This window comes from Osmerus eperlanus, chromosome 5 (genome assembly GCF_963692335.1).
Source record: "Osmerus eperlanus chromosome 5, fOsmEpe2.1, whole genome shotgun sequence".
NCBI classification, from domain to species: Eukaryota; Metazoa; Chordata; class Actinopteri; order Osmeriformes; family Osmeridae; genus Osmerus; species Osmerus eperlanus.
Window position 1 is genome coordinate 9,228,154 of NC_085022.1, and position 72,089 is coordinate 9,300,242.

Sequence of the window (72,089 nt, forward strand, 5' to 3'; positions counted from 1 at the left end):
AATGATAAAAGGATTACATTAAGTTTGGATTAAACATCAATGTGTAGGCTATGGCTCTGTGTATGTTGTCAAATGTTTCCGAATGAGTTTCCGTTTTAGTTTTAACGTTACAATAATAGCTAGTCTTGTAGTAGGCTAGTTACTGTATCATATTCGATATCCGCCTGTCAGACAGTTGTCAGCTGACTTCTAGCTAAATAAAAAAGTTGCTATCGGTAATTAAGTAGCTAGACGTTGCCAACCTACGGGAACCGACTACTGGGCAAATAGCTATAGCTTAGTCTAGCTAGTATAGCCAACCGTCGTACTGTACAGTCGTAGCTATATAGCCAGATAGATTGCGAGATGTTCCTGTCAAGTGACAGTTGGAGTTGGCTAGATTACCTCAGTGGTTCTCAAACTATGGTACGTCACTGGTGGTACGCATGCCCTCATACCACTGGGATATTATATCCCAGTGGTATGATCACCACGGCTGTGTTTAACAACTGCACAGGCCCTTGACTGTTGCCAAGCAACATATAAACATTTGCTGCACACTGCTTTGCTACTTTGTGTAGGTCGACACCAGAGCCATAGAAAAAGAGAGTTGCGACACGCTTTGATCTCACCGACACGTGATCACGTGGTTCATGTAGCTCGCTGTAGTTCCAAAAAGCCCCACTGCTGTCAACCGGTTTGAATGGTTTTCAATGAAGCTGGCCAACGGAAGTCGCTTTCTCAGGCAAATGATGAATGAAACAGGCTCGGTAAAAGAAATACGATAGTCTGACTATCTTCAGCAGACTCGTATCTACAAAAGGCAGTCCTCCCTGACGTGTTTGGTGTAGAATGGAGTGAAATACAACATTGTGAACACTCACTGCCAGTGAAACACAGGGAAAAAGCTACAGCTTTTTTGTCACGTGGTTCCGGTAGCTCGCTGTAGTAAAAAAAATAACACTGCTGTCAACCTGTTTGAATGTTTTTCGGCGGGACAGACAGCAGCACCATCTCGATTCACGGATATTTTCGGTATATTAACACAATGTCAATTGGTTACTGGTGTGTTGTATCATGTATGTCTGATACTTTATTAACATTTATGTATTACATTAACTTATAATACATAATGCAATATTGTGAAGCAGAGCTAGAAATGGCTATGCTAGCTACCATACTGTACCAACTGTACCATACTATACATACCAAACAGTAGCCTAATGAGGACTATTTTTCCACTTAACGTTTAACCTTCGACTGTTGAAGTAAATGGGACTTGTTAAACGTTTTTTTATTCATCAGCCCACTTACAACTTACCACATTAACAACACTTAAATTTGTAGTACTTGATGCAAGTTGAATCTAACCATTATCACCAGCAACTGTTCAATAGAAAAAAATAGAACAGAATAAACAAGGCAACCAATTGCATTCAATAAAACATGTTATTGTATAATATGTCCAGTGTTCTTCCACTCCTTTTGTTTGTAGTGATCCGGTGATCTAAATGTCTGCTGTTCACAAACCTCAGACTAGGCACACACAAACACACACACACACAATCATTATAGTGGTTGAAATGCAGTATAACATGTCAAATTAATGAGCTCCTGCACTTCATATGATTCTAGAAGACAATGAGATTATGGTTGGCTGTGCAGCATTTGGATGCTCCAATTGGTCTGAGAAAGGGATCCGGATGTATGGTTTTCCAAAAGATACAAACAGGAGAAAAAAATGGATGGCGCAAGTTGGCAGAAGGCACCTGACCATCGCAACAAAATTCAACTAGAGAGGGTACAATTTCTGGGGAAATTGTAGGGTGTGCTTGCTTGCGTCGGTTGCACAGGGGTCCGTTTTTGGATGACATTTTTACAACTGATATTTCTGTATATTTTATATAAAAATGCATACTTATTATTCATAAAGATTACATAGATTTAAAATATTTTTTTTGCTGCTCATTTACAACTGAAAATACAGCTGAAAGTGTAGAATGAAATAGATGTCTTCTCATTTCCCCTGCAAGAGGCAGCCTCATCGTTGAATCAAAACAAATACATTTGGCAGACCGGTGTAAAAATTGACCTAATCTCTATGACTTAAACGTCCTTTTAAGTTTTTCCCTTCTTGTGATATTTTAAGGCATTTAGCCTACTCATATTGCATTCATTAATGAATAAAGAACCCCCTTTGAAGATTATTCTACGACGTTACCAGCAGTAGAAGATGGAATCGCGATTCAAACAGTACCATCTGCTAACTGAAAATATGCCCCCAAAAACGTAAATAAGCTTGACATTTATTTAGTGGAAAATCGCTTTCATAAAAAGCTCACTGGTAGCGATCATTGTCAGTAACAACGCCAAGTGCGATATAGCCCTGTGTGGAGAAGCTGCCCCGGTAAATTGTACAGTACAGTACAGTACACTACTGCTGTGTTCGTCTTGGTAGCGATTGCGTTGGTTGAATTTGATTTAACGTTCCGTTGTACGGTTTAGGATGAAATTAATTATTTTCATGAACAGATTGACAAAGTGTAGGCTGTGGCAATGAAGTTAAGGTTAGTAGTTACATAGACTTTTGATTTAACCCTCGTGCTGCCTTCGGGTCACATGACCCAAAGGTTCATAACGAACCATCGTTGTGTTTACCCAATTTTACCCAATACAAAAACAAATAAAAATAATTTTCTTTTAACCTTCGCAATGTGGGGGGTCTGAGACAGCCCAACGGTTAAAAGAAAATGCTTCACTTTGTTTTTGTATGCGGTAAGTTGTCGCAATACGACGGTGGGTCACAATGACTGATGGGTCAGAATGACCCGAAGATAACACAAGGGTTAAGTAAGGGGAGTGCCGAACATGTTCTGTCGCCGTTTGACTTCCTACAGCTGCATGTGTAGATGTTTTTGTAGTGTCTCGCGTAGGCTACAGCGTTGCAGTGAGCAACACTGGTTTGAAACCACAGGTAATGATAATTTCACCCACAAATCGTTTACTTGTAATGTAATGTCATAATAAATCCTACAACGAAAATGTATTTGTTAGGAATGTTTATTTTAACGATTGAAAACAGATGCATCATAGACCACTGTAGTATGTGTTGCCCGGCCAACAGAGGCTAATGTCATGATGCTAATACTTCAGTGACATAGTAGACTACTGTTTCCGAAAGTAGATGTATTTCCTTAATAAAATCAGGTTATATTGTACATTACACGTCACAATTGTGTATCATATCACAAAGTAAAATTAGTAAATAGTTATCACCCTGGCCTCTTTGCTTGTGGCGTTTCTGCAGATCCCTTGCAGTAAAGCAGTTAGCTTAGCTATCTCCCAGAAGTTAACGAGCTGCTAAACTAATGTTCTGCTAGAGGTAGTCACGCGAGTTTTCGTGACGTTAGTGACGTAAGTAGCGTCATTGACTGTGGCTAGCAAGTTAGCCACCATTAGCTTCACTTTTCGCCACAAAAACGTAATTTCCACTTAAACCATGCAACGGAACGTAAATCCCAATAGAAGCAACTCAATCGCTACCAAGACGAAACTTTTGACACCTAGGTTGTCTATGTAGGCCAAATATTGACTGAGTTTTAGGGGGGCAAAAAGAAATAATAATAATAATATATATGTGAGAGAACAAAGGTTGTGCTCTTGCCGAAGGCTTGAGCACACCCAATAATAGAAAACTGTGTGGTGTGAGTTTAAGTTGTCTTTATACATTTCACTTGTGGATCAAGGACCAATATGTTTACTGTAATATGTACATGACTATAATGAAATTGGGATTGACAATTATGGGGTGAGTCTGGAATGCATGTGGAAAAACTAAACTCAAGCCATTGTGCCAATATCATCCCAGGCACATTTTGAGGGAGACCAATTCACAAAAACATAAAAAGGCCAACTGAAATTGAAGGCTGATGCTGTTCCCAGCATATTTCTGCATCGTCCTGAGCCCAAGAAGAGGAAGGGTCCTAGTGAGAGAACCACCAAAAAGCCTTTAGTACATGTTAATTCAGTGGCCAGTGACCACACCTACTGTCACATGATGAACTTTGGTATGAACAATGTGAACTTACAATGAATCTAACATTTATAATTGCACACCCTCCCCACCTTATAGCACTAACAATGCCATGTCATCATTTCAGATACTGAGGGAAGTCAGAGAAGGGAAAGTGAGGGAAGAGAGGCTATTGAAGGTTTAGACTGTGAGGAAATTGAGAGGGGCATACCAGCAGCCAATGAGCCAGTCCATTGTCCAAGTGAGCCAGTAGCCAGTGTCCAAGTGAGCCAGGTTCCAGTGCCCCAGTGAGCCAGGATCCTGTGCCCAGTGTCCAAGTGAGCCAGGGTACAGTGATAAAGACCTGAGGGAGTAGTTAACAAAACAAATAGATCAGACAAGAAGGTTACAGGCAGCCCTAAATTGTCAAAAAAGAATGAATGTGGTCCTACGGAAAAAAATAATAATAATGGAAAATAAATTTGGAACAATGTTATCAAAAGATCAGATAAAATCGAGTGGTCTGAAGAGTAAGAGAAGCATACGATGGGGAAATGACATCCTTAAAAAGGCTATTCAAATCCGTTTTGCTACTGGCTCAACAGGCTACAAACTTCTACAGGACATGTTGATTCCTCTCCCCGACATCAGAACCCTGCAAAGACGAATACAGCACATTAAGATGGAACCAGGAGTACTAGGGGAGGTGTTTGACATGCTGAAGCTGAAGGTAGATGGCCTGACAGAGATGGAGAGGGAGTGCGTACTTACTCTGGATGAGATGTCAATCACACCAAGCGTGGAGCTGCACCTGGGAACAGGGAAGCTGTATGGGGATGTGACGTTACCTGGCCACACAGGAGAGGCAACACATGCGTGTGTTTTTATGTTGGCAGGGAGCACGACAAGGTGGAAACAAGTAGTGGCCTACCACTACAGTGGCAATTCCACTAATGGGGCCATTTACAAACCTATTGTCTTGGACATTATTTACAGAGCAGATTCCATCGGGCTACATGTGATTAACGTCACCACTGACATGGGCAGCCCTAATCGGGCAATGTGGAAGGCCTTTGGAGTGGACCACAACAAAACGTCTGTCCCGCATCCAACAAGACCAGACAGGAGGCTATACTTCATGCCAGATGTCCCACACCTGGTGAAGAACTTGAAGAGTGCCCTGGTCCGTGGACAGACGTTCACAATCCCACCAGATATGGTAGAGAGGGAGAACCTCCCCTCCAATGAAGCTTCAGTCGGTCCACTGAAAGATTTGGTTAATTTTCAAGAGGGGATGGCTTTGAAAATTGCTCCAAATATCTCAATGAAAACCCTTCAGCCCAGTTATTTTGACAAGATGAAGGTAGGCCCTGCACTAAATGTTTTCAGCAAGGCAACAAGTGCTGGCCTGAAATATATGGTTGAGAAGGAACAACGACCCACCTCTTACCGGACAACAGCATGGCTCCTGGAGCAGCTAGACCACTGGTTTGATCTCATGTCCTCTCGCCACCCAGTAATGGCACTGAGCAGGCACAAGATGGAGGAGTACCAAAAGGCCATCAAGTTCCTCCAGGACACGATCCAACTGTTCCGTGGGCTGAAGATTGGACAACCAAGTAGCTGGAAGCCTGTACAAACAGGGATTGTGATGGCAACATCTACAATACTGTCCATCCAAGAAGACATGCTGTCACAGGGACACTTGTTTGTGTTGACCAGCAGGTTTACCCAAGACTGTCTGGAAAACCTATTTGGCTGCATCCGACAGAGGAATCCAGTCCCAACTGCCGTGGAGTTTCACCAAGCACTGAAGTCAATTTCTGTTGGGCAGTTTTTAAGAACAACAAAATCAGGAAGCTATCAGGAAGATGAGAACAGCCTTTTGGCTGACTTTCTGGATGCAAAGGAGACCTTACCCAGTCCTGCCCTGCGCGTGGAGGAGCTGATTGAGCGCAGTCCTGCACCTGACCTCACTAAAACAGAGACCTGCGCTCTCTACCATCTGACAGGATACATAGTAAATCAAGTTAACAAATACTACAACATTTGTAATGAATGCAAAAAAGCAATTAACAACAATGCTGACAAACCTGAAGGAGAGCACAGTACTTTACTGAAGCTGAAGGAATTCAAGCCTGGTGCGCTTTGTCGGCCGTCGCAAGAGGCCTTCGACCTAGTCCGGCAAATTGAGGAGCTGTTCCGAACCAGGACCAGTGACTCCCTTATGCATCTCCAAAATGCCATGGATGTGCTGCAGAAGGAAGCTATGGTGATCGACTGCAGGCTTCCCTCATGTCATGATGTACAAAAAAAAATCACCAACAGATACATCAGGCTGAGGTTGAGAATCGCAGCAAAGCACATACGAGCTGAAAGAAAAAAAGGTCTCTTAAAAGATGGGCATCTTGGAAGTAAAAGCCAGTCAAAAAGAGCAAAGAAGAACCAGCAAAGCCAAGCAACATCTAGGCTTACAACAACCACGCCACCATCAAACACTTTTATCGTTGCCATGGAGGTGCTCGGTCTGACTTTTGCACCAACAAATGTCCCACAACCTACCTTGACTTCAGCTTCCATAGGTATGTGGATCCCCAGGACCAGGGTCAACATATCTGCTTCATCTACTTCAGAAAATGCAAAGTTATGTTTGTTTGTGGTAACTGGCAATTTACATACTAATATCAGACATCATTCTATCCTAATCTTACAGCCTCACCGTCAATATCCCCACTAACCAGCTCCGTCATCACTCCGCCGCTTACAGGAATGGCAAGCTCCACCAGCCTCTCCATCACTCCTACACAAACAGTAAATTGATATCATGTATTTAATGTAAAATCTGCACTAACAGGTGCTACATAGCTGAAACTATTTATGAAAAAAATCTGTAATTTGGGAGAATTAACATTCCATATATTTGTTTATTACAGCCTCTCCAACTCTCCACTTACCAGCCGTGTCAATGCAACAACCTGGTCATCTCTCCACCAGCCTGACAATACCTTGTTGCTGTTTGGATAATAATCATTAAAGTTATCGTCTCCATGCAGTTATACTTTCTTTTTACTGTCATCATCCACACTTGTGATGATCTTATCACAAGGTCATTTATCCTTTTGATTGAAGCAGTAGTAGATGCATCTAGTTGAGCTAACTAGCAAGTGAGTGGACCTGAAATTCCTGCCGAGCGTTGAGAGCTAGCTGGACGATAGGGGACCCCTTAATCTGCAATTCATTGTTGCTAGCTCTAATCAGATGTACTATAGGCTAATAAGAGTAACTTTGTATGCCAACGAACACCAATAACTAGAACTAATTTGACAGACTACAAACCAACGAACTTCTGGTTATGATACACGTGCTCTCTAGCTAGCTACAGTAAAAGTGTTGCTTAGCTCTACATTAGATACTAGCTCTAACTGCATTTAGAATTTAACAAGCTATAATCTTACGATAAATGTTATCTAAAGCTGGATATATGAAATACTACTAATAACAATTGATATGTGGTGGTTGAAATATGAAAAAATGCAGGATTTTCATCAATTTACCAGCTAACTTGCTTCGGAGACACTGAAAATGAATGGGGTTCAATGGGGGAAAATACAATGTTTGGAACTATAGGTCGCGTGAGACACGCTTTACTTCCGCATTCCTCGATAACAATGGGAGTCTATGGAAGTGTCGCAACTCTCTTTTTCTATGGCTCTGGTCGACACTACTCCAGACGGCTACTTTGTGTCATGTACATCTGCAAGTTTCCATTTTTAGTGCAACCTGTGAAACGAGCTGTACATGTTAATCTTTGCAGTGTGAAGTTTGTTACATAAATTGTTATCTATTTTAGATTGTATCTAAAGGATGTTAAAACACTTGAAAGATAAGTGATCTAATAGTTCCACTGCAGTTATACTATATTATACTATATTATATATTACACTATATTATCACTCAGTCTCTTATCAAATCAAATTAGACTACTTGGTCTGAACTGTTTAATAAACAGCATTGCACTAATTGTATAATTTGTCTTACTTTGCAGATATTCAGTCAACTTGGGCCTGCTTATTCATCTCCAGGTAAAATGTCGAGTTACTGGACTAAACGCAGAAAAGGAGTCATGCAGGATTTGCTCAAACTAGGGTCCACATCTGTAGAGAGTGAGGAGAGAGATGGTATCATGGATTTTGAGATCACAGAGCTTCCACTGCAGGAGTCAAATAGGGATGAGTTAGGCCTAGCTGATAGCAATAGTGAATCGATGGATGGAGAGACTTTAACAGTGAGTTCAGAGGAGAACACAGATGACAGTACAGATGAAGAAGACATGAAGACGTTACTGGCTGATTGGGCTGAAACAAATTCCACATTCGGCATTAAATGAACTTCTAAAGATTCTGACCAAGAAAATACCTGAATTTGGGTTACCTATAGATCCACGGACTTTGTTGAAAACAAAACCTGTTGTAACAACTAAAGTCATCAATGGGGGAACCTATTTCCATGCTGGCATTGCTCATGGTGTGCTATCTCACCTCACCATGCACCCAATGCTCCCTGTGTCCCTCCAAATAAATATAGATGGCCTGCCATTATACAAAAGCTCAAATGCTCAGTTTTGGCCTATATTAGGGCTAGTAGAAGTCTTTGATGGTTTGGTCCAGACTAACAAGTCCCCATTTGTCATTGGGATATTCTTTGGTCAAAGGAAACCTACTAGTCTTGAGTTTTTGCATGACTTTGTTGAGGAAGCAGAAGGGCTAGAAGCCAATGGTATTTCTTTTGGAGAAAGAAATGTGCATGTGAAAATCTCTGCAATTTTTTGTGATGCTCCAGCAAGGGCATTTGTCAGAAACGCTAAGGGTTACTACGGCTGTGACAAGTGCCGTCAAAAGGGAGTCTACTACCTGAATCGAATGACCTTCCCAAACATGAATGCTCCTCAGAGGACTGACCACGACACTTTTGATGAGTTCACAGATGACTGTCACTATAGTGGGACAACACCTTTAGGTAGATTGTCAATTGGTCTGGTGACACGGTTTCCACTTGATTATATGCATCTGGTGTGTTTGGGAGTAACACGAAAGCTGGTAACCCTATGGCAGAAAGGGCCCTTGACAACTCGTTTAAGTCCTTCGGTTGTTTCAAATACATCCACAAAGCTGATTGAACTAAGACCACATATTCCATCAGAATTCAACAGAAAACCCAGATCTCTGAAATAATCCGACCGATGGAAAGCAACAGAATTTCGGACGTTTCTCTTGTACACTGGTCCTGTCTGCCTTAAAGAGCATCTTCCAAGAGCTATGTACGAGAACTTCATGCTGCTTGCCGTCGCCATGACCATTCTCCTAAGTGTCTCCTTGTGTGCAGATTATGCTGACTATGCTAAAGACCTCCTAGTGTTGTTTGTGGACCACTGCAGCTGCTTGTATGGAAAAGAAAATGTCACATATAACATGCACGGCCTAATCCATCTCAGTCATGAAGCACATACATTTGGTGTCCTTGACAATATCTGCGTCCCCTTTGAGAATTATCTTGGTCAGATGAAGAAAATGAGTCGGAAACCCAACAAGCCTTTAGAACAGGTCATACGGAGACTGTCAGAAAGAGAGGCCATGGGAGCAACTCAGTCAGAGGCTAAACAAGAAATGCAAAAGGAGCATACTGATGGTCCAGTTCCAACTGGTTTAACTGTGAAAAGGCAGTTTGACAAAATGCAGTTCAACAGTTTTTTGGTACAGAGGTCTACTGGCAACAACTGCATACAGCTGAGGAACAAGGAGATTGTGCTGGTGGAAAACATTGTACTAGAAGAACATGGGGATATTTTCATAGTGTACAAAAGATTTAGAAGCCAAACAGATCTTTTCTCTTACCCCCTGCTGTCATCCAAGCTGGACATTTTCCTTATGTCTACATTGAAGAATGAGCTTCTTTTTACAAAATCCACAAATGTATTAAGAAAATGTGTTCTACTCCCATGCAAAGAGGGCTTTGCTGGGATGCCTTTACTCCACATGTAATATCCTGGACGTTTTATTAAGGTAGCTTGACATGTTTAAAATGATCAATATTGTAAATATGGCAAGGAATTATAAGAAATCTAACATTTCTGTGCTTATTGTTTTACAGTACTATGTTTGCAGTGGTTAAATTTCCAAATGAAGAAAACAGTTTAGCTGTTGTCTCAAAGAGTTGGTGCACAAAGAACAGATGTTATTGGCCTCCATATAAAACCCAGGAGAGATTGCGGAAGGCAGTGATCTTACATGAAGTTCCAGACATTAATACATGGGAGGTGTTCTCCATGGAGATATTGAAGATCAAGGGTGCGTCCATTATATTAACCAAATATTGTTAAATGTCGATTTGTACACAGAACGTGTGTACAAACTGATAAGGTGCTATTTTGTTTATTTTCAGATTCGTATGACAAAGCACATGAGTGCCTGGTTCGGGCTGAGAAAGATTCAAGTCTTGAAACGGAACCAGAAACCACACAAAGGAAACGAAAGTAAGATTTAAAGTTTTAAATAAATTGAAGCTTTATTAGACAACTGTTGTTGCAATTCATGCTTGCTGTCTTTCCCAGGCGAAATCCAAAGTATGACCAGACTGACTCTGAGGAGTCTGACGCTGCTGAACAGCCCTTCCCCCCCAGCGCCGAAGCCCCCCAGCTTTACCACTAAGAAAAGTATGTGGAAGATGTTTTCTCTGGGCCATGATTCTTTCATGGAATTATTATTATTTCAGGAACATGAATTATTGTTATTTCCCATTTTTGAATAGAGTCATCAGGACCCCGTTTCCGGCCCTCTTTGACACCCTGTGCTGACGGTTGGTGGTACATTCTACTGAACAACTTCATGTTTTTGTGAATTGAAGTATTAACTTGTATATCACATTACATATTTGAATAATAAAGTACCAGATTATTCTTATGCCGAACAGGTTCCATTCTGTCCTCATCACTGGGTTCAGCTGCTCACCAGTCTGAAGGTAACTGTATCTCTACATGATAAAGCTCTTGGATTTATTTTAGGTTTTGAATAAGTCTCTTCACAAATCTCTTTCTCCAATGTTGGTGATGTGGATAACTTTAATCTTCCTTGAAAGATTTTAAGCAATTTGGTCTGATTGTTTTTCTGTTTACAACAGTGTCTGGAGAGAGATCAGTGGCCAACTTGCCAGTGTTTCAAAGTAAGTGGGGTTAAACATGTATGTGTATAATGTAAATATTATTACAATGCTGTATTTTATGCTCACAACCTAAAATACTGTACAAATAAGAGAACTGTTTCTATATATTTGTGTTTATCACAATATGTCAAAACATGTGAAGGGTGGAGACCACCTGCCAACACAATTGTTTTTCAACAGTTATTCAATGTATCCTAATTTAGTGGCTTTTTTGTACACTTTAAAACAGGTTCCAGTCAGTCCTTTTCATCACTGGGCCCTACTGCTCGCCAGTTTGAGGGTAAATATAATTTGTTGTGCATGTCACTTACGGACCTTTGTTCAAAATTAAGCCAGATCCCACTACATGTTACCACAGGCCAGCTACATTGTTTTACTTTTATTTATTGTGTAGTATCAGTCTCTTTGGTGGCATGTTTGATTCCAATTAGTTAACAGCTTGAGATACATAACAATCCAATTATTTGGTTGGAACTAACTGTTGTAGACTTAAATATACGTATAACGAATGGGTTTCTATTGCGTGTTTACTTTTTTTGACAACTTTGACACAACCTTATATTTTTAGATTTCCAACGGCTGATTCTTCAGCATCAGAGGGAAATCGCAGAGGAAGTGAGGGAGTTGCGCTATCAGACAACACTGAACCGTAACCTCTTACTACAGCTGACCAATGGGACACATTTGGACATGGCTCTGCCAGAGGACGTTCTACTTCCTCTGAAAGATCGGCTAATGCTGGAAGAACTTGAACAAAGGCTTGCTCAAGATGTTGAACTTCAAGAGAAACTGGTAAGCACCAAAATATATGGTATTGTGCTAACTACGTACAGTAAACTAAAGCATTTGTCCATGATTGGGCATGGTGAACTACTTTTGCATTTACCAAAAGCCTAAGGTCAGTCAATCTGTGATAACATTTTTGCAACCCCCTCATGTATAATTGCTTTTCTCTGCACTCTGTATGATATTACTGTATGATTAAAGTGCAGACTATATGAGTATTGTACAATATTTTATACATTATGTACAACAAAAGTAATTGTAAATGACTATTTGTGAAAATGGTTTAATTCTCTATAATAAACTATATTCTTATGTGAATATAATTTTACAGGTCAGGTTTTTGGCTGCTAAAGGGGGAAAATACACCAAAGACTCAGTGAAGAGGATGTTCTCCTGCATGTTCAGCAATGATTTAACAAAGCTCTGCAACTGGACCGGCTTGGGCCAGAAGATTGCATTCAAGGGTCTCATTTTAAAGAACATTGTCCATAGTAAGTTTGAAAACAGCCATTTATTATATTTATTATCTTATTTTCAACAGCTTAGCAAAAGACAGTATTGTAGAATACAAAACAAAGTATGTTGCCATTGTAGAAAATAGCCTTGGCCCCAGAAGGAATCGGATGGGCGACTATTTGAATTCCACAAGGGAGCATTTTGTCTCTGTTTGAGTAACACAAATATATTTCTATACCAACTACTTTATCTTTTGAAAGATGTGTATATATGTTCACTATTTGTTTGCACTATGTTCACTATTTGTATTTTTTGCACTATTAGTTTTTTTTAAATACGATTTGTATTTTTATATGTATATTATGGCCATTTTATATTTCATATTCTTTATTTTTATTCTAAATTGTACATTAGTAGCATTAGTGAGACTTTGTACCTTTAGTATAGGTAGGCCACATATTTAAGTTAATATTATAGGCTATATGTTGAAAAGTAATTTTGTATTCTGTGCCGTATTAGAATAGCTATATTTAGAATATCATTTATTGGTTTGTATATCCATATTGAAGTTCCTATTTGTAAAAAGTCATCTGTTTCAAAATAAATTTGTAAAGCGTTTATTCTTGATTATGGTGTAGTAGCCTACGTTATTTGTAGAGAATGTAGAGATCTGAATATGAGCGATAGCCCGATGGTGGGCCTTCAGCAAGCCGCAGCCAGCGGGCCAGTAGCGGACGTCTGTCGGTAAAGAGTAGGCTGCCACTGGTGGGCCGCTGGTAAAACGAGCAAAACACCAGCCGCTGGTGGCGCCTGCAGATGGTCCGCTGATTATGCCACCAGTGGACCGCTGTTGGCCCGTCGGTCACATGCTAGCTGGGCCCTGAAATTCGCAAAATTCAGAATTCGAAAGGGCCCTTTCGAATTCAGAATTTAAATTACTAGACAAAAATATATATCCTGAGAAAAGTGGATTTGAGGGGTAGGCTGTAGCAGTGGTTCTCAATCCTGGTCCTCGGGACCCCTGCCCTGCATGTTTTAGATGTTTCCCTGCTCCAACACACCTGATTCAAATGAATGGGGGTCCAGAGGACCAGGATTGAGAACCACTGGGCTATAGCTCCATAGACCTCCATTCATTCTGCACTTGCTCGTTAGTGTCCTCATATGGAACTAGAGTGGAACTGCAACCAGTTCAGAACTGCACCAGCTGGGCGTAAAAAAGTTGGTCTAAACTCCTACGTCGGTCTTAGCTACGTCCGACTTTGTGATTTGAATTTACACCAAGTGCACCAAGCTTGACAGACCACGGTCGTAGCTACGCCTGGTTTTAATATGCGCGTCCTTGTGAAAATTCAAAAGCGTCGATCGTTGCCAAGCAACACATTTAAGAGCCTATCCAAAGCGCACTCTACAGCTAACCTATCTCCCTTCAAAACAAGCCATGATTTAAAAAAGAAAAATACATTTTACTGATAGAGAAATTAGAAAACCTCTAGAGTTGTTTACTCAGAATAGAAGCGTGCTCACGGGGAAATTTAATAATATCAACACAAACAAACAAACAGAAACAATCAGCTTGGAAATAGATCACCAATAAAATTAACAGTGGATTTGTGCGGTCACGGACGACTTTTTCTCGCCTTAATGCCCTTTCCATATGTTGCCTATAAACAAGACGCGCTGCATGTGCGATCAAACTGTTGTACATTATAATTACCATGGATATTAGTCGATTTTCCAACTTACGCCTGCTCCCCACTAGACGTAAAATGTACACCCAGGTGCAGCACATAAAGGGCTTAAGTCTAACTGGTGCACTAGTCGTAACTTTAAGTTAGTCGTAACTTTCAGTTCTACATCGGACGTAGCGTTACACCCAGGCGTACGCCCAACTGGTGCACTCTGAAGTTTCCCGAGTGGCAGTTCTCCCCATATTCGACATTCTCTAGTATCCGTAGACGGGCTCTGCTAGTATTTTTTTTCTTTTTTTACCTCCGTAAAAGCTAGCTTTAGCTTTAACTAGCTAGGCTAGCTGGCTTGTACAAAAATTGGTTGTTGCAGAGCAATAGCTAAATTGCTTTGCTTATGTTTTGTTGTGAAGAAGTATTGCAGTTAACCATATAGGTTTAGATTACATTATCACTAGCTCGCAAAAGACGAGACGCGAGTAAAGAAACGAAAACACTTTACAAACTAGCTACCTAGTTAGCTATTTGTCCAATTTAATGGAGTGCCCCCATTTGAACTCCAATCTGTGCATTGCCATCGATTCTTCAAGGTTTCCGAATGGTTTGCCGTCCTCCTGGTGCTGCAACGGTAAATGTCTTAATTGCGCATCTAGCCGCATTCATTAAATTCCACCTAACCTAAAACATCTAGAAAAAATCTCGTTCACTTAAACCAGCAGTTAAGCTAACTCATGCTAAAGCTACTACTATGTGACTACGATTTATACACAAGCTAGCTAGAGACAGTTGCTTAGTCCGTAGCTGTTTATCCAGTTAGATATTGCTAGCTTTATTATCTGCCATCACTGATGATTGCATCAGTTAGTGACTTCAGGTGAAGGAATTTGACGTTTGAATGTGTTGATACTCGTTTACCCTGTTGCAGCGGATTTTGTCACGTTGCCGGTGTTGCACCGAAAACTGTGACCCATCAGAAACTGTGACCGCATGATTATTCGCGGTAGTAACATTATGTTTATCAGAAAGTAAATAAAATATATTACGGTACATTTTCTCTGAAATGTTTTTAAACATGTATTTTTTTGTGACTGCATGAACGAGTTATATTTGTAATAAGCTACCTAAAACTTACACTAGACCATTTACAACTTTAAATAATCATATTCTACTGTAAAGAAAAGAAAAAACTAAGTATGTAATGGACCAGCACATTGGGTAAGTTGTCAGAATATGTAACCCTACTGTAACTGCTTAATAAAGGAGTTAAACTTCAAACTATTGTACACGCACGGCCAGACGATGTGCAGCTGCGGTCAGTTTCTGATGGGTCACAGCTTTCGGTGCAACACCTGCTTCATCTCATGTTTATTCTTGTCCAGTCTGCAGGTCAAACAAAAGCCCATGGGTTTGTCTTACCTGTATGAATGTGCATTGTGGAAGGCAAGTGTTGTGTAACAAATTACTTGGTTCTCAGATCTGAGTGCACAATTTATATACAATGTTATAGCATATAATATTGCTGACATATAGGAAGCATATCCACCTTGGTTGTTTTATTTTCTCCATATAAATCTCTAACCACAAAATATAAAAATGTATCTTACCAGTGTACCTTAAATATGTATAGGGCTATTTATTATTGTGTGTATCGAATGATGATATGTTTCTGCATAGATATGTGAATGGACATGCAAAAAAACACTTTGAAGAAAGTGTGGTCCATGGAAATAATCAGAAGAAATGTGAGAAGGAAAAGGCATCACACTCTGTCTGTATGGACTGTTGTAGTTACAGCACATTTTGGTTTGTGCCCATCTTTAATAATCAAAACGTCTCAGTTTTCACCCCAGTGCAGCAGTATTTTCTAGGACACTGTTTACTTCTTAGTATGCAGCCATTTATTTGTTGTTTTCTGTCCACAGTTACAGATGCGATGACTTTGTTGTAAATGACACAGTGTTAGGACAGGTTCAGAAGGTGAGGGAGCATCTTCAGAGTTTGGAAAAGTGAGTGTTTTGCAAGACGCTAATTGATTTATTATTGTTTACCTGTAAGAATTTTTTATTTATGGGACTCTGGCCATTCTTGTCACTCTTTCAGTCATATCAAAATTGTTCCCATTATAGCCCAAATCTGTTTTGAGTGACGCTGCTGTTGTTTTGTGTGAATGATTATAGTCCTAGGTATTGGAATGCCAACTTTTTGACTAGGCTACACAGCATGTTTAACATAGGCTTGTCCATTTCATACTGCTTATGTTGAATCTCATTCTCTCTTACAGTTCACCATTGACTGTTGATAAGCAAAGAAAAAGGAAACTATTAGAAACCTCATCACCAAACAGCAAACTGTTAAAGGACAACGTAAGGATAGTATGACATACTTTTAATTTTTTTTACTAGGAGCAAAGTTTTGTCTCTCTACAACTGTGTCCTATTGCAGTGTCAACACCTGTCTAACACATCCGTACGTGTCTTAAAATGAAATATAACACTACATGATTGTCAGTGAGTCACAACTGATGAACAGAACACTTACGTGTTTTGATTCATGATGTAATGTAAGTAATTTGTTGAACTAGCTTTCATGAAGCTTTTGAGCCAAGCCTTTCACGTCTTTGCCAGGTTGGGACCTTGGCTCTCTCTGCCACCGGCCTGCGAAACCTGGGAAACACGTGTTTCATGAACGCCATCCTGCAGTCCCTGAGGTAATGCTTCAATCCCAACCTGGCCTCTGGGTGGGTGGCCTGTTGTGTGCACTGCCAATCTGCATGTCCAAGTCCTAGAATCAGACTGGGCCTCAGGGGCAGTCATCCTTCAGTAATGCAATCTGGTGTGCAGCCAGGGGATTAGGCTGACTGGCCTGCTTACTGTAGACAGCAGACAAACCCAATCTCCTTTCTCTCTTCTACCTCATATATTAGCTTTTGATGCCACATACAACTCTACTGGTGTTACAGTATCAGTTATGTGCATGTTACACATATCATTGTTAAAACTACGTTTATTTTTCCAGCAACATTAAGCAGTTCAGCTGCTATTTCAAGGAGTTGCCAGCAGTGGCGCTGCACAGTGGTAAAACGTCAGGAAGGAGAATGTACCACACCCGCAGCCAAGGGGACACCAGTGTGTAAGGTCCTTTTCAAGTGGGAGGGTACTCTGGGAGGGGGGAGATCCACAAATACTCAGTACAATAAAATTATGACTTGTAGAATGTGTAGATTATAGGCGTTTAAGAAAGTTTGTTCTATATAATGATGACACTGGTCTAGCAACACTTAAAAACAGCAGCAGACTTGATCCAAGAATCAGTTACTCAGTGATGAGGTTGATCTGAATAATAAGCTGTGCTGGTGAAAGTGTTGTCTGTAGTGCTCAGGTTTCTTTGTATGGTGCAGGTCCCTTGTGGAGGAGTTTAGAAAAATCCTGTGCTCCCTATGGCAGGGGAGCCAGAGCGCCTTCAGTCCAGACTCCTTTTTCTATGTGGTGTGGAAAATAATGCCAAGTTTCAGGTATTTCCCATACTGTTAATGATAATGTAATGGTTTCTTCCTTTTTATAAAGTCCTTAGATGCCTGTGTTTTATCTGTGTCTAGGGGCTACCAGCAGCAGGATGCTCATGAGTTCATGCGTTACTTGCTGGACCATCTCCACCGTGAGCTCCAGAGCAGCTGCAACGGGCCTGTCCACCTAGCGTCACCTCAGGAGGGCCTCAAACTCCCAACTACAGGAGCCAAATGCTGCATGTATAATATCTTCACTTCAATTCCTCTGTGTATGTGTCCAGTGTGCATAGAACACTTAAATCACATTTTACTACGCTGTAGTAAAGCTCCTTTCACTGATCAATCTTTGCTGTGGAGATTCTGTTTCAACTGCTGCTGATTAAGCTTATTGTGATTTCACTACAGTAAGAGACTTGACTTAGACTGATTGCAACAGTTCATTTAGGGCTCCTATGTTGGGGTGTTCTGTGAGTTGTGTGGGGTGACATGGCAGTGTGATCATGTTGGAAATGCTACCATAAAATGTAATATTTGGCCACAAGCTGTAAGTTTGACCTCATTAACATTAGATGGATTTGAATGAAATATTACAATGTAATCTATAAAAATGAACACGGCCTGATAATCAAGTGCTATTGTTAAGTTTATTCATGCTGATTCTCTGTCTTTCCTATCCAGAAATGGGACCTCCACAGTTGTCACATCCATATTTGGTGGAGTGCTTCAGAATGAAGTTTACTGCCTGATCTGTGGGACAGAGTCTAGGAAGTTTGACCCATTCCTTGGTAAGAATCATTCTCTTCTCTTCTTTCCATGAATACTACTGTAACACTGGTACACAGGTGCTTTAACCTCCCCTCTGGTCCACTAGATTTGTCTTTAGACATTCCCAGCCAGTTCAGACAGAAGAGGACTAAGGACCAAGAGCCTGGTCCTACCTGCACCTTACGTGGTAAGCTCCAGTGCTCCATAGTGGACATATCTTCCTACTATATCTCATTCTGATTGCTTTTGTTTTGTTTCTTTTCAAATGTAGACTGCCTACACAGTTTCACAGACCTGGAAGAACTTGACGAGACAGAACTGTACATGTGCCATAAATGTAAAAAAAGACAAAAATCAACAAAAAAGTTCTGGGTTCAGAAGCTGCCAAAGGTATGAATCATGTGTATATGGACAGAACAGTGATTGAAGTCTTAAGAAAGTTAAACTCTGTGTCCTTTCATAAAATTTTCTTTGGCAGGTTTTGTGTTTGCACCTTAAAAGATTCCATTGGACGGCGTATCTAAGAAATAAAGTGGACACCTATGTGGAATTCCCGCTGCGAGACCTGGACATGAAGGGCTATTTGCTTGAGGTGAGCAAAATAGTATTGGTTTTGAAGGGATCTCAGGGCTTGAAATTAACTTTTTTACTTGGTGGCACTGGTGCTCCCAACTTAAAAAAGTTAAGAGCACAAGCAAAATGTTTTGGAGCACCCAGTGTAACTCTCTTAAGAGTTTAATCACTGTTCTGTCCATATAAACATGATTTATACCTTTGGCAGCTTTTGGACCCAGACCTTTAGTTGATTTTTGTCTTTTTTTACACTTATGGCACATGTACAGTTCTGTCTCGTCAAGTTATTCCAGGTCTGTGAAACTGTGTTGGCAGTCTACATTTGAACAGAAATAAACAAACGGAACAAAGCCACCTGTATCAAATGTTGTCTTGTCACTGATGTATGTACTGTTATAATCGCTTTTTTTTGTGTACAGCCGGAGAATTATCTACTAGAGAGCTGCCTATATGACCTTGCTGCTGTGGTGGTGCATCATGGGTCAGGGTGAGTGAACTTTCCATGCGTTTCCATCATACTTCTTTTGGCAACATGGCTGATGATCTCCCCAAATAACCACTAGGTGGCAGTGGTGCATCACTCACATAAATTGTAGATGATTAAAGATGAATATGACAAAAAATGTCTACTGTAATTACAGGGTGGGATCAGGGCATTATACTGCGTATGGCAGCCACGAGGGCCACTGGTACCACTTTAATGATAGCACTGTGACTCTCACTGAAGAGGAAACTGTGGTGAAGGCAAAAGCCTACATCCTCTTCTATGTGGAGCGGCCAGACAAGGCTGCCTCTCATGCAACTGCATCGGAAACTGCTGTCTGCGTGAAGACTGCCTCGGATTTGGCTGCCGTGGACTCTGCCGCCATGGGCACTGCTGTCTTAGAAACAGACTCTTAGGCTGTGTCAAACATGGCTGACTTGAAGGTTGACACCAAGCTTTAAAACCTGTTGCATGTTGGAGCGTTTAGGCTTCACGGCCCCAGATCAGTTGTCACCCCTCACTCTTGCCTCACCTCAATGGCTTGCCTCCTATCTGCATAATCATTACCTGCTCCTATCACTGTTGTTAAAAGTGCATGAGTTTTTTATGTATATAAGCATTTCATTAGACCTCCCTTGCTGCTCTTATTTTAAAAAGATTTACTTGCCTTATTTGCTTTATGTTACATTCCTCTATTGAAACAGACTGCTCCTGTTAGATTCTAAAGATGATGGTAAAATCTTTGGCTCTGGTCATTCTCAGTGTCAAAAAGACAGCTCTAAAATCCACTTTGAGAATGTCATGATTTTACAGTCAAGTCTATCTTATATGGGCCAATCCTACACAATATTGTAGTTCTGCTAGTCCAACAAGTAAAGCTGAGAATAGGCATTAGAAAGTAGCAATATGCTATGATTAAAACAGCATGATTTTAATGAATAACTGAATCAATGTTAGTTAAGTGTAATTTGTTGTGGTATCAGTTTGGTTACCTTTTAATTATTTTGTTATCAATAGGTAGGCCCACAGTACACAATAGTCTTTATTTGTTGGAGGAATACTTTTTTAGTAGTATCCCCCCAAAAAATAATAACTAAATTACAATTTAAATCATGGATCCGTCTTTCAAACACATGTAATGTTCAACATGTTCAACTGTGCTATTTTTGTAATGTTTTAGAAGGTACAAGATGTCCACTGTTAAGAGTGCTGAAGTAATAATCACTAAGGGCCAGTGCCTAAAACCAGGCCACTGCAAGTGCAAGTCTTAGGTAGTTAAGAAACAATTCCTCCTCAAAATAAAGAGATGCAGATGGAATAGAGTGGAGTGTGTGACTTTCTTTAAACTAAGAGTTGAGATGCAATTAGTCCTCAGTTCCCTCAGTGGGATTCACATTCAGAAGATTTATTTATTTTTTATTTTTTACAAGTGAAGTAGGAAACATCCAAGAACTAAGATTGTTAGAACTAGTGCACAGTGCCCATGATGCAGTCGTGATAAAGATGTCAGTGAAACACACAAATACAGATTCCTGCAATTATAGATAGGGCACAGGGCCTGCGATGATTTTGGCGACCCACACAGATTTCTGGAATTATAGACAGTTCAGTGCCCGTGATGCAGCTGGTGATGACAGTTCTTCTCAGCGGTTTTGGTACCTATATTTCTCAGATCACAATTGAAATTCTCTGTCATCTCTTAAGTACTTGTTCAACCTCCACATCTATTCTAGTCATATTGCCAATGCTGTGGGAGCCTACATTCATGCAATGTTTATGTAGCTTTCATTGTTTTGCTGTTTCCTATGTTATAAGTTGCTTATGTTATGTTGATCTAAATGTACTATATTGGTTCTGTTAAATTGTCTTACCACTACAAACATCTAAACATTTAGTTCATAAGAGAAGTCAACACATGCACAATGGTAAAGCCAGTTGTCATAATTGTAGGCCAAATTCACCATATAGCGCTTGTACATTTGCAATGTGCAGGCAGTTTTGACATTAGTAAACACATTAATTTATGTAACAAAATTAACTGATCTATACTGAAAGTATCACTTTATATTGTCGTTCTATTAGCTAGCCAGTCGCTTTGAAAGCAGCTGAATATCGGTTGTAAAGCAAATTCGCTTCTAAATAACGAAACATAATTTCCCTATTTTCTTTACTAATGCTGGGTACACACAAAAATATATTTTTTAATCTTTTAAGATTTTCAAAATGTGAGAGAACACAAACATGAGGACCAAAAAATCCTAGACTGAACCGTTTTCCCAGCTAACACATGATGTTGCGGCAACGTTGCCAGTAAGTGCTCAGTTGGTAACCCGCGACGTTACCTTCTGGCAACGTCGTAGCAACGTTATAAAGGGAATGTTGCCAGTTGGTCCCATGGACAACGTTGCCACGACGTCGTACCTTGGTCGGCTGGTTACGTTATTTTTAGACCCGTGGGCAACGTTGCCGCGACGTCGTACCTTGGTCGGCTGGTTACGTTATTTTTTGGTCCCATGGACAACGTTGCCGCAACGTTGTACCTTGGTCGGCTGGTTACCTTATTTTTAGACCCGTGGACAACGTTGCCGCGACGTCGTACCTTGGTCGGTTGGTTACATTATTTTCTCCTAGCAACGTCGGAAAATGACGTTGCTAGGAGGTCGCGGTTACAGACTGGCAACGTCGGAAAATAACGTTGCCACGACGTCGCGGTTACGGACTGGCAACGTCACAAGATTACGTTGCGGTTACGTTCTGGCGTCCCACAGATGCACGGCCCTGCAACGTCGCCAAAGACGTTGCGGCAACGTATGTTTGGTCATCGAGTGACGTTGCGGCAACGTAAGGGCAACGTAACTGTGTTAGCTGGTTTGCTCCCCCCACACATCATGATTTCTGATATTAAATATTCAACATAGCTCCGACGTTCTTCCGAGCAGGTTCGGTCACTCTTAACACACCTCACACCAAGGGAACATCTGATAAAATAATCTGTAGAACCATCAAGATAATCGGGACATTACCTAGGATTGTCGGAAGAGGGGAAATCGGCCCGGAAATCGGCCCGATTATCCTGTGGTGTGTCCCCGGCATAAGCTGTTTCATTTAACCCTCGTGCTGCCTTCGGGTCACATGACCCAAAGGTTCATAACGAACCATCGTTGTGTTTACCCAATTTTACCCAATACAAAAACAAATGAAAATAATTTTCTTTTAACCTTTGCAATGTGGGGGGTCTGAGACAGCCTAGCTGTTAAAAGAAAATGCTTCACTTTGTTTTTGTATGCGGTAAATCTGTCGCAATACGACGGTGGGTCACAATGACTGATGGGTCAGAATGACCCGAAGATAACACAAGGGTTAATTGCGAATGCCTTTGTCGCAGTAGGCTATTTAGGCAGTTTTGACATCAGTAAACACATTCATTTATGTAACAAAATGCATTGATCTCAAAGTGTATCCACTTTAAATTGTCGTTCTGTCAACTATAGTCATCCCTTTTGAAAGCAGCTGAATATCGTTTCCCTATTTTCCGTACTAGGCTTAGGACCAATCAGAGTGAAGGGGCTTGGACACAAAGAGATTGCTGCCAAACTGGCAGCAATTTTATATACATTTGATGTCGAAATGTTTATCCAAACAACCTCAATCGTACTCCGTTGGATTATAAAGAGGACACCTGCAAGATATGAACTTTGCAGAGTGCCCGGTTCTTTCTCTGATCGTGGAAAACTAAACACATTCTAATTTGCACACACAAACACATATTTCTGTCATTATTAGAGAGACGTTATGACACAGTCAAAAACATGTTGGCATTGTGTTTCAACTGAAAACCTGTTCTTGTTCTTCACACTGAGTTTCTTTTCTGTCTGGGTACATGATATAAAACAAGTAGACAAGGTTTCAGAATTCCCAACATTGCACCTGTGGTGTGCATGTGTATGAGTGTGTCCTTTTTAACATAGAAACAGTCACAAGTAAATACAATGTAAATATTAATAGAGGCTTTGATGTGTAAATCTAAAAGCACTTAGAGAAAAGGGTTTTAGCAGGGCTTTTTTCCTTTTCTTTTAGCTTTATGAAGCACACACACACTCAACCTTTCAGGGCCATAGCAAACAGGGGCTACCCTCAGGACACAGGCCAGCCAGTCAGCCTCCTCGCTCAGGCAGTAACAAGCCCTCCAGTATGCTAAGGAGGAACAGCTGCTCTCCGTAGCCCACTGACAGGTGGCAGCTGTCTGTGGGCTCGCTTCTCTGTCCTCATTAGGACACAAGTGCTCTTTTTTTTGGGTCGTTTGGGTCACAGCTGCTGATAATCTCACGTTGCCATGTGCTTCTGCATTCTATCATATAATGTGTCATGACTCACAGTGAGTCACAGGGTACAGACAGTGATCTCACTCCCTGTAGTGACTTTGCCAACGGCTTATTATTTAAATGCATTGGTGTATTCAGCATTATGAAGGGAGGAGGTATACTTTTGGGTGTAATTCTCCCATTGTGATGAAATGGACACCTAGTGTCCTAGGCTGTAGGTGTCCCGTGTGTCCTGCTGTAGGGGACGGTTTTGTACATTTTGAAAAAGACAAAGCTGGCTTGAAAATAAATATAATGTGAGATAAATATTTCCTCAGCTAAAAACTTTCAGTAAGTTCTCATGTGTTGTATAAATGAGTGTTAAGCCCATGTATAAGTGTGTTTAAGAACTGACACAAAAGTGTAAACATCTGTCCCAGTCCAGCAAGGAACCTCCTGTTGGAGTGGGGACAGATGGAGAGTGTGTGGCTCACACATTAGACAGTGCTGTCCGTTATCTTCCGAAAATAACGTTTATTCTATGGCCTTATATGTGCAGGGACTCCAGACTGCTTCTAGGGGAGGCATCATGTATCACACAATGCAGACTGCTGTCTCATTGTTGCTGTGTCTCAGCAGGCTGGTTCACTGTCCTGGGGAGGAGGAGGGCTCTTTCACTCCATCAGCTCACCATGCACCTCATTCAGATTAACCATGAGTGCCTACTCTACCTCTTCACCTTCTTGGACAAGGACAGTCGCAAGAGTGTATCCCTCACATGCCGCCGGCTCCGAGAGGTGTTCCTAGATCCTCACCTGTGGTCGCTGCTCCACTTTAACTCCCCATGCCAGCTTAAGAGGGACAACTTTGTGCTGGGGCCCTCGCTGCACTACCTGTCTGTGTGTTGGCACTCCAGCAGGGTCAAAGTGTGCAACATTGAGGACTGGATGAAGAGCACATTTCAGAAGGACATCTGTAGCAAACATGAAAGTCTGGTTAGCGCATTGTTGGAGCAAGTCTGCCTGACGTGAGTGTTTAAGTACTTTTGGAGTGTTTACATTTTACATTTAGTCATTTGGCAGACGCTCTTATCCAGAGCGACTTACAGTAAGTACAGGGACATTCCCCCGAGGCAAAGTAGGGTGAAGTGCCTTGCCCAAGGACACAATGTCATTTGACACGGCCGGGAATCGAACTGGCAACCTTTAGATTACTAGCCCAATTACCTAACCGCTCAGCCACCTGACTCCCTGTTTAACTGTTAACTATGATTATTTTAACTTCACATGATATCCTATGTTACCTTTGTTTATGATAATATTCTCTGACTGGTGATATAGGTGTAGCGGGGTTTGCTCGTTTAAGATTAGCAATACTTAATTTATAATAAAGTATGTAGTTCTTGGGGGCACCACCTCTTATTTGTTAAAGGGACAGAGGAAACCTTATTGAATAATAGCCTTCGTAATAATCAGTCTAATCTTAAGTAGTGAATTCTATGAAAGTAGAGCAGATCAGATAACGTGAGGGATAACGCAAGTATTATAAACAATGATTTATTTAAGGAAATGTAATTATAATGAACAAATACCAGAGAAGTTATAGGTTAGTTGAGAGGGAGACGAGTTGAATTGTATACAGTAGGTCCTAAACTATGATGAGGGTTGGTACAAGATGGTAGGTTGAGAGCGCGTGGGGAGGGGGAAGGGAGAGAGAGAGAGATAGGCTTCAGGAGAACAATGGGAGAGTATGTTAACTAATCCTAACGAAAGTTAGGTTAGATCATTTGCAAACTAAAATCAAACGTGACAAATTAAATCACAATATGCCAATGTTCACAAGTAAGAAATGTAGCAATATCGCAGTTACTGTTGTCAGTTTGAAGAAGAAGAGTCAAAGTTCCATTTGTCGTTGTCAAACGGTTAGAGCAAAGGAATCTTTCGTTAAAGTTCCTGGTGGTCCAGTGAGTGTGCAGGTTGAGAGGAATAGGTTAGAGAGTGACACGTTCACCTCAGTTTAATCCTATGAACAAACGGGGGTGATTGTACGTTTGGGGGTTTTATACTCCAAAGAACAGGGGGGGTCCCCGTGAAGGTGACCTATTTCATTGGTCAGTTACTTCCCACCTGGGCGTCGTCCTGAGATCTGCCTAGGTGGGAAGTGGCTGTGGCTTTTGAGTTCCGTTATTTCAACTGTCCATGGAATGCTTAAACTTCAGAATATAACAATACAACATTCATAAATGTTTTTTTTAGTATGGTACAATCATTTTGATATCAAGATTGGCTGACTTAACTATACCTGAAGGGAAGTTATAATCAAACCTCAATTAAACAACGTTCTTAGTAAATGAGAAAAACACACATTATAACACATCAACTACTGTCATTGAAATAGTGTCCATGAGCCATGTAGTCCTTAAGAATATGTTCGTAAATCCAGAAAAGTTAGTTCTTCCTTAAAATCCTTTGTCTCCATACTGTAAGACCATTTTGGTCTACCTTCTGACCCCATGCTGGGCCAGAAGCTTTGAAGCTCCTGCTCTGGGAGATAAGGGCAAGGGGGGAAATCCCCTTGCTCCTTGTCAGGGGGTAGGGGAAAGGTGTGATGGCACGTGGTTTGTCGGTGAATATGCTACATAGAGTATTGAGCATTGTGCAAGATGTGAACACATTCTTGAATATTTTTGTTGGATACACTACTGCAAAGTAATTGAACAGTGTAGTATTTGTAGTAAGACAAGGTCATTTCAGTGTGCTGGATGCAGCTTTCGACTTCAGCTCAGCTCGTGACTCACAGGGGTTGTCTGTCACTCAAACTACAGCACACAGAAACTGCCTGCTCCCTCTTAATAGACCTCTCTCACAACTTCTGTATTTTTGACCGGAAATACGCAATCGTCGTGGTAATCTTCTTCCTCTCCGTAGACTATAATGCTTTAGTAAGGTATTCTATATCCTCTATACTATACATACATTATGTCTAAGTGGATGACGCTAATGATTTGTCATTCTAGTTAACAGTTCAGAAACAGTTAGCTTGATCGCTCTCACTTACCTTGATACTTACGGACAAATTCCTTGTGGAAAAATGTGTACCCTTTATTTATTGTTTTCTTATTGGTGAGGGAGTTTTCCTCCACGAGTCTTGTAACGTCGGCAAATGTAATATTTGGCAAATCCGTTAGCGAAGTTGTGTAGACTCTCTGATACATTTTTTCCTGTGTTGACGCTTGACAGGAAGTCTGCTTCCACAACAATTACGTATCTCCGGTTATTGTGTGAAAGGTTTATACCACTCTGCTTTAGAAAGTCAAATATGTTTACCTTTGAGTCAAAAGAGATTATTCGATCGGAGATTATTCGATCGGTGTAAACCAAGCCCTGGGTGTTCTTCTCCGCCTTTCAGAAAATGAAAGCTCAATTGCTCTGTTTGAAAATCTCCTCTTTGTGACGTCACAAGGAGGAAGGTTACCTCCCCTCTCTCTGCTTTGCCCGCCCAGAGAAAATTCTGGATCAGTACTAACTCTCCTTCGTCCAGCTACTAACCTCGGACAAGTAAGTTAACTAACGCTATATCATTTTGTAGCTTTACTGTATATGGTTACCTAGCTTGCTACCCTTAGAATGTGGCTGTAACATTAGCTCTGCAGCTAACAGCTGAGTTACTGTCGCTAATGGAAAGGTAGATAGCATCAAGTATGTGTGTGAATACTCGTGGTGGGCATAGATTAATTTTTTAAATCTAGATTAATCTCACTGTAATCTTGGCGTTAATCTAGATTAAAATGGCTCATTTGAATTCCGCCGAAGGCATTCAGAATATGTGTGCTACCCAAATAATGACAAAAAGTAATTGAGAACGGGTTTCTCAAGCCAGGTGGCGCATTAGACCAGCGGCTCATCTCCTGTTTCCAAAATCCATCACAAACTGCTTGAGAAAGCTGTTCTACTATGATAATTGGTGATGAAAATAAATTATGTTCAATAAGATGTACTTGTGTTTATTAACTGTTTATTAGATTAGTTAGCTTGGCTGATAGAGCTGTGCTGACGGGCTTGCCTCGGTTGCACTCAAACATCGGTTTTGACGACGACTCTTCCCCTGCGCTACATCAGTGCTTGGCCCGGCATCTTCCGCATTAGCTAAGGGATGCTTTGCGTTTAGGTGGTATTTGAGACTGGAAGAACTCCTACAGTAAACTAATTCCGCATAGCACAAGGTGCAAACAACCCTAGTCTTGTCAAGGTTTCCATTGGGAAGCTTCTTAAAAATACATTTTCCCTGAAGCAAGCCAGGCGGCTTCATAGCTGCATCCATGTTAGCACGTCACGTGTGATGTGATAATTTCATACACAAGGCATTCACACAGGTTCGAAGACTCGTTCTCCCCCCTACAGTGCAATTCGGCTAGGTATACATCCGCGCTAAAATATCAAGGTGAAAGTCATCATAGCTTGCGTAGTATAGACCCAGCTCCCAACCCAACTTTGAGAATAGATTAACATCGATATTTTTTTTATCGCCCGATAAGAATCTTGCGTTAACGCAGCGCGTTAACGCCGATAACGGCCCACCACTAGTGAATACACATGCTGTAACGTGAGTGTTGTACACTTCTTTGTTATTTGGATAACCGTTCTGCTGTTGGTGTTGGCGCGTGCAATATCCGCCTTTCCCCTCATTGAAATGACTGAGTGTGTACCTCTGCAAACCAGGGTTATCAGATGGCAATGGGAAAATTCGAGGCATCTTACAGCAACGGGGCTACAGCCATTGCGATACATCCATTGTAAACCTAACGCTGCGTTCACACTGCAGCGTTTTTTAACGCTCTGCATCGCTTGCCTTCCCACAGTACACCACGCGCGGGGGCGTGTTAGACAAGTTAATACAGAGTTGTAGTTCTCTAAGGTCACTGTTGTAGTCATGGCCAAGCGTGCAGATTTGGGTTCATGTACTCACAATATCGATCAAAATACCACTTTTACACAACATTTATGTAAGTGCAAGATTTTACTAGTGCAAGATTACAGTAGAATACATGTTACGCCACCGGTCACTCAACCAGTCGTTTGTAGGCTGGGCTAGCGAGCTAGCAGTGGCACAGAACAGTCACGTAATGTGACGAGACTAAATTTAAAAGTAGGCTATAAAAACACACTAGGAACAATGACGACATCGGCAACCATGCACCATGCATTATTAGTTTAATGTATTCTTTAAATTCAGGCTCGTCACATTAGTAACTTTGTTCTGAACAGAACTGGGTGTGCAGACACATACAAAAAGTTTCTCCTCCATCTTGAAATTGTCAAACCTAGAAATGTTTACCATGACGAACAGTTGCTACGTTACAAGAAACAAGAAACCAATCCGATTGGCCAACGCTAGCGTTTTCACGCTCCTCATTTACATAAAGTTGAGAAAATACAACTTGCAACGCTCCGCTCCGCTCGCCTTCCCACAATGCCCTACGCGAGCGTCAACGCCTGGTTTCATTTCAAATGAATTGGAAGCCGACGCGCCGCCCGCTCCGCTGCAGTGTGAACGCAGCGTTAGCGCATGGTGCCGCCCCTCCGCTCCTCATTAGCATTTAAAGCTACAGACACCAAAACAGCGCGTTCTGAGGAAAGCTCCTTGTGGGACTGCTAGTAGTGGCTGTAATTCTGAACCAAGGTTGAATTTCGGGAGACTTCTGATACAGTATTAGGGGACCACTAAGGCCTATATAAAAGCATCCAAAAACAGCATGTCATGTCTCCTTTAAGTAGCATCACAAATGTGAGAACATTAAAAAAAAATCCACAGACAGAACCCCCCTCTTGAACCCCTTCAGGTCTGAAAGCATATAACTAGTCGATCACGAGTGGCTCAACAGGTAGATCTATATAAACTCATCTTGCAGGCATTTGACCGACCGGCTTGACACTTCAGCGTGAGAAATCGGGGGGGTGGCGTGTGAGCGTGTGAAACCAATCAAATGCGTGTGTCTCACGGCCAATGCGTGAGCCCTGGAAGAGCTTTTTAAAGGAGTCATTGATTGCAAAACCGATTTTACCTTGTCATAGTTGAATAACGACAGTTCGGTGGGTAAAATGGACATACAGTGAACCTCAAAATAAAATTGACACCTCTTTCCTATCCAAATCTCACAACTTGAAACTGCAGCTGTAAAACGATCGGTTTTGAAAAAGCTGAATATGTGACGTCACAAAAGTAGCATCACCTTTGTCACGCCCCAACATTTACATACAAACCAGCCCTCTGGTGTTCTGGCCCAGGATCTCAGACACTAGTTTAGCTGCGCGCTGCTCTCTGTACTTCCATGGGAATTACAAAGGAGAAAGTTTGGAAGTTTTTAAAGGATATTGAAAATGGACCATCGTCAATGCAGTGTTCCAGGCTGTACAGGGAATGCTGACACTTTTCAGAGTCTTCCTAAGGAACCAAACACTCGACGTGCTGTGATGTTTGTCTATGAGAAGATCCCTGTGCAGTTTGACCCTCAATTACACATTTGCTCGAACCATTTCACAGAGGACAGTTTTGAAAACCTGGAACAATGTAAGGCAGGTATTGCTATGAAGCTGTTGCTGAAAAAAGGTGCTGCTCCGACCTTATGTTCATCACAACCGCAAGCTGTAGTATGATTTTGTCGGTAACAGTTATTAGCAATGCTAACGTATCCTGTATCTAGCACCTGCCTTTCTCCAGTTCTTTCAAATAGATAATCTAGACAGGCGTTAGCAATACGCTAGACTGCTATTCGTTTTTTGCCAATTTTTTCGGAAGCTTCCCTTCTAATGCCGACTACAGCTAGTCTAGCTAGAGTCATTTGCCAAGTAAGGTATGTTGATGTGTTTAGAAACGTATTTAGCATTCTACCTATGCTAGATACAGGAGACATTAGCATTGCTAATAGGCGACTGTTAGCGACAAAATCATACTTAAGGCCGATTTATACTTCTCGTTTTTATGGAGACAGACACAGGGAACGCCCTCTCCGACGAAGAACTCCCTCTCCGAGCCCCTCGGAGAGCTCTACGTGCACCTCCTGATTTTCCTGACTATTAGTGATGTGTCGTTCGTGAACGATTTGTTCATTTTGAACGAATCCTTACAAGGACTCGGGAGTAACGAGTCCTCTCAAAGAGTGATTCGTTCATTTTCTCGTGGCTGCGCATTGGGACTGTTGCATAGGCTCGTCCAAGTAAACAGAAATGATTCGTTCATTTCCCGACTCGGTCTTCGGGTACGAGTCTTTGGATCATTTTTCACATGACCTGCATAGGCTCTGTAGTGGCAGCTAGAGGAAACGAACGATTCGTTCATTTCCCGACTCGGTCTTTCTACGAGTCTTTGGATCATTTTTCACGTGACCTGCATAGGCTCTGTAGTGGCAGCTAGAGGAAACGAACGATTCGTTCATTTCCCGACTCGGTCTTTCTACGAGTCTTTGGATCATTTTTCACGTGACCTGCATAGGCTCTGTAGTGGCAGCTAGAGGAAACTAACGATTTGTTCATTTCCCGACTAGGTCTTTCTACGAGTCTTTGGATCATTTTTCACGTGACCTGCATTGGCTCTGTAGTGGCAGCTAGAGGAAACTAACGATTCGTTCATTTCCCGACTCGGTCTTTCTACGAGTCTTTGGATCATTTTTCACGTGACCTGCATAGGCTCTGTACTGGTAGCTGGAGGAAACGAACGATTCGTTCATTTCCCGACTCGGTCTTTCTACGAGTCTTTGGATAATTTTTCACGTGACCCGCATTGTATTTTTTAGTAGAGGAAACAGTTTCCTCATTCCCTTTCGCGTGGCCGCTGTTTTAGTAAGACGTGAATGATATTCGCTCAAGTCATCATACTGACTGGTTTTGTTATTTTAACTTTACATTTACACTTACAGTTTAGTGCAGTGTAATTGTTTGCCGTGATAATTAAATGCTAGTGTGATAATAAATGACCAAATCATACAAACTGTCATGATACATTATTTTAATGTAATGCAGGAATTTCTTTTAAAATAGTATCTGCTGGTGCACGTCATGCACTAACCTACATGAGCGACTGAACGAGATTCAAAGAACCGAATCAGTAAAATGATCCGAACTTCCCATCACTACTGACTATGCGTCCGTCCGTCATATTACGGATACCCCTTGGCTGTGATTGGTCTGTATTAAGAACCGCTTGCGTCAGGGGCAGGGTTGCCGTGACCAACAAGACGGAACAGAATCCTTTGACCGCCATTGCTGGAAGTTTACAATTCCTATTTCAGCTAAACAGTACATGTAAATCAGCATCTGAATTAAAATGTGCAGTGGGCAGTGTAGTTGCTGAAAATGTGCTTATTTTATTGATGAAACGGCGTACTCCGCCGTAACGGAGTCGGAGAAGTATAATTCGGCCTAGGAAAACTCTGAAAAGTGTCAGCATTCCCTGTACAGCCTGGAACACTGCATTTACCACCGTAGTCCATTTTCAATATGCTAGAGTACACAGAGCAGCGCGCAGAAAATTTTGGGGCGTGACAAAGGTACAGACCAGAACCAAAAAAGGTGGGTTTTTTCAAAACCGACTGTTTTACAGCTAAATTTTTTAATTGTGAGATTTACATAGGAAAGAGCTGTCAATGGACTTTGAGGTTCACTGTATGTCCATTTTACCCATTTTACCCTTTCGGACCTCTCCACTGTTTGTCTTTTTATTCAATACATTTCACATTAAATAGAGTACTTGCGGTGTGTCCGGTATGCTTTTGGGTTCTCCCTTGAAACCTTGACACAGATTCTGTCATCAGTTAACAAAGAAGTAACCGTTTGGCCAAATAACACTGTGTTGTAGAGTGACAATTGGTCATACAAAGTTTTGTGTTGTACATCAAAATTCACTATTTTTCAACTTTCAACTTTATTATCCAAAAAGCAACACAGCAGGCTACCACCATGAATGATTTTATATTTGAAACATGTTCTTCTATCTATAATTGCATTTGGTCTCGCACACGCAGACAGGACAACAGCTTCTTTTCAAGGGCCATCAGGCTTTTGAATGGACATTGATATGGACATTGACTCACTTCATACTGGTCACTTTATACACTGTCACTTTCAGCTACTGGTCACTTTACACTGTCACTTTCAGCTACTGGTTGCACAATCAGTATTGTTGCACTATTGTCTACTTCACTGTACTTCACTTAGGTTAGAATAGGTTTATAGGTTAGTATAGGCAGGGGCGGTCTTTCCAACAGGCGGTGTAGGCGGTCGCCTAGGGCTTTTTTTTGCGCCCCCTTCTATATCTCCAACCAGGGCCGGGGTGGATAATCGGGAGAGTTCCCGGTGGGCCGCTTCACTTTTGGGCCGGTGGGCCGCTTCACTTTTGGGCCGATCGAGGATTTATTTTTTGTTGACATTTGTCACGTTGCTTACATTAGATAGACCTACAGTATCGCTCTAACTGCATTTAGGATCTAACAAGCTATAATTTTATGATAAACTTTATCTAAAACTAGCTATATGAAATACTACTGATAACAATTGATATGTGGTGGTAGAAATATGAAAGAAATCAGTATTTTCATCAATTTTCCAGCTAACTTGCTTCGGACCCCTTAATCGGCAATTCATTGTTGCTAGCTCTACTAACTAGGCTAATAAGAGAAGACTTACTTTGTATGCCAACGAACACGAATAACTAGAACTAATTTGACAGACTATAAACCAACTGACTTCTGGTTATGATACACGTGCTCTCTAGCTAGCTTCATTAAAAGTGTTGCTTACGTTAGATAGACACTATACTACAGTCTAGCTCTAACTGCATTTAGAATCTAACAAGCTATAATCTTAGGATAAACTTTATCTAAAGCTAGCTATATGAAATACTACCAATAACAATTGATGTGTGGTGGTAGAAATGCAGGATTTTCATCAATTTACCTGCTAACTTGTTTCGGAGACACTGAAAATGAATGGGGTTGAACGGTGGAAAATACAATGTTTGGAACTATAGCTCGCATGTGACAGGCTTTACTTCCGCATTCCTCGATAACAATGGGAGTCTATGGAAGTGTCGCAACTCTCTTTTTCTATGGCTCTGGGTTAAACAAACACAGAGGAGAACAGAGGAGGGGTGAGAGAAAACTGTGGAGGAGAAAAAGGGACTGATGTGGCAAAAGGCTCTCCCAGTCTGCTTCAAACTGAAGATTTACATAGGCAGGTGGAGCTTAAAAATGGCTCTTTGTTGTCTGGAAAATATTTGCATCTGAGTCTTCCTGCCTGAACCAATCTAAGATCCATTTTAAGAAGGAACATCTATTAAACACAGAATATTTTGGGTTTTATGGTTTATTTTCATGTACTTTTTGTAATAATATATTAACACCAATCAAATCATGATGATAAGGAACATTTGGAAGCACATTTGATGATGTAACAAGTTTTGTTAACTGGTCTTACATTAGTATCGGTATTTCATGTTGCACTGCCAAGATATGGAGCCATGCATGATGGATTTTCATGCATCCTATGGAGTGGGCTCAAAACCAAGAAAAGTGAATTAAATTATTTAAACACTGGATACCTTCATTAATCAGTTTGTTTGTGTGTATTTGAGAACAAGAGAGAGTAAGACAGACATAGAGTGAGCAAAAGAGACCAAGCATACGGGACTGTTGTGTAAAATTAAATCTGTTCAAAGGATGAGGAGGTGCTTCAGTAGAAGGTTACATTATGATGTACCAAATCTTAATCCCCTGCCATATTTCTAACAACTTCTCATTTACATTGACATGACAAACCCTTTCCTCCTCTGTGTCAAACATCAACAGACCTGTTGTTCAGAGCTTCCAATTGTTGTAAAGCTCCTACATCCCCTTATTATCAATGTCCATCTGGAACCCCCATGAAAGGCCTCTACTGGCCTCATGCAACAATATAAAATGAGGCACGTGTTTACACTGTGCCACTCCATGTAGTTTATTGGGACAGTACCCATAACACTCAAAGGCAACTGGAATGCGTTGGCCTCACGTGGTTAAGTGGGAAGATTATGTAAGTCTTTATGTAATCCGCATCAGTGAACGACATCCCTTAGCTGCTGTTATCAACTGTGCGATGGTCTTCCTGCACTGTGCTGCTGGCTATCCAGCAGGTTGCAGCACCCCCGTTACACTGGGAAACACCATGAACACAAAAATACTAACCAGGCTAGACAGAAGTTGTCAAACTGCAATGTAGTGGTATTTCCTCTCCGCAGTATGAAATAATTAAATTAAATGTGGTTTTAAATTTGTGTAACCAAAAACCTGTCCTTGTACTATTATTTGACAAAAAATATTGATATTAAGTTCCTTCACTCATACGTACAGTTTATGTTCAGTGGAACATGATCAAAAGGAGGAGATTGTTTGGTTCCTTTGTACCTATCCTGTCCACAAATCTATTGTTAGCAGGGTCAGATTCCTCCATCTCACTGATACCCGCTCATCCACATGGTACCATCTGATATAATTTCCTCTTCTCAAAGATGTTAAAAGAAGACTAATCTTATAAATCACACACACCAACAACTGTGCTTACATTACACAAGTCCTTCTTCAAACAAACTAATCCCGGACAGTTTTTCAGAAGAGTTGACTCAACAAATTTAAAGTACAGCTCATATGACTTTAGGTATTATAACTATGGTTGACAGCCAAGACTAATACAGTATACTGTACCAACATGTTACAATCCTTTCACCAGTATGATCCCTGTTGAACCTGACTGATGTCTGTCTGCTTGTCCAGGTGTCCAAACCTTCTTTCCCTGACCTTGTCTGGCTGTGGACACATCACAGACCAAGATGTGGTGGCTTTGCTGCATAGCTGCAGGAGGCTGAAAAGCCTCAATCTGGAGAACTGTGTCCAGGTTACCGACTGTGTGCTGCAGGCTGTGGTAGCTCATGGGGCCAGCCTGGTGGACGTGAGGGTGGACTTCTGTCGCAACGTGACTCAGACAGGCCTGCAGGTGATCAGGGAGAGGAGGCCGTCCATAAAACTCAGCGCAGAGAGGAGTGCAGGCATGATCCCGGACAGCAAGACCTGATGAGCGGCTACAGCTCAGAAGGGCTCTGCAGAAAGTCTTGAAGTTCTCCTGATATGCCCTTTGATGATTTAATTTGATGGTGTTTTTATAGAAAGTACTTGCATTTGTTCTTATTATTTACATTACATTTTACATTTACATCAAAATATTTTTCATGTATTTAAATTGTTTTATACCGACTATGTTTTCAATGGCAAGCTATAATGATATATTGTTCCCTTTGAATCGTTCAGTGAAACCTTGTGTGTTATATAATGACAAAGTATGGAATTCCATTGTAGAGCATTCTGTAGACTATAGACTTCTATTTCGTGGAATAAATGATAAAGCAGAATTGTATTTAAAAAAAAATCTATATAGTTTTGCTATTGTTCTGAGAAAAGATTCTATCCTACATTTACAAAAAATATTTTATTATAGACATATAAAGTATATCTATACATACACAGGCTACATATATGGTTTAAATCTGACAACCATTTATTTTATCTGATCAATAATACTGTCTATCGTAACGAAAGTGTTTTGTCCGTCTTCATAAACGGAGTGACTAAGTTCAGTTGAGTTCTGGATTTTAAGAAGTATTATCAATCTGCAGATTGGGAGAGAAAACCAAACCTCTGACAATAAATGACAACACAACACCAGGCTTAGGTCTCAATCATGTCTCTCCCCGCTCTGAAGGCCAGAGGACCATCTTTTATAGGGTACAAGAATGTAAACATAGATAGTGACAGTCAGGCAGTTATGACGTTACAACAGTCTCAGAGAAAGAGATTCACAGCTGCCTGCCCATGACCACTCTCTGGGCAGAGATATCATAGGTGTAGCTCTCCTTGTAGTCATGACAAGAGATGTTTACCCAGTACTTTTTTCTGACCCCGAACATCTATTAACCCTGACACATAGACACAATCTACTCTTATTAATAGCAAGCTCACATGAGAACATACTAACTAGTATCCAATGACTAGTTCAATTGATTAGTGAAAGTTCTATTGATTAGTGAATAAAGTAAGCACACAGGAAATCCCAGTTTCTTCCACAGTAGCTTGATCCAGCTCGACCATCAGTTTATCACGAGGTCAGGAACTTATTGTTGCTGTCAGCAGAGAATATGGTTCTCTAAGGGTGAGCTGGCCATCAGCCAGAATTGTGATTTGAAGCGCATTATGTAAGGGTGCAAAGCACATGAAATTAGGCTGGGTATTGTCTGTCTCAAAGTCCATGTCACCATTCAATTTTTATTTTTACATTAGTCCATTCGTGCAGTAGTGGCGCCCTATGACCAATGTGTCTGTGTATAGGCAGGGCCAATGGAGTAGACAGAATATACCAGACTTAGTCGTGAAAACATTTGAAAACGCCATGAAATATTTAGTTATTTTTAAGAAATATGGACATATCAATGTTTGATCTTCTTTCAAGCTATTTCTATAGATAAATGTGATGTAATTGAACCAAAAACAATTTCATTTTAACCAAGGTATAATTTATTTAACAACAAATTTACAAAGATACCAATTCCTACTGAGGAAAAAGTTCGGACACCCTATGCCTTAACCCTCGTGCTGCCTTCGGGTCACATGACCCAAAGGTTCATAACGAACCATCGTTGTGTTTACCCAATTTTACCCAATACAAAAACAAATTAAAATAATTTTCTTTTAACCTTTGCAATGTGGGGGGTCTGAGACAGCCCAACGGTTAAAAGAAAATGCTTCACTTTGTCTTTGTATGCGGTAAATCTGTCGCAATACGACGGTGGGTCACAATGACTGATGGGTCAGAATGACCCGAAGATAACACAAGGGTTAATAGCTGGTAGGCTACTGCTTCCTTTGGCTGAAAACCTAAATAAAATGTTTCCAATAACTGTCTACCAGTTTCCGACATTGACTGGGAGAACGTTTTCCCACTCCTTGGGTATCGTTTCAATTTGATCGATTGCGATTCCGGTTTTCAAATCAGAGAGAAAAAATGTACGAATATTCTGTTGGCTCTGATTCTGCAAATAGACACAGGAGAATATCCATTAATATTTCCGGAAAAACTAAACATGTCCCGCTTTCTGTATATTTATTCAACAACATTTGTAGGCCTACACTATGTCAGAAATATTTATCTATCAAGCATTGCACAGTCAGTCGGTGAACAAGTTAAGAAAGCTTTATTGCTTGCGGCCGGCCCACAAGGAGACAAAAACATCACACGCCATTGTGCTACAAAGTTTGTCTGGTTCACAAGTCTTCAGGTAAGACCCTTTGTTAGTGAGAAGTCTCCTCCCCTGCATATCAGCTGTCAATATGATCGATCCCAGAGACAGAGTGCGCGTGCATGTGGAAACTTACAGAGTTCTCCGACCCTAGGCTTGACCATATGATTCACTCAACACAGATAAGGTTTATTGCACCTCTAGTATGATAACGCTCAACCTAGGTCAGTTTGTTTACGTAAGCCTAGTGTCATCTATAGGTCATGTGGGGAGAGGGCTCTCTACTGACAAAGGAATGTTAGCACCAGTATTTTTAGAATATAACCTTACATTCTAAATTTGTCCGACAGCTCCCCCCTGAATATACTGAAACATACAGGTGATAACATCAAAAGTTAATAAAAAGTAAAACATAGGTAAAAGAAATAAAGTCATCCAGTCAAATGGCAAGAATGCATTCAGACATAATGGGTTTCGCCCTATAGGGTTTTCCCATTGTCACTTAATCTAGTGGTCATTCGACGTCTATGCACCTCATGGCAGACCTGGACTTCATCTCAGATGTCATTAAACACACAAAATCAAATAGAAACAAAGATTGCAACAAGAAAATCAATACAGAAATTATTAGGATACGAACATGCCTACTTGTTGTCTACATGGTCATCTCTAAAACCATCAAACATTCAGTAAACTGTCAGTCAGGTTTTTCTAAGACAGTACAGTGATAGTTGAATCCAGGCCCTGATGTCAAAGCTCCTCTCCAAGTCAGATGATAAGCATTTCTCTTCCAGGTCAGGGAGTCATAAACCTCAGTTAACAAAACAAAAACCTGTTTAACCCTTAAGTCACCCCAGATTTTGTCTCCAGATGTACTCCCCTGCAACTTATCTCCATTTTATAGATGGCAAAAGAAGCTCACCCTTCCCCGAAGGTGATCTCCTACAGAGCGGTTAAGACCTTAGGTCAACAGGCATTTCTCTCCAGCCTGTTGCTAACTCTTTTACAACCTCTGCATGATAAGACATCACTTTGGCACAAATCCTGAAATCTCATTACATGTTCTCAATTTCTGTTTCTTTTCAAATTCATATAAACTTTCTGTAGTACAAACAGGTTTCTCAAAAACTAAACATTAAGCTTTAATGCAACTCCCAAATAATACTTCATCAAGTCACATAAATGAAACAGTATTGTTATCAACTCTTCCAACAGTCTATAACTGCTCTCAAAACATTCAAACTTCTGCCCTGGAACATAACAAATCAACTGGAACATCTTTACGTAACTGGTAGAACGTATCATGATAGGAGTGTTTGTACCTAAATTTTATTCCACAGAAAACATTGTTTACTTATATCAAGATTAAAGCTTCACTTCTGAATCTATTTAACATTTGCATTGTTAATAATGAAATAGTTAAATCATTACATCCATAGTCATAGCACCATTTAGAATTTTTCATACGTTTTTCAACATACAGGATGGAACGTCATTCCCAAGAAAATCCCCATTGTTTCTCAAAGTCCAATTTGCTGAAACGGATGCCATGATTGTGTGTGCATGGTGATTGTGTAATCTTCTCATAGAAAATGTAGTCTAGTTGATTAAAACGGCAACCTCAACGCACTGTATTATGATGTGACTATGACTGTTCCTTGATTTGACGCCATCAAACAAAGTGCACGCTTTGCAATGACTCACGTGTACCATGCTATCTCCTTAATTATCACCTCTGAAACTAGCCAGGAATGACCCCGTTCACCTCGGGTCATTTCCAGGACTTAACGTTTCAATTCAGTCACCACAATCCAGTCTCCTTAGGTCAGCGGACCTCTCACTGGATGAGACAGCATCTCCCTCCTGTCTGTGAATTTCAGAACGAAGTAGACTACACAGTAATTAAAATTACATTCTCACTGAGGTCAGTTGAAAGCAACTGACTCGTCGTTGGCCCTATCCTGGATCTTTACATTCATTTAGCCCAATAAAGTTCATGCATATTATGTTTTCTCTCAAATAGGGTATGCTAAAAAAGTTTTTTCTTAAAGGGGTGATTGACTGGGTTTTTGGGGTATTTCACACTGTTCCTTAAAGTCTCCGAATAGGGTATGTAACATTGGTTGGGGTGAAAATGGCCCGGGTGCTGTTCTATGCCCCCTGCCCCCTAGGTTTTCTCCTTTTATGCTATGCTCATGAATATATAGATGAGCTGCGCGCTGATTGGTTGGTTTACAACGAGTGAAGCTGCGGAGAAAAGACACAACACTCACTGAAACAACAAAGGTGGAGACTTGAAATAAAAACGTACAAATAAATCTATTGTGTCTACACAACACTGTTTTTAACAGATTGACTAGATATCATTTGAAATGATTACGTTAATTGTTTCCACTTCAGTTGTCGAAGCAAACAGGATCGCCTTAGGTGGGTAACGTTAGCACTACAGCTTAGCAAACAAACTATCGTGATTCAGTATACCATAACTAACAATCTTATAGCTAATTCCACATTGTGATCTTAAAGATCCTGTAAAGTAAATTCCATGTTTTGCTTCTAAGTACATTATATACATGTGAAATGAGTTCCTGAAAGCATGTGCAAAGTGCTAAAACTTTGTCGCACTGAAATGTGAAGTTAGACCGAAGAACAGTTTCTCTTCCGTTTTCAGATCAGGTTTTAATGGGCGGAGCCAAAAAATGTTACCTACGTCATTTCGCCCCATCTACGTCAGATCGCCGAATGGCTCCTCCTGCTGTACTGTTATTGTAGCTTACATCAGCTAGCTAGCTAGCTTCAGGATGTCTCCCACCACCCGCAACTGCATCTTCCCTGGATGCAAGAACTCCAGCTGCGCTGCAATGCCATTTAAGTTCCCTGTTGATAATGAAAGGAAAAATAGGTTGATAGATTTTGTGAAGATCCACGCTCATGGAAAGCTTCGGATAAACTCCAACAGCCGCCTCTGCGCCATTGACCATTTCACGGCGGACAGTTTTAACATGGACCAGAGACAGACGGGGTTCACCAACACACGGCTTCTCTTGCACCGGGACCATCCACCGCCGCCAGCAGTTCATCACTCAGTTCTGTGTGCTTGATATAATTATACTAGATAACTTTTCCAGAGGTATCTCTGCTATAATTAGTGCAAACCGCTAACTTGATATTAGGCTACTCGGTGTAGAATGATGGTATTTTGGTGAAATGGTAGCTAATGTGCTAGAAGTAGTTGGAGAGCTCACTGCTCTCTGCTGTAAATGTTTACTCCTGTGAAACATACAGATGCATATAAATGAAATATTCCTGCGAGGGGGCCGAGCCTTCAGCTACTTCAGGCGACACGTCCCCCCAGTCTCGAACAGAGAAGACTGCTGATTTTCTTACGATTTCAAAGCCTAATTGAACATGCTTGTCTGTGTTTTTTTTCATTCGAATTTGGATGGGTAGTTAATAACACATTATTCTGTGGTGTGGTGAACTTGAAACTTGTTTTTAATTCCACTTTACAGGATCTTTAACCCTTGTGTTATCTTCGGGTCATTCTGACCCATCAGTCATTGTGACCCACCGTCGTATTGCGACAGATTTACCGCATACAAAGACAAAGTGAAGCATTTTCTTTTAACCGTTGGGCTGTCTCAGACCCCCCACATTGCAAAGGTTAAAAGAAAATTATTTTAATTTGTTTTTGTATTGGGTAAAATTGGGTAAACACAACGATGGTTCGTTATGAACCTTTGGGTCATGTGACCCGAAGGCAGCACGAGGGTTAAGAATCCTTGTGGTTGAACGGAATTATTGCCGTCCTGCAATGCAGATGGCGTGGTATCGAATACGGGAGCGATGGCTTTCATCTAACAATACAATTAAGCCCAAATATAATTTTCGAACTGTATGAGACAATGTCTTACATATATATATATATATATTTATACACACAACAGCACACAAACAGACAAATAAACAAACAGAATTTCGCTAATGGCACACAAGTAACTAACTTTCTTTAACTTGCTCTAACGTTCTCTAACTGTCTCTGACATTTTCTAACTGTCTCTAACTGTCTCAAACTCTCACAAATCTCTCAACCAAGGTCTCACGCATTCAAAACTTTGGCTTTGCGCCTCATTTTATACCCCTACACGTCAGTCTTTTGGCAAGTACGAGACAGGTTTCGTTCAAGATCACGTCACAAAACGTTTCGAAACACTTTGACACGTGACCGTAAGTGTGTTTAAAACCCGTCTCGAAACATTGTTCCGATGCAGTGAGTGTTGAATGTGTCGGGACAGTATCGACACCACAGTACCAAGCGGACCATCACTAGCTCTAGCTATCTTGCTGAAAAATAGATCTGGACAAACATGCATCTTGAATTGTAGATTTACATGACAACACAGGTTATTTATTTAAATGAATCACAGTCAGGAACATGAAATAACGTTAGCCCCATTGCCAATAAACTAGGCTAAATCATCACACATTCTATAAGGACTTGCGTTAGCAAGCTAAACTAGTTTACATGCCTACAGTCTAGGTCAGGGGTACTCAATTAGAAACCCAAAAGGTCCACTAACCAAATTTCCATTCAGTCCAGGGTCCGGAACAATTATGGTTTATTTTTCTGGCCCTTACCTCAGAGTTCTGGGGGTAATTTTGTTCAAAGTGTCCATGCTTTGTTTCATAGTGACCATAGCCGCGGGAACATAGGATATTTTATCAGGGGGGTGCTGCTGGGGGGGCGGGGGGGGGCTCTTAATGCTGCGGGGCGGTAGGGATGGACTGGGAGTAAAAATAGGTCATGCGCATTCTGTTTGATGTGATGCTAGTTCGTGAGAACGCTAGGATACTTAATGCGAGCGCGCGTAGCACGCAACACCATTTTTTTGCCTTTATTTGAGCACAAAATGGTTTTTTGAGCTTTATGTAAAATGAACATAGCCGTTTTTCAATTGGTAAAACCTTGTCTAGTGGTGTCTAGTGATGTCTTTTTGTCTCTTAATGTTTCAGCCCCACCCTTACGTTTCTTAGCCTGGTTTTCCATTGTTATTCTTCTCCCGGTGCTCCCGATGGCCAGTCCGCTACTGCGGGGCTGGGCTGTGCCGCGGTGGTGAATTTTCAAGTCATATCATTGGAAATTCTCGTGCTGTCAGGGGGTGCTACAGCACTCCTAGTTCCCACGGCCATGATAGTGACGTTTCACATTAGCTACCACTATCTCATTAAACACCGGTTTTGTGCGCCCCACCGGCAGCACAAATGCATACTTGTCTGAAATTTGGATTTTCGCCGGGTTTAGAGCTCGCCATGTTTTTCGCTAAGGAAGAAACAGGTACTGTTAGCAAATCGATTAGCCTGCGTTGTTGCGAATGACACACACAACCTGACCCACAGAGGTTGCAACCAACTTTCAGTGAGTGAGTTGTCATGGTGATTACAGTTATTAAAGCTCCTGATTGGACCTTTGTATTGGACAAGTAAGATAGAAACCACATTTAGTTGGAACAAAAAGATGTGCCGGTTAAAATGGAAACGTTCCGTCAAAATGAATTAATTCCATAATAATATATCGGTTATAGGTCCGGGTCCTGATAGGGAACCGCCTGGGTCCGGACCCGGACCGCGGTCCGCCAATTAGTGACCCCTGGTCTAGGTGTTTTCGCTATCTAGCTGTTCTTGCATTCCTTGCAAATCAGCGTTAATAAAAAGCAGATGAGCTAGAGTCTAGCTAACATAGACATGCATGGCTGATGTTTATATATACCGTACTGTAGCGTAGAACAGTGTTTCCCAACCGGGGGTGCTGATGAGAGCAGGGGTGCCGTGTAAAAGTCCTTCAACCAGTAGCGGACTGGCCATTGGGAGCACTGGGAGAATTCCCGGTGGGCCGAGACACGTCTGGGCCGGAGGGACGCTTGCCTTATAATTTTTTTAACTACTAATAAAATGTCGGCAGAAGATTGAGCGAAACGGTTGTCCGTCCCCCATTTCCCCAAGGCCGGTTGGTCTATTCCAAATGAACGTCTGTGCAGCCATTACCCCGCCCCCTTTGTCTTGCTTACACTCGACAGTGACACTGAGATCGAAAGCTAGCTAGTAGAGACTATATAACGATCGAAAACCAGGCTAAGAAACGTAAGGGGCTGAAAAATAAGAGACAAAAAGACAATCTTCACTAGACAACGTTTTACCAATTGAAAAACGGCTATGTTTATTTTACATAAAGCTCAAAAAACTATTTTGCGCTCAAATAAAGGCCAAATTCTTAGCTCCCCATTAACTGTGAAACTCCCTAACTTACATTTACATTTATTCATTTAGCAAACGCTTTTATCCAAAGCAACTTCCAAGAGAGAGCTTTACAAAGTGCATAGGTCACTGATAACAACAAGATAGCCCCAAAAAACATTGCGGGTAGCCAAAACATGAAGCACATATTGTGAACAACCAAAATAAGTGCCAAAGGGAAGAACCACAAGAGCATGTAGTTAAACAAGTTACAATTAAACAACATGAATCGCTATAAGTGCAAGTGTACCTGTAGAAAAGCAAGCAACAGTAAAAAATATTTCAACAATTTAAATCAGTTACCACTAACCAACAAGAGCAGCAAGGCTCTAAGCAATAGTCATTGTGATCCTTGAGGAAACTAACATGGGGTCCAACTTGCATTACATCAAACACAGAATGTGGATGCATTGGCAGGGCAGCTGTGGTGGCGTATACAGGGGTCGGTTCTGGTGGCCCAGTCTGGATAAAAGTCCAGGGACTTTTAACCCTTTACTCCCAGTCCATCCCTGCCTTCAACGAATTTTCCTTGTAACTGGATGAGTCGACTGACATTAGTGGGCACGCACGCTCAGCTCCTGGCAAATGTTCGATTCGTAGATGGCGACAGCATTAGAGAAACTTTTTTATTTTGTAAATCAATGCCTGACAAAACAACAGGAGAAGAAATATATTGTGTGACAGCAGAGTATCTTGAACAGGGGGGGTTGAATTGGAAGGACTGTCACAGTTTATGTACTGATGGGGCCGCTGCCATGACTGGGAGTACGAAGGGCTTCATTAGCAGAGTCAGAGCGCAAAACCCACATGTGAAAGCCACTCCCCCCTATTTTGACGATCTGAAATGCAAGTATTGAAACGCAAAGCACAAGTAACTTTGTGGGCGGGACTCCGGCTCGGTTGCTATTTTGCCGGCGGGATAAATGACTTTGCGCCTGGCGCAAATCTAAAATGGGTAGGTCTGAAGTAGCTACATTACTAATTGGTGTGGTTTGGGCGTAACGTGCAATAAACCAATCAGAGCGTCATCCCACATTCCCTTTAAGAGCAGCGCTTGTTCCATGGCGGATTGCTATTATAACGGCGGATTACGGCGATTTGCCAGGCGCACGCCACAGCCAAGGAGACCGACGTTCTAGTCAGGGCCGTAACAGATAGATAAGTGACATTGTATGGGAAAGGCAGAGCAGTTTTCTCATTGCACTAAATTGCCCGCTCATTCAAATTCTTATTTTTATATAGCCTACCCTATATTTTATTTTTTGTTTAGTTCTTGGAATTAGTTTAACTATTGTACTTTTTTACTTAATTTAAGACCTGTATATGTTTATTGTTTGCACCTTCCTGCCACAGTAAATTCTGTGTTTGTGTAACAGGCTACATGGCGAATAAACCGAATTCTGATTCTGATGGAGATGGGAGAAGAAACCCACCCAAATTAGCTTCGGTTAAACAGGCGTGGGAGAAAATGTCATCGTTCTCAGCCACTCTGTTCGCTGATACTCGCTGTTACTTCTACTTTGGCTCTCGACGAAGGCGGTCGCATTTTTCTCTCCTCCCCTCCCTGACCTTCCCTGCTTGGCTGTGTCTTGTGTCTTTTCTTGTCTCAAGATACTCTCATCATCACTCTCCGAAACTAGAAGTATGGAATTAATTAGCAGGTCTCTCAATGCTATTGACACCATCTTCTCGAAGAGAAGCTCGGGTTCGGGGGAAACCAACTGTCCGGACGGGACGTTCGCAGCTGGCTACACGATGGACACGTGGGAGAATTGGCGTGTCGTGTGTCTAGCGGCGCTTTCCGTGGAGGACGTTGAAGACATCTTCATATTCGGAACCATGATTACAGGCTTTCTGCTGTTTGGAATAGGCGCTGGCTTTGTATATCGGAAAATCAAGGAAACGGCTGCAGCCATCAAAAGCCCCGTTAGGCTGCCCGATATGATTGATGCGGTGGGCAGAGTTGTTGGAGCTCAGACTGTGAACTTACAACGCAGCATTGATTTCAACAGGGATAAGTTTGCGGCTCTGCAAAGGAAGATGGAGGACATTGAGACCTTCCTGAAGGGTGGACGTGAAAATTGAGTTTCGGCTACTCGTCAAAACGACTACCCCAATCTTATCCACTTTCGGCCCCGTAACCAGCACAGGCCTTGGCCAAGGCCGTCGCTGGAAAACAACGCCCCTGGAGAGCGCTGAAGCGAGACTATCTTGCTCCTCCCTTCCCCCCCCCCCACCGACATCTGTGGTTTGGTCTCTGCCCGGGTCATGACCAAGGATGTCTCCTGGCCAACACAATCTGCATAGGGAGAATCGGGCTGATTGTGGCCTAGGTCGAGGGCGCCAACCCAGACCTACTCACACATTAACTTTCACCTACTACAGATATCACCACCCCCCCACCCCCATCCAAGAGCCTTCGCCTGCTTGGTTCCCCAGGGTGGCTGGCGGGTCTGTGTCCAGCGCCTACCATGGCTGCAGGTCCAGATGCTGCTTGTCTACCCCCCCCCCCCCACTCCCCGTTGCAAGTCACGTGTTTTTGTAAATGTTGTTGTGCTTATGTGCTGAGGTTTTTGTCTGTTCCCACACTGTACTCCTCTAGGAGCATTGTCTGGGGGTTGCCTTTTTCTCTCCTCCTCTCTCCTCATGTTATGCTGTAACTTTCTAGTTGGCGCCGGAAATGGCTGCCTAGGTAGGCTCTCCTGCCAAAGTAAATTCCTTGTCTGTGCAAACTTTCATGGCGAATAAAAACCAATTCTGATTCTGATTCGCTGGTAGAAAATCAACCAGAGACATCTGACTTACGTACCTCATGGCCAGACCTAGTACAGAAGCTACATCAAAATTGAGCAGAAGTACGTAGGAGGGCAGAGCCAGGCTAGTACACAGAGCAGCGCGCAGCAAATTTGGGGGCGTGACCAAGGTACAGACCAGAGGCTCTGGCAGAGCCAAAAAGGCTTTTTCAAAACCTACCCTTTTACAGCTACATTTTTAAATTGTGAGATTTGCATAGGAAAGAGGTGTTAATGGACGTTGAGGTTCACTGTATGTCCATTTTACCCACTGAACTGTCGTTATTCAACTGTGACAAGGTAAATTCGGTTCTACAATCAATGACCCCTTTAAAGTTTTTCTTGAATAGTTTGTAAATCCATATGTTTTAAACACTCTTTTGTTATCTCCATCCCTCCTGTTTGAGACATGATTCATCCCATGGCTCAAATCAATACATAACAAAATAGATTCTTTAGTAACAAATTCCTCCTGTTAATTTACATAACCCACCATTTAGGTGACACTTCTTGCACTTCTCTCAAGACAGTCTCATCCACATTTCCTAATGTTAAGACATCCTGTATGGCTACCTCTTTTGCTGCCACATCTGCTTTAGCATTCCCAGAAAAATGAAATCAATGTTATCAGTATGAACTTCCAGTAGAGCAAACAAATTCTTCATAATCGATATCTTCCCAGGTGATCATTACCCTGTCATCATGCAGGAGCAATTCCCTTTTCAAACCATAGTATAGGGAAGACTATTATGAATATTAGCAACAGTAAGCTACATATGGTAGGCCTACCACGGATGTCACAATACTATGGACGAGGAAATAGGTCACCCATCTTTTCTACCTTTCCCTGCTCACTGTGTCCTATCTTTTTAGCCTATTTAGTCTACACCCTATGTCTCTTTCTTGGCCGGTCGGTTTCTCACTGAGGTTGAGACGGGCCTTTCAATAAAAGAAAGACTCCCTTTTGTAGACAGACTTGTGCCTCAAGAGACGGTGGTGAGTAACTAATCTGACCCTATATCAATGTCCCTGACTTTCTTACAGTGTGTCACACTGTAAGAAAGTCAGGGACATTGATATAGGGTCAGATTAGTTACTCCAAAATGTCCTCTCTGCTATTTTGACCACAGTGATTAGTACCTGATATGGTCCTTCCCAGCTTGGGCTGGACCAGTTCTTTCAATGGCTGGTTTCTGGACCCAAGAACGCGAGGATGTACTCCTGGAGTGATGCGAAGAGAGAGCATACTCCAACCGAGACAGCAAAAGTGCCGCAATGAGAAACATCACGACTAGCTAGCTAACTAGTTCTACCATGTTAATCTGTTAACAAGATAACCTATTTACATTTAGTAATTTAGCAGACGCTTTTATCCAAAACGACGTACAAGGGAGAGATAGTTGACTAGTTGCTAACACGGTTGTTTCATTAGTAGACTATGGTCACTGCTCCCTGATCTAGTAGGCTACAAGTATCAGTGTATTGCAGTGGCAGCGCCAGACATTATTTTAGTGTTTTAGCGAGGGTGCTATGAAATGAGGGTGATAGCCTATGTGTCACATGGTTCTCTACTACACCTCCCCACCATATGTCTATCATCTGTTTACATGTTTTCTCTCTGAAGCGTCTTGGGGGTCAATGAAAAACGCTAAACAAACCGATTGTATGATTATTATCATTATCTAGGCTACTTCCGACGGACGCGCACGGTCTGCGACGGTCACTGACAAAATGCATACAGCATGTTAGAGTCCGCAGGTGACCACTAGTCTACCATGTCAGACAGAGTGAAATTAATCTTGGAATAGCAGATAGAATTAACTAAAAGAAATGCGTTAAAAAGGTATATATTATTTCAGTTCACAATCATCAATAATCACATTGAACCTTATGTATACCTAGCACGCACACAGACAGACTGCTTTTCCTAGGCTAAAGAGTTTTTGATTTTTTTTTAAGGCGGCTCCAAAAAAATAAAAAGGCAAAAAGTTAAAATCTTCAGCAAAAAAGGGCCTCTTTGTTGCTTATCAACCGAAACTAGTCTTCAGCGACACTGCAATCAATGCACGCAACAAATCAGACAGCATTCATTAATGTTACACAGCTAACTGTTACCACGCAAACTTTTCCAACTAGCTTTTACAAAAACTCCTTTGTTGGACTCCAAACATGCGAGGTGGATATTTCTGGAGTTTTGGTCTTCTCGGACCATCCTGAGCGTCCATGCTAATGTCACTGATGCTGCTATAGCACCATGCACCCTCAGTAGTGGTGGAGGGTTGACCTCCTTGACCACAACATTCCTCCCCTTAAAAATCCACACCAGATACCCCTGCCATTTCTTCTTCTTCTACGTCACTCTCGTTTCTTAATTGTCTTCCAAACGTGGACATTTAGGTAGCAAAAACCGATGCATTGTTGATGTTAACTTGAAACTATCATGCACTAGCTCGCTTTCTCCTTCAACCGTCCGGTAACGTCAACGTTTACGCGTGCGACGTGAAAATCGGGTCATAGGGTATGACAGAATGATTGCTCTGTGTCTAAAACAATCTGTTAATTTCAATAATTATAATTTCAATAGTTATAATTTTATTTTGTGAGTTAAATATTATTATCACACAATAAATAATGCAGAATGACGTTGATCTTAAAATGATACTACAACACACAGAAAAAGTAATTAGCTCGCTGAAAAAAGTCTGTTACTGTCTGAGCAGTGTGGAGCTGGCATTGGTTTTCTGGACATTCTAAAGACAATCACCAACAACTGCCAAATTTAGAATGTTGGGATTTGTTGGAGTTTGTTGGGGCAGTGTGCAAGCTTTTACTCCAAAAAAACTTTTCTTTCTTTTCAAACAGTTAAGTTTAAGACCTATATTGTTTTAAATTCTCTTTTTATCAAATCACACCTCTTTTTGTCAAAGATATAATAAAAACCCTTGTTATTATCCCAAAACAAATTTTAATCTGTATGCTTCTTAAATGAAATATAGACCACATAATGTTCTTAATGTAGCCATTAACCAAACATATCTCCCAACTAAATGTTCTCTATAAAGGTCAGATAGGTAGAACTTCATTACTCGCTTTGCTGCAGTTCAAAAATGAGCTAATTAGCTCAAACCATCACAAACACAATTTATCAGACTTGATGAGTCTTCCCAAATTATTTCAGAACTGAATGTTATAATAACCCTTTTTAATGCACTAATACCATTTATTAATACAACATTATCACAGCCTAACTGTTTATCCCAAACATTGTGTCAGGCTCTGATACAACTCTGAAACAAAACTTAAAATCAAAATGACAATCAAACTCCAAATAAAAGTATATTTTAGTTATTTTCTCTTTCTCATTTTTAACCAAATTGCATCTAATACCTTTATCAAAACTCTTAAAAAAACGATTGATTTTATTATTTTGATTTAAAATGTTTGCCCATATACCTTCAAAGTATATGCATACTTCCTTTCCAAAATATCAAAAAAAGTGTTTTAAACCAATCATCTCTTCACATCCATAAAACGTTCTCTTGCTTCATTCCATAAACTTTCATGATCCACTCTTAACCAATCTTTTATGTAACTTTCTAATCACTTCTTCAATCTTTCACATACATTTCCTTAAAGCCAAATAAAATAAAATTTGTGAAAAACACAGCTTCAAAATAACCCAACTGGAAAAGTGCCATAAATTGATTCCATGTCAATGGATATTTGATGTGCATGTGATTATTAAAATGAGATGTAGATAGTAATAAAGTTACAATTTCAAATGAAATCAAACCCTTAAACAAAACACCTTTCTGTTCAGAACACAAAAACTTCCCATAAGTTCCCAAGGTTGCAAATATCGAATGAATCTCGCCGTTTGATTTCAAAATTAACCTTTTACTAGTTATCTGACCCACATATGAATTTGCTTTAAACTATCGTTATCATAACTTTGTTTCAAGAAATCCATGTTCGGACAGTTAAAACTGCTCCCAGACCTATGTCACTCATAATTTGTAACCATGTCAACCAAACAATGCCCTTAAGACAAAATATTCCCTTTTTCTTTCTATACCTTTAAATTCACAATTTAACAAGTGTAACATAAGCCCGTAAACCACATTTTACACTCTTCTTTAACTCCCCCAAATAATTTTACTTTATGCAATACTGAACACTTCTCCGTCTATATTATTCACCAGCAATTAACCATGCCCCCAGCACGGTAAGCCCTATGCACGGGCAATTCTTCAAATCTCAAATTTGCGGACCAAAAACCCCAAATGAAAATTTGTAATTTTAATATTTTGTAGTTTGTATATGGTTTAATGTCACACTCTTCTCACTTTCTCAATTACTCTTAGTTTTTATTCGAATAACTCAAATAAACAATATCTATCAGCGCGCATTTCAAACTCGAATCACACACACAGCGCGCTCTGGGACAAGGCAAAAACTCAACCTTTTTATTTTCTCTTTGAACAACACAGCTGGTTGGCGTTTATATTCTATTCATTTAATTTCACTGGAGTAGCCTATAACTTTTCCAATTGTATTAGAACCGATTTATGAACCAGGGGTTTAATTTCTGCATTTTTATCGAATACCGTCACACCACAGATTTTCCGCTTTATAAATACAAGTTCTGGTCGGAACGGCTTTAAAAAACCTCCCGGTTTGACTAGGAATTATAACAAATGTTGATAACGCATTTGTTAACCACCAAACTTCGAATTCATCACATCTCTCAGCATTTAATACTCACATAATTATGCAGAACTGTACCCTCTGGTATTTTACCTTTGTAAGATCTCAACGTAACGGGACTCAGCCCCCACCTTTCTCCAGCGCTCCTCGGAAGTTCTGTAACTCATATAAAATGTACACAAACAACCAAAAATCTTGATAGCAAATGTATCAAAATACTCATCACGTAACATATTTCAAAAGTAACCAAATTAGTATGTAAAATTCGCTAAAAATTCGTGTATTTCTCGACATTTACGTCTGCGCATGTGCTATGCGGTTTACCCACTATCAATTGTCAAGCTGCAATTCCTTTACTAGCCTGTACCCGCCACCATTGCTGTTGAGTCTGTCTGTAATAGCTACAAATGTTGTTGCCATAGTTGCAAATCCAACTTCCTGGACTCTTCTGTGTCTCAGGACAGAGCAAAATGCACTTCCTACGCGTTTTCCCCGGAGAGTAGTTATCCCTTAACTATTAGCTAACAAAGCCACAGCCTGGATCTTTTCCTCTCAGATCCCAAAGCTATCCTAGCAACTTGTAAAAGACTGTTCAACAGACAGCTGACTGGCAAATTTGCTTAAATCATGTCAGCCTTCTTTAAGACACATTTGAGACAAAAGTGACCACATTCTCCTCACTATATTCTTCAACTTAAAAAATCGGAATTAAAACAAAACTTCAATTTCACCATTGAACCCGAATTCTGGTTTCCATATTTCTAAGCATTTCACACTTCCTCTGTACAACATGTAAAACAATTACCCATGGTTATATTTACATAGAACCGCTATTTAGTAGCTACCGTATTTCTTAGAATAAACGCCGCCCTCGATTAAACGCTGCACCAAAAATGAACGTTGTGTAATAAACGCAGCCCTCGAATAAACGCAGCACCAAAAAAATCTGAAAACGGTTATTTAATTGGTTAAATTCAACCGCAGTATGTATTGCACATGCACAGCTTTCAAACAGAAAGCTGTGCATGTGTATGAACCTTTAGGCATGCTGCTTCAGATTTCTACACAATGTAGAACAGTTTGAGACAGTTGTATTACGCACACATAATTGATAGCCAACGAGAAAGGGAGTTGCCGCACTCATAGACAAACAAAGAATAGACAAGGATGTCAGCGGTAGTAGCCTAAATGAAACCTGCGTTTTTAGCTGCATGATTCATTTGTCACAATGCCAGCAACAAAGTTGTCTATGGCTGCAATGCAGCTACAATTCACGAAATCTCTTACTAATTAAACGCCGCCCTCGAATAAACGCTGCACCAAAAATTAACGTTATTTAATAAACGTTGCAGCGTTTATTCGAAGAAATACGGTACCTTAATTTTTTTTTTTTTTACATACGCACAGAGTAATGTATTCCTGTAGCTTACTCACAGGCTGTGGCCCGGTCCATTTACTGCAAGGCTTTCTACAGAACTCAGCAAAATACGCTACTTCCCGGAACCCCCGGCGCCATATGTTAGTAAACGTGACCCCTGTGATTAGCCTGTACCATCTCACAACTTGGACCTGAATTAAGCAAATGCAAGAGATAGAATTGCACGTCTAATTTATATTTAACTTAAAAATCGAGAGTCCGACTTCCGGTATGCAACTGAGGCGATAGGCAGCAAAAGAGCTCCCGGCCAATTAAGCACAATAACGGAAAAAATCCTAAAGCTGCAACTCGAATTTTGAAGATTAGACGCCATGAGTAATTCACAAAGTGGAAAGGGAAAGGAGAAAAAAAAGAAAACGGAGAAACAGACGGAAAATATGTACAACGAGGAAGAAGACGAACAGGTGCTACGGGCTAACGCAGCGGTAGCTAGCAATGCCGACCAACCTAGCTGGGTGTCTGAACTACAGGCTAGCTTTCATGCTGGTATGGACAAGATACATGCTAAAATTGACAAAGGCCAGAGTACAATGGACGCCAAACTGGAAAAAATTGGCAAGCAAATGGAGGAGATGAAGCAAGGGCTGGATAGCCTTCGAGAGGAAACTAATACAAAATTTGAGTCCGTGGACGTCGACATGCGGGCGCAAAAGAAAGAAATCGACACCCTAGAAGAACGTACAGTTGAGGTAGAGGAATGGACTACAGAGGTACAGGACATTCTCACTGCTTCACTCGAACAACAAACTAAGCTTCAAGAGAAACTGTCCGACTTGGAAGGGAGGTCGAGGAGAAGCAATATTCGAATCTGGGGGCTGAAAGAAGGAGTAGAGGGAGACTCGGTCGCTGAATACGTGGACAAATTAATTCATAAGGAGCTGGGAATGTCGGAGGATATTAAACTGGATATTCAAAGGGCGCACAGGGCGTTAGCACCGAAACCACAACCAAACAAGCCCCCGAGAGCGATTATTGTCAACTTTTTGAGGTTCGAGGTTAAAGAGAACGTCCTCAAGACGGCCTGGCGATCGCAGCTGGAAGTCGAGGGTCACCGAGTGACTTTTGATCATGACTACGCAGCAGAAGTGGCGGCTAAACGTCGGAGATATGCGGGTGTTAAAAAAATTCTAAAAGAGAGGGGGATTCGATTTCAATCCCCAAGGGACACACTGAGAGTGCACTGGACTGAAGGATTCAAAGTATACAACAGCGCTCAAGACGCGGCGAGGGCGATGCGGGAGAGAAGATGGCAGGTCCCGGACCCGGGAGAGGAGAGCCCGACACCGCTGCAGAGACTGGAGGCAGCGCGCAAGTGGACCAAAATCGGGAGATGATCGTACAGGTGAGAATAGAGGACGTGAAACGCCACGGTGACCGATTGGGAAAGAGCATGGACACGAACACAGCATCAAATTTATAACTTTTGAATAAAGCCTATTATTTAGTGGCTTGATGATCCTTTTGAAAAACCGCAGTGGGTTAAAATAATGTATGGAAAAAGCACATAAAGCTCTTGGCCGGGAGCTCTGGAAGTTAGATGTTGGACACTTATAGTGAGCTTGGGAGATCAACGCCCGAGGAGATCTCCGCCACTAGGGGGGGCCCTCTCACTATGAGAGGCTTAACCCCTCACCTACCAACAGGGAACAGGGGGACATGTTTGAAACCCCCAAATGCCTTGGAAGTTCATGTTCTGATTGTTAAAATGTGTTTTTTAAGTTCAGCGGTTGCTATTATTTTACATATTGTGTTCTGTGACATGTGGAGAACAGAAGAATGCTTCAAGAGGAATTACTATGCAACGTAGGGGTATTAGAATGGTGTCATTAAATGTTAATGGTATGAACAATCCTATAAAAAGGGGGAAAGTGTTAACAAAATTTAGAAAGGAAGAGATGCAGGTTATTTTTCTACAAGAAACTCACTTGTCATCACAAGAACATGAAAAATTTAAAAGATATGGATACAACAATACGTTCTATAGCTCATTTAAGCAGTCTCATAGGAGAGGGGTGGCCACACTAATTAAAGACTCAGTGAAATTTGAAACGAGCAAAGAAATGTGTGACAGGGAAGGAAGGTACGTGGTGGTTAAGGGAAAAATGGATGGACACATGGTTACATTACTCAATGTGTACGCGCCACCTGATAGCGATTAGACATTCTTTAAGGAGCTTTTTGATATCATAGCTGTGGAAATGGATGGGATCCTGATTTGTGGGGGGGACTTCAATGTGGTACTAAACCATGATTTAGATACGACGAGTACAAGACAAGCTAGGGCACATATCTCTAAGTACATGAACATACAACTGAAGCAACTGGGAATTATAGATATATGGAGGGATAGGCATACACTAAATAGAGACTACACACATTATTCACATCCACACTCGAACTATGCAAGAATAGACTATTTTCTCATGACCATGGAGGATAAACACAGGGTAGAAGACTGTTCGATAGGTGTTACTGACTTGTCTGACCATAGTGCAGTGTATCTGACAGTGAATCTAACCGCTAGAAGAAAGAACACAGTCTGGAGGTTGAATGTAGGTCTACTGAATAACAAAGATCTAGTGAAAGAAATAAAAGGAGATATAACTAGATATAGGGAAGAAAATGATAATGGGGAAGTAAACCCAATTATTCTCTGGGACGCTCTGAAGGCAGTAATAAGAGGGAAGCTCATAGCACAAACAGCGCACCTTAAAAAAACCAAACTGGAACTGTATCAAAACTTAACAGGGCAACTACAAGAGTTTGAAAAACAACATAAAAACACAAATGACCCGGAGGCACTGGCGAAGGTCAAAGAAATTAGAGGCAAGATAGATAAGAGACTACTGTCAGAGGTGGAGAAAAAAAGTGAGGTTTGTAAAGCAGACGTACTATGAAGGAGGGCCAAAAGCAAATAAGTTATTGGCCAGAAGGATTAGGGTACAACAAACACTAAGCACTGTTCATAAGATTAGGAACCCCAAAACTAATGAGTTATTAAAAGAGCCAGAGGAAATAGAGGGAATGTTTGAGGAATATTATAGGACACTATACACACAACCAGCAGCAGCAGATGAAGAGAGTATCGAAACATTTTTGGAGGGGTTAGACTTACCGTTGATAGGGGAAGGGCAGAATAAATTCTTCAATTCAGATATTACAGAGGAAGAGTTTGGGAATGCAATTAGTAGAATGAAGAATGGTAAATCACCAGGTAGTGATGGATTCCCATCGGAATTCTATAAAGTATTTAGGCAGGAACTTAACCCCTTATTGTTAGCATCATTTAGATACTCAATGAAGGACGGCAGGATTCCCCCATCCTGGAAGGAGGCTATTATTTCTATAATACCTAAAGAGGGCAAGGATAAAGAAATGTGTAGTAGCTACAGACCGATATCCGTGCTTAATGTCGACTATAAGATCTATACTTCAATTATTTCAAAAAGATTTGAGACGTTCATGCCTGATATTATAGATGAAGACCAGACTGGTTTTATAAAAGGAAGGCAGGCACAGGACAATATAAGGAAAACCATTCACATAGTAGAGGAGGGGAAATAGTGTGGTCTTAGTGAGTTTGGATGCAGAAAAGGCATTTGATTGTGTGGGATGGACCTACTTGTATAAAGTCCTAGGAAAATTTGGCTTTAATGGGGATTTTATCAAATGCATACGGTCACTGTATGATGAGCCAACAGCAAGAGTGAAAGTGAATGGTAGTCTGACGGATCGGATTAAACTAGAGAGGTCGACTAGACAAGGATGTTGCCTATCTCCAACACTTTTCGATATCTTCATCGAACCACTAGCTCAAGCAATTAGACAGCAGCATAATATCAAAGGGGTGGAAATGAGAGGATCAGAACACAAATTGGGCCTATTCGCGGACGATGTGATTGCATACATAGGACAACCAGACATGAGCTTTCCAATACTTATGGATCTACTGGAGGAATACGGGCACTACTCAGGGTATAGACTTAATGTGGCAAAGACACAGATTCTGGCTCTAAATTACACGCCAACAATAGGGATCAAAGAGAAATACAAATTGAAATGGGACTGTGAGAAGATTAAATACTTAGGAGTGAATATTACAAAAGGAGTAGACAAATTATATAACCCAAACTACACACAGCTCAATCAGAGCATTAAGGGAGATTTAGCAAGGTGGCCAGGACTGGTCTTGGACCTCAGCTCAAGGATCGAAATTGTAAAGATGAACATATTGCCAACGTTATTGTATCTCTACCAATCTTTACCCATACCTATACCACAAAGTCAATTTATGGAGTGGGACAAGTGGATCTCAAGGTTCATCTGGGTGGGCAAGAGACCCAGGATTAGGCTTGCAACACTACAGTTACCTAAGGAGGGAGGAGGAATGGCGGTGCCCAGCTTCAAGGATTATTACTATGCAGCACAGATCAGAGCCGTTGCATGTTGGTGGACCAGTAACTACGTAGCCAAATGGAAAGATATTGAAGTGAGGGGGGAGGGATATCAAATTCAAGCGCTAGTGGGAGATAATGAACTATTTAAGAAACGGGAAGCCTTGCTAGACTCAATATCTAAGTTTACTTTAAACATTTGGAACACAGTAGTAAAGAGATACAAATTAGGAAAAGAGACGAAGATTTTGAGATGGCTAACACATGACAATACGTTTCAACCCGGAAAAGATCAAGGTTACAGGAGATGGGAAAGAGGAGGCATCACCGCAATATGCACGATGGTAAAAAAGGGGGAAATGCTAAGTTTTCAAAATCTAAAAGAGAGGTTTGATTTAGAGAGGGGTGGCCACTTTAGATATCTACAAGTAAGGGATTATTATATAAGGGAAATAAAAATGGATAAGGCCACCGAACAAAATGGAGTAATTAAGGTGCTGACTGATGCATATACAGAGGGGAAGAGCAGGGTGATCTCAGCCCTGTACCAAGGTCTGCTGAAGAGTAGGGGGAACTCTACTATGTATGTAAAGGAAAAGTGGGAAAGAGAGCTTGGGATCGAGATAACTGAGGAAGAATGGTGTAATGTGTGCAGGATACAGCACTCGACAACTGCTTCCAGGTCATGGAGGGAGTTCGGGTGGAAGAACATCATAAGATATTTCGTAACTCCAAATATGAAAGGGAAGTATGTTCCGGAACAGAACGCATGTTGGAGGTTGTGTGGGCAGGAGGGGGCAAACCACACACATATATTTTGGAAGTGCCAAAAGTTAGAGCATTATTGGGAAGATGTTTTGAAAGAATTAAAGGAGATAATTGGTTATGAAATGCCTAACACCGGCCTGGTGCTGTATCTGGGGAATCTGGTTCAGGAAAACGTTGAGGGTGGGGACCTATATCTGATAAAAGCTCTGCTGGCAGCCAGCAAGAAAACAATAACAAGAGCGTGGTACAAAGCAGATCCACCAACAAAGAAGCAATGGCTTGGTGTAGTTGAAGAAATATACGACATGGAAAGATTCACGTACATATTGAGGGTCCAGGAGGGGAAGTTTGATACAAGATGGGAAAAATGGGTAGAATATAAAAGAAAAATGAATGACACCACAGATTAGGAAGCTCGAAATCAGATCTCAACGTTGCATTTCAAGTAAGGAAGAACGCTTACATGTCATTGTTATTTCTATTTATTATTTTTATTGCCTTCTACTTTCCTGTTTTTGCTTTTGTTGTGGCTTTTGATTTGTCTTTTGTTTCCTTTCAATGTCTTTTTGGCTAAATACATGGGTATGTATGTATAAGAATTGTTAATCCAAGCACATGCAGCTCTATGAGACTATTCTTTATTCTGGATGTATTTCTGCATATATGTGGTTTGATATTGGTAAAATGTGCAAAAAAAACAATAAAAATTTAAGTAAAAAAATAAATAAAATCGAGAGTCCAAATTCTGCATTGAACACTGAAAAGTCCTACCTTACCTTCACACATTTAACTGGTCCTGGTCGCCCAGGCCTTGTCAACCTGTTCGTTTGGCTAGGATTTAATAACACATGTTTGTAAGGCATGTGTCTACCACCAGACCCAGATCTATCAAAACAAACACATTTCAGCAACAATAATAATGCAGAACTCTACCCTGTAATGGCATTCAAACCCTTTTAACACGTGTAGGTTACAATTCCCAATTCATCAGCAATAACAATCAGTTATTATGTAAATTTCAACCAATATAAATTTACAGGTCAGAATCCATTGTGAGTTTAGTGCACGACTTCACAGCGGAGTTTTCCATCCGACTATATATTAACCAGTGATTAGTCTTTAACGACTTCACTGTGGAGTTTTTCATCCCTCACGGTATATAAAAATACATCACAATAAAAACAAGTAGTCTTCGATTATATACATTTAGAATGTTATTCTTACCTTGTCCATCGAAAGCTGTGCCTCATAGCTAGTCCAGAATTCCGTCACCTTTCCACCATCCCCCATAAAAAAACAGACCTCTTTTTAAACAGCTATGTTTAGCTGCGAGGTTCTCCATCGTGCACGTCTGCATGATTTCAGTTCTTGTTGGATGATGAAAAGGATGTTGGAATCTGGCTCTCGAAGGACCATTGTGTCAGAAATATTTATCTATCAAGCATTGCACAGTCAGTCGGTGAACAAGTTAAGAAATCTTTATTGCTTGCGACCGGCCCACAAGGAGACAAAAACATCACACGCCATTGTGCTACAAAGTTTGTCTGGTTCACAAGTCATCAGGTAAGACCATTTATGAGTCTTCCCTGCATTTATGAGCCTCCCCTGCATACAGCTATCAATATGATCGATCCCAGAGACAGAGTGCGCGTGCACGTGCAAACTTAGAGTTCTCCGACCCTAGGCTTGACCATATGATTCACTCAACACAGATAAGTCCTCTTTGTGGACTACTCTTCGGCTTTTAACACCATCCGGCCATTCAAACTCCGGACCAAGTTAAATTATCTTGGATTAGACACCACACTGTGCAACTGGATTGCTGACTTTTTAACTAATCGCACGCAGAGGGTCAGAGCGGAAAAGAACACCTCCTCCACCCTTTTCATTAACACCGGGGCCCCCAAGGGTGCGTGCTGAGCCCCCTGCTCTATACTCTGTACACGCATGACCGCCTTGCCTCCTCCTCCAATCTCATTGTCAAATTTGCCGACAACACCACAGTGCTCGGTCTCATTAACAACAACTATGAGACTGCCTACAGGGATGAGGTGCAACATCTGGCGTCATGGTGCCACTGCAATAACCTGGTCTTGAACATCAAGAAGACCAAGGAGATCATTGTAGATTTCCGCAAATGCGGACAAAATAACCATCAGACACTCTCTATTGGCACAGAGGAGGTAGAGAGGGTGCCCAACTTTAAGTTCCTGGGGGTGACAATGACTGAAGACCTGTCCTGGGGTACTCACATTGCCTTAGGTGTGGGAAAGGCCCAACAACGCCTCTTCTATCTGAGGAAACTGAGGAGCGCCAAAATCCCGAAACCACTGATGGCAAACTTCTACAACTGTGACATCAGCAGCGTTTTAACGTATGGTTTCTTAGTGTGGTTTTCCAGATGCACTAAGGCTGAACAGCAGGCACTCCAACGGGTGGTAAAAACTGCGGGGAGAATCATTGGGACGACTCTCCCCGAGATCAGTACCGTCTACGCCACCCGCTGTCTGAGGAGAGTGCACAACATCCTGCGGGACCGTCACCACCCAGCTCACCATCTGTTCCACCTGCTGCCCTCAGGTAGAAGGTACAGGTCCATACGGGCCAGAACATCCAGACCACAAGGCTGTGAGGCTTCTGAACAGTGCCCCCCCCTCCCCCCCCTTTCTGCCTCCCTCTCATGGACAGTAACCACACCCACCAATTACAATAATAATGAACTGGACTTTGCATTGTTGCACAAATAACAAAATACTCCACATATCTTGACTGTTCCGCCCTTGTTATGTTTCTGTTAGGTCGTCCATGTTGTTAAAAGCCCTTCACGATGCTGCTAATACTGAAGATTGTTACTGTTACGTGTTGATTGTGCTAAGGTTTACACAGGGGTTATTTATGGGAAGTTTATTGGAGGGATATTGTACTTTGTATTGCACTTTTATGTCAAACTATGCAGTGTTTTGAATGCTCTAAACAGAATTTCGTTGTTTTCTATGACAATGACAAATAAATATATTGAACATTGAACATATTGCACCTCTAGTATGATAATTGTCAACCTAGGTCAGTTTGTTTACGTAAGCCTAGTGTCATCTATAGGTAATGTGGGGAGAGGGCTCTCTACTGACAAAGGAATGCTAGCACCAGTATTTTCAGAATATAATCTTACATTGTAAATGTCTTCGACACACTATATAGCCTAACTACAAAAGGCATCCAAAGTTTATGTCAAATTATGAGATGGAAATAAAGGGAGGGGTTCCCTAAACTACGATTTATATTTCTGGGAAAATTGTTACATTTACTTGCGGGTCACCCCATTTGTGCGTAGTGTCCGACTGTGCTGCTATCACCTTACTACCAAATTAACGTGAACACTGCTGATACAGCTATGCAGCTAGCTAGCTAACCTACTATCGGAACACACACGGCTATCTTACTCCTGTGTTCATCAATGCTCAATTGTTTTCTGACATCTTTAAACGTGAAAGCTGAACTTTTTTGTAGGATTGGGATACATTTGATCAAAAAAATCAAGATCATTCTGATCCCAGCAGAAGGGTGGATTCAAGGTGGATTTCAAGAACAACATTTTATAAAACTTGAAATTGGTCAAATAAAACTGTATCTGTAACATGTAATTCATATAGATTTATTTATAGGTAAGAGCAGAAGTACAGATTCTTCTGGCAGAGGAACAAATCACTATTTCCCAACTTCAGCAAACCAAAGCCCGACTTGAGATCCGGCTCCTAAAAGGAGAGTTTCAAAAAGCTGATCTCTCCACAACCGAAGACTAACATTGAAAGTCCTTAAATTAAACTATTGGACATCTAAGGGCTCTCCCTTAGAGATAGGGTGAGAAGCTCGGTCATCCGGGAGGGGCTCAGAGTAGAACCGCTGCTCCTCCCGGACACCCTGCGGAGAAAACTCATTTCGGCCGCTTGTATTCGCAATCTCGTTCTTTCGGTCACGACCCACAGTTCGTGACCATAGGTGAGGGTAGGAACGTAGATCGACTGGTAAATAGAGAGCTTCGCCTTTCGGCTCCTTCACCACGACGGGCCGATGCAGAGCCTGCATCACTGCGGACGCCGCACCGATCCGCCTGTCGATCTCGCGCTCCATTATTCCCTCACTCGTGAACAAGACCGCGAGATACTTGAACTCCTCCGCTTGGGTCAAGATCTCCTCCCCGACCCGGAGATTGCACTCCACCCTTTTCCGGTCGATAATCATGGCCTCAGATTTGGAGGTGCTGATTCCCATCCCAGCCGCTTTGCATTCGGTTGCGAACCGCTCCAGTGAGAGCTGAAGGTCACGGCCCGATGAAGCCAACAGGACCACATCATCGGCAAAAAGCAGCGACCCGATCCTGAGGTCACCAAACCGGACCCCCTCAACGCCCTGGCTGCGCCTAGAAATCCTGTCCATATAAGTTATGAACAGAATCGGTGACAAAGGGCAGCCCTGGCGGAGTCCAACCCTCACCGGGAAAAAGTTTGACTTACTGCCGGCAATGCGGACCAAACTCTGACACCGGTCGTACAGGGACCGGACATCCCTGATCAGGGAATCCGGTAACCCGTACTCCCAGAGCACCCCCCACATTAACCCCTGAGGGACACGGTCGAACGCCTTTTCCAAATCCACAAAACATGTGTAGACTGGTTGGGCGAACTCCCATGCACCCTCCAGGACCCTGCCGAGGATGTAGAGCTGGTCCACAGTTCCACGGCCAAGACGAAAACCACATTGCTCCTCCTGAATCCGAGGTTCGACAATGTGACGGACCCTCCTCTCCAGGAACCCTGAATAGACTTTCCCAGGGAGGCTGAGGAGTGTGATCCCCCTAAAGTTGGAGCACACCCTCCAGTCCCCCTTTTTAAAGAGGGGAACCACCACCCCGGTCTGCCAGTCCAGAGGCACTATCCCCGATGTCCATGCGATGTTGCAGAGTCGTGTCACCCATGACAGCCTTACAACATCCAGAGCCTTAGAGAACTCCGGGCAGACCTCATCCACCCCAGGGGCCCTGCCACCGCGGAACTTTTAAACCACCTCTGCGACCTCAGCCCCAGAGATAGAAGGGCCCCCCCCAATGTCCCCAGACTTTGCCTCCACGTCGGAAAGCGTGTTGGTGGAATTAAGGAGGTCTTCAAAGTATTCCTTCCACCGATCCAGGATGTCCCCCGTCGAGGTCAGCAGCGCACCATCCCCACCATATACAGCGTTGACAGTGCACTGCTTCCCCCTCCTGAGTCGCCAGATGGTGGTCCAGAACCTTTTCGAAGCCGTTCGGAAGTCATTCTCCATGGCCTCGGGGTCCGTTTGGCCTGCCGGTACACATCAGCTGCCTCTGGAGTCCTACCAGCCAATAAAGTCCGATAGGCCTCCTTCTTCAGCTTGACGGCATCCCTCACCTCCGGCATCCACCACCGGGTTCAAGGGTTCCCGCCGCGACATGCACTGACCGCCTTGTGCAGCTCCGGTCAGCCGCCTTAACAATGGAGTCCCGGAACATGGCCCATTCGGACTCAATGTCCCCGGCCCCCCCCCCCCCCCGACACATGATCGAAGCTCTCCCGGAGGTGGGAGTTGAAGCTCCTTCTGACAGGGGATTCTGCCAGCCGTTCCCAGCAGACCCTCACATTACGTTAGGGCCTGCCAGGCCTGACCGGCGTCCTCCCCCACCATCGTAACCAGCTCCCCACCAGGTGGTGGTCAGTTGACAGCTCCGCCCCTCTCCTCACCCGAGTGTCCAAGACATTCGGCCTCAGGTCCGACGACACGACTACAAAGCCGATCATCAAACTGAGACCTCGGGTGTCCTGGTGCCAAGTGCACATATACGGACACCCTTATGCTTGAACATGGTGTTCGTTATGGACAAGCTGTGTCTAGCACAGAAGTCCAACAACAAAACACCGCTCGGGTTCAGATCGGGGGGGGGGGGCGTTCCTCCAAACCACGCCCCTCCAGGTCTCACTGTCATTGCCCAAATGAGCATTGAAGTACCCCAGGAGGACGAGGGCATCTCGGGGAAGAGCGCTTTCCAGCACCCCCCCCAGAGACTCCAAAAAGGGTGGGTACTCTGAGCTGCCGTTTGGTGCGTAAGCACAAACAACGGTGAGGATCCATCCCCCCACCCGAAGGCGGAGGGAGGCTACCCTCTCGTCCACCGGGGTGAACCCCAACGTAAAGGCGCCGAACCGAGGGGAAACAAGTATTCCCACCCCCGCTCGACGCCTTTCACCAAGGGCAACTCCAGAGTGGAAGAGAGTCCAGACCCTCTCAAGGAATGGGCGAGGCCGACTATATCTAGCCGGAACCTCTCTACCTCGCGCACAAGCTCAGGCTCCTTTCCCGCCAGCGAGGTGACGTTCCACGTCCCTAGAGCTAGCTTTTGCAGCCGAGGATCGGACCGCCAAGGCCGCCGCCCGTCTCACACTGCACCCGACTCCCATGACCCCTCATGTAGATGGTGAGCCCACTGGAAGGGGGTCCAACGTTGCCTCTTCGGGCTGTGCCCGGCTGGGCCCCATGGGAAAAGGCCCGGTCACCAGGTGCTCGCCATTGAGCCCCACCCCGGGCCTGGCTCCAGGGGGGGGGGGGGGGGGGGGGGGCGGTGACCCGCGTCCGGGCAAGGGCAACTGGGAACCATTGTTGTTTTTCTTCATGGTAGGTTTTTGAGCCACGCTTTGTCTGGTCCTTCACCTGGAACCTGTTTGCCCTGGGTGACCCTACCAGGGGCATAAAGCCCCCGACAACTTAGCTTCCAGGATCATTAGGACACGCAAACCCCTCCACCGCGGTAAGGTGGTGATTCAGGGAGGGGCGTTCAAAATATTCACATTGTATTTTCGAAGAATGTATATTTGTTTGTTTTCAATTGTTTGTGGGTCAGATGACGGCTCTGACTGTTTGGTTTGTTTTATTTTGAACTTTTCTGTCTTTAAATGGCATTTTGTCCATGTTTATCCTATTGGCCATGTTTGCCACAAAATATCTCGGAGCTCTCCGACAAATTCGTTGGAGCAATTTAGCCTTTTTTTGTGCCCATTTTCGTTTCATTTTGTCTGGCGATCATTTAATGGAGAGGCAGTAAGCTAGAAACGTTCTGACTTTAGCCTATATTTGAGCTGTAACGTCAACCAATCAGCCTATAGCCATTTGAAAATCTCAACCTGGGGAGAACAAGCGACAGTGCAGAAGAAAACTCTTTTATCTTCGGAAAAATAGCACCAAGGGATCGTAATACCCTTCGTAATAAAGTAAGATACTGAAATGAGGAACCGAAATGTCTTAACGAATCCACGGTTCTTGGAAATATGGAACCGGTTTTATAATGGATACCCAACCCTACTTCCTTATGCAGAATATGTTCTGCTGTGTGTTGTTTGAGGGGTTTATTGCATGCACGGCCTGTTTGAAATCAACCCACAGCATCTCAATAGGATTAAGATCCGGGCTTTGACTTGGCCATTCCAGAACTTTCCATTTCTTTCTTTTAAGCCATTCCTTGGGTGATTTACTGAAATGTGTTGGGTCATTGTCATGTTGCATAGTCCACATTCACTTCAGTTTACATTTTTGGACAGATGGTTTTACATTTTCCTCAAGCACCTTCTGATACAATTAATAATTAATAGTTGATTCTATAATAACGAGCTGGCCAGGTCCTGCTGCAGCAAAGCAGCCATGATATTTCCACCCCCATGATTCACAGTTGGTATGCGGTTCTTGAGCTCCAATGCTGTCTTTGGTTTGCGGCAAATGTGTCTTCTGTTATTGTGCCCAAACAATTAAACTTTGGATTTATCTGTACAAAGCACATTGTCCCAGAAGTCCTGGGGGGTGTTCTATCAACGTAGATTAAGGAAAAGCCAGACTTATCTTGACAAGTCTTGCTTACTTCAGTGGGGGTTCCGTACCATTAAGGTGGCTTATTCTAGTTCTAGCTACGTAACCAAGGTAACTTATACTTCTGAATTATCCTGCTTCGTGTCAGGCTAAGCTAAATTAAGATGTGTTGCAAATAATTTCAAACAGGCGGAATCAGAATCTCAAAAGACAGTTCCGTCGAGTGAATTCCGACCCGCAAAGCACTTTTGTTTTTTTGTTTTAGCAAAGACTTTTTTTCTCACTAGCACGTTACTAGCATCTCGTCATATTACGCAGTCGGAAGACAGCTAGATAAATATTGTAGCGCCTTTGGGTACCCAGCATGCAGTGCGGCATACCAAAAAACACAGAGTTGTGGAAAATTGTTTGGTTACAACAGCCGTGCGAGGGATTTAAGTTGTTGTGTTTGTTCAGTTAAATGTGTGTAATGTTATTGTTTGTTAGTTAAGATAATCCTGTTGGTCACCCTGATTGTGCATGTTGTGTAGTTTAATCAGATCAGTGAGTCTATGTAACATTATTGTCAGACTGCTGTACCATCACAAGGTACACTTGCAAGCAGCTGGACATTAGCTCTACCTTGGTCTATTTGCCTGCATGACTCTTGTCTATTGTGTTTTGACTGAGATTCTAGAGAGAGGTCAATTCAGGGAGAGTTCCTATAGCCATGGTTTTCTAACCAGTCTCTGGGAATTTTGAAAACAGTGTCACTGCGTGGGGTATGTTTTTTGGGCTACTTCTAATCCTCATGCGGCGGCCGCATTTATGCCTTGGTGTGACCTGCGCTTGGAAAGAGGGAAACAGCATGGATGGGGAAAGTGTGTTGGCAGAGCAAGCAGTAGTAGTACATAACCTACACACACTTCCTTTAGTAAAGTGTATCCTTACTTTCATAAAGTTATTGTTGTAATCAAAGCTTTTAAAGAATGGATCTCTGCATGATGGGCCTGACCAGAGCACAGGTGGCCTGACAGAACACGCTTCATTTTGACCCCGTCAGGCCAAGATGCCTGAAAGTTGGTACGCATGCCTTATTGCCAATGGGTTGGGAAAAAGTCTCAAGAACCCATAATGTCGGCAGCATGGATATTTCTTTACAGTGACAATTTGTGAAGAATTTCAAAAAATGACAAATCAGCCATTGATCCAATTGTTTTGAAATGTTGTGTACATGTATGAAATACATGTCTGTGTCATGTCAATTTTGTAATGGTTTGCAATGTTGAGGAGGAACCCGCCATTGCTGCCTGCAGCTATATTTATTGGGTGTGCGTTACCTTCGGCAAGGGCACAACCTTTGTTCTCTCAAATATATATTATTGGGTGTGCTTGATCGCTACCAGTGAGCTTTTTATGAATGAGCGATTTTCCACTAAATAAATGTCAAGCTTATTTACGTTTTGGGGGGCATGTTTTCAGTTAGCAGATGGTACTGTCCGTCTTCTACTGTCGGTAACGTCGTAGAATAATCTTCAAAGGGGGTTCTTTATTAATGAATGAATGCAATGAGTAGGCTAAATGCCTGAAAATATCACGACAAGGGAAAAACTTAACAGGACGTTTAAGTCAGAGATTAGGTCAATTATTACACCGGTCTGCCAAATTTATGAGATGGGTATGGCTGCAGCCTGCAGCCTCCCGTCTCATGCCCTCCCGTCTCATGCCCTCCCGTCTCATGCCCTCCCGTCTCATGCCCTCCCATCTCATGCCCAGGCTGTCCAACGGTAAGTTCAGAGGATCAAAAATACTAAACCACAAATTATTTTACGGATGGAGTTAAAGCTAAGTTCGTGAGCACGTTTGTTGCAATAAATTGCAAAACTTGAAATTGAAAAATGTTATCCATATAGTTAGCTGATTTCTTGATGTTATTGTTCTGTCCCTGATCTTAACGTAGCCTATATTTGATGAAACCTGCAATGACCTTCATTCAAAACTGCATCAGCGTTTTATGTTGACATTTGTTAGCGAATATTAGCTACCGTTACCTAGAGAAATTTATGGTTGCAGACTTTGATGGTTTCTTTTTGTGATTTTCCTTAAGGTACACCTCAGTGTCTTTAAAAAAAAGAACACACTGCAGGTGACAAAATGCACGGTGTGCTGTACCGAACATCATTGTCCCCCAACCGTCGTGGTTGTGCCTAACCTTAATCTCAACCTCTGTGCTCTTACTTGACTCTGCTTGCTGACCTTAACCTCTCTCCTCTGCTACGACTCCTGGCCCTAATCCTAACCTCAACCGTCATTGTGACGCCTAAACTCAACCGGGCCTCCCAGGCTGCAGCCGTAGAATGGATTTTAAGTTTGTAGTCTAGCCAAAAAAAACACGTACAACAAAGTAGGAAGGAGAAATAGCGGACCAGACAAGCTTTTATTTTGAAAAGTAGAAGCATGAGACGGGAGGGTATGAGGCGGGAGGCTGTAGGCTGCAGCCATATACTCTTGAAATGTATTCGTTTTGATTCAACAATGAGGCTGCCTCTTGCAGGGGAAATGAGAAGACATCTATTTCATTCTACACTTCACTCGTATTTTCAGTTGTAAATGAGCAGCAAAAAAAACTAGAGGGTACAATTTCTGGGGAAATTGTAGGGTGTGCTTGCTTGCGTCGGTTGCACAGGGGTCCGTTTTTTAATGACATTTTTACAACTGATATTTCTGTATATTTTATTTAAAAATGCATACTTATTATTTATAAAGATTAAATAGATTTAAAAGCATATTTTTTTTGCTGCTCATTTGCAACTCAAAATACGAGTGAAGTGTAGAATGAAATAGATGTCTTCTCATTTCCCCTGCAAGAGGCAGCCTCATAGTTGAATCAAAACGAATACATTTGGCAGACCGGTGTAAAAATTGACCTAATCTCTATGACTTAAACGTCCTTTTAAGTTTTTCCCTTCTCGTGATATTTTCAGGCATTTAGCCTACTCATATTGCATTCATTCATGAATAAAGAACCCCCTTTGAAGATTATTCTACGACGTTACCGGCAGTAGAAGATGGAATCGCGATTCAAACAGTACCATCTGCTAACTGAAAACATGCCTCCAAAAACGTAAATAAGCTTGACATTTATTTAGTGGAAAATCGCTTTCATAAAAAGCTCACTGGTACAGTAGCGATCATTGTCAGTAACAACGCAAAGTGCGATATAGCCCTGTGTGGAGAAGCTGCCCCGGTAAATTGTACTACTACAGTACAGTAGACTACTGCTGTGTTCGTCTTGGTAGCAATTGCGTTGGTTGAATTGGATTTAACGTTCAGTTGTACGGTTTAGGCTGAAATTTATTATTTTTATGAACAGATTGACAAAGTTTAGGCTGTGGCAATGAAGTTAAGGTTAGTAGTTAGATAGACTTTTGATTGAAGTGTGGGGAGTGCCGAACATGTTCTGTCGCCGTTTGACTTCCTACAGCTGTGTAGATGTTTTTGTAGTGTCTCGCGTAGGCTACAGCGTTGCAGTCATAGAGTTAATATAACTAGAGGAAGCAACTTTTGTCTTCCAAGATGGCGTCCCCATTCATTTCTATGAAAAGTGCTCAGTGGCGCAGTGAGGCAAGCGTGAGTACGAAACTGGACCGCGCCATCTTTCCGACTCTTCCGGTCTAGCTTTAAACAGTGGCTCTTTTTTTCCCTAGCTCCGAGACCTCGTGCACGCTTGCACTAGCTGTACACGTCATACTTTGCGACAACCAGTCGCGAGCATAGATTTATATGGTTGCGAGCGTGTGAGCTAAGGCATTGCAGTGGCAGAATGGGGTACAAGTCCGATAAGAATCAGAGACATGATGCAAACTTTACGGAAATGTATGCTGTCACTGTATAGTATTCCTTTCACTTGTTTTTTTAGAAATAGGCTATAGGGCTAAATATAGGGCCATTCTAGATGGAACTCATCACATATGTTGTTTTTTTTCTTCGTGATTTGAGTATGATTTCCAACGCATTGTATCGGATTAAATAAACTGTTAACATGAACACTTAGCTCCGTCGTTGTTCTCGCCAGGCAAAGAAAGCTTAATAGTTATTTTTGTAACAGAAATCTTCCATAATGCAGACTTACCATAGCTTACTGTCAACTTTATATTCAAACGAAATGCCACGAAAATCACACTGCCTTCAATTTAACATCAGTGTAGAAATGTGGCTTGTGTTTTATATGTTCAACTTACAAAACCAATTGGTTTTGTAGGGTTAACCCTAACCCAAACGCCTATTAATGGATATAACGTGATCTAACAAGACTTGGTAATAATGTAATAAATTGAGAAGTGTGTCTAAAATATAATCTACTTTATTGAACGTGACTTTGAAAGGGGCATATTAACAGAACTATATACAAGACGTTTCCATCAGATATAAGTGGGGGTGAAACATAGTCACTGAGGACCTTCATTGTCCCACAAAAGCAGTCTGGCTTTGACACGATCAAAAAAAGAATAATGAGTGTGTTTAACAAAAGCTTCTGAAGGCAAGACTAATATTATTTAAATATATATATCATTTCCTCTTGTGGTTATCAGTTAAAGTACTATTAATCTTCGTCTTTGCTCCAGATAGACATGTCAACAATCTATGCTCACGCTTAACATAATATATTTGCCATCATGTCATGAACGTTTTTACGAAAAATCAAATCTTTTTAAAAATAACGGGAATAAACTATATTAACAACATTTCATGTATGTGTGACAACCATTTGCTAAACTTGCTACAACATGGCAGGCAACTCAAGCCATTTCTTTCAGCTCCAGGTAAATCGGCTATCGGCCAATGTGAACTTTTGTGCTCGTGCCCTGTTAGTATCCGCGAGCACATTTGCAGGCAACTTTTATTGACGTAAGCAAATAAATGGGGTGCTAGTTTACCCATTTCGGATTGGTTTCAAACTTAGCAAAAGAAAAATTATTCTATGAAAAAGCTAGTAGTATGAGCCATGTTCGAGAATCGAACACAAATTATTGGGGGAGATAGTTTTGTAAATGTTGACTGGAGTTAATAGAATAAAAACGACCGGAAGAGTCGGAAGTCAAACACGAAATGCAATACCACCTACATCCACCGGGGCCGTTGCTTCAAGGCGAGGGGTGGGGGCTTGGTTGCAGTGAGCAACACTGGTTTGAAACCACAGGTAATGATCATTTCACCCACAAATCGTTTACTTGTAATGTAATGTAATAATAAATCCTACAATGAAAATGTATTTGTGAGGAATGTTTATTTTAACGATTGAAAACAGATGCATCATAGACCACTGTAGTATGTGTTGCCCGGGCAACAGAGGCTATAATGTCATGATGCTAATGCTTCAGTGAAATAGTCAAAATAAATTAATTAATTGCTTTTTACCTGACATCTTTGAAAGGCAGCAAGGATTAATGCATCCATGGCCAAGATATATTTATAAAATATGACATTATTTTAAAAGTGACCTATAACATCAACTATGCAAAACACTTAAATGTATTTAGTGCTAATAAAATTATTACGCCTATTAGGAAAGAGATGTTTATAATCTGACAATATGTCAGTCATCGTGTGATAACCAAAATAAGACTAGGCCAATTATATATAACAGACGAAGTATTGCAAGCTCCGTCAGAGGTATCGGGCCTATGTTTGTCCCGCACTGGGTTCGAACCTGCCACCTCTGACATATGCATTTTTATATAAAATATACAGAAATATCAGTTGTAAAAATGTCATTCAAAAAC

The 72,089-nt window shown here is 41.8% G+C and overlaps 2 protein-coding genes and 2 long non-coding RNA genes across 5 annotated transcripts; all 4 read left to right on the forward strand.

The window, feature by feature from the left end:
- Positions 1 to 10,142: 10,142 nt before the first annotated feature.
- LOC134020593 (uncharacterized) lies at positions 10,143 to 10,847 on the forward strand. Its single transcript, XR_009930429.1, has 4 exons — positions 10,143 to 10,335; positions 10,430 to 10,520; positions 10,599 to 10,700; positions 10,796 to 10,847. It is a non-coding gene; the product is annotated as an uncharacterized LOC134020593 (long non-coding RNA).
- Positions 10,848 to 11,150: 303 nt separating this feature from the next.
- Positions 11,151 to 12,416, forward strand: LOC134020590 (uncharacterized). Its single transcript, XR_009930426.1, has 3 exons — positions 11,151 to 11,486; positions 11,775 to 11,998; positions 12,324 to 12,416. It is a non-coding gene; the product is annotated as an uncharacterized LOC134020590 (long non-coding RNA).
- A 1,958-nt stretch (positions 12,417 to 14,374) lies between these two features.
- usp3 (ubiquitin specific peptidase 3) lies at positions 14,375 to 21,737 on the forward strand. Of its 2 annotated transcripts, none has more exons than XM_062461529.1 (15): positions 14,375 to 14,764; positions 15,516 to 15,576; positions 15,811 to 15,939; positions 16,059 to 16,142; positions 16,418 to 16,499; positions 16,761 to 16,843; positions 17,152 to 17,265; positions 17,534 to 17,647; positions 17,732 to 17,881; positions 18,320 to 18,426; positions 18,513 to 18,593; positions 18,678 to 18,796; positions 18,885 to 18,998; positions 19,399 to 19,466; positions 19,621 to 21,737. In XM_062461529.1, the coding sequence occupies exons 1-15, from the start codon at positions 14,674 to 14,676 to the stop codon at positions 19,877 to 19,879; spliced, it is 1,656 nt and encodes a 551-aa protein (XP_062317513.1). In that variant the 5' UTR covers positions 14,375 to 14,673; the 3' UTR covers positions 19,880 to 21,737. The 2 variants fall into 2 exon arrangements, with proteins under 2 accessions (XP_062317513.1, XP_062317514.1); XM_062461530.1 differs by having other exon boundaries at positions 14,377 to 14,764; positions 15,062 to 15,576.
- A 1,092-nt stretch (positions 21,738 to 22,829) lies between these two features.
- On the forward strand, positions 22,830 to 36,249 carry fbxl22 (F-box and leucine-rich repeat protein 22). The gene is made up of 2 exons (XM_062461556.1): positions 22,830 to 24,791; positions 35,562 to 36,249. The coding sequence occupies exons 1-2, from the start codon at positions 24,316 to 24,318 to the stop codon at positions 35,857 to 35,859; spliced, it is 774 nt and encodes a 257-aa protein (XP_062317540.1). The 5' UTR covers positions 22,830 to 24,315; the 3' UTR covers positions 35,860 to 36,249.
- Positions 36,250 to 72,089: the final 35,840 nt, after the last annotated feature.

Coding starts and splice junctions, on each gene's coding strand:
- usp3 (XM_062461529.1), top strand. CDS start 14,674: ATGGAGTGCCCCCATTTGAACTCCAATCTGTGCATTGCCATCGATTCT. Junction 16,500..16,760: donor GCAAACTGTTAAAGGACAAC/GTAAGGATAGTA, acceptor CGTCTTTGCCAG/GTTGGGACCTTGGCTCTCTC. Junction 17,882..18,319: donor ACAGGAGCCAAATGCTGCAT/GTATAATATCTT, acceptor TTTCCTATCCAG/AAATGGGACCTCCACAGTTG.
- fbxl22 (XM_062461556.1), top strand. CDS start 24,316: ATGTGCAGGGACTCCAGACTGCTTCTAGGGGAGGCATCATGTATCACA. Junction 24,792..35,561: donor TTGGAGCAAGTCTGCCTGAC/GTGAGTGTTTAA, acceptor CTGCTTGTCCAG/GTGTCCAAACCTTCTTTCCC.